Below are 72,089 nucleotides of genomic sequence, written 5' to 3'. Positions count from 1 at the left end.
CTCAATCACACATATTGGTTGTTCATAAGATAATCAATGAATAACAAAACCAATAACACCTGGCAATTTCCTTTTCGGTTCACAAACCAGTTTATGAACTTACTTCCTTAGAACACATGTAAACATTGTTCCCTAGGATGAAATCCTTACCTCATACCCATACATAATCACAATAACATTCAAATTATTATGGCGATGTCTTATCTACAAAGTTTAATGGTTAAGCAATAAACCTCGTATTCTATTCCTTAATACTATGTCTATCTAGAGTTCAAATATGCTTCGCAGTTTTGTTTTCAATATGCACGACTTGAAATATACGTTAGGGAATGAAACAGTTCAGGTCAAATATCACTAACCTCAAGTGGAAGGATGATTGTTGTCGTTGTTGCTCCTTGCTTCTTCACATCTTCAAGTCTTTGCAATACTTGTAATGTCTCATATCCTAATACTTTCAATCTAACCTATATGAAGTTGACTCTAGTACATAATCAAGCGACTCTTAACATGAGTTTTGATTCACTAAAATATGACAACCAAACTTGACATACCAACGCTTGGTGGGTTCAACCGAGCTATGCTCTAACACTATAGTACCCTTCCCATAAAATAAAATCTTAAATCTTAAAACCAAAAACCAAAAACCAAAATATCCCCCATTTTCGCCTTCAGTTTCGACACTCTTCTTAGGTTATGGTTTCAATTTTGTTTTTCTTCGTTCTTCATCATTCACACGAACTCATCGTTGATTCAAAAATATCTTCGTCGATTACCCGAATCTATAACCATGCCTCCACGAAATAAACCCAATCCCAACCCCAATCTACAATCAAAATAAAAATCAGTAGCTCAACAGAAACAAGAACAAAGGTTTGCTCGGATTGCGCTTGAGGAAGAAGAAGAGGATTCAGTCCGTCAAACTCTCAAAGAAATGGCTTCTGTAAGAAGGTATGTGATTCTGAAACGTTTTATAAGTCTTTCAATCGATTTAAAGCAGGGGTTTATGTTAAAATTGCGAACCCTAACTCAAACAGTTAAGTTACAGTCAATTCCGACATTGAAATTAGTATGAATACAATGCCGGTAATGCGTTACGGTATTGAATTTCGTATGAATACCATGCTGGTACTGTGTTTCGGCATTTAATTTAGTACGAATACTATGCCGGCTAAAAAACTAAAATCACCTGAAATTGAATGTTTATTCCCGACATTGGGTTACGGCATTGTTTTAAAATTTACGTTTATGCCGGTAGTGCTCTTTTGGTATACAAGAATAACCTAAGACTACCGACATCGTCCACATTTATTCATCCATGCCGGAATTATGTCCCGGCGTGGTCAAGTTGTCGATAGACAATGCTGAATTTCTGTCTCGGGATGGATGTTTTACGTTAAGCATTGTCGGCACATGTGTTTCAATGTCTTTATTCAACATATCTATGTCAGCATCAGATATGATTGTTAGTTGTTTATTTATTTCGTATGTCTTTTGATAGGGCTAAAGTAAGGAATCTAAGAAAGGAAAAACTAAAGATGCTGGCATTAAGAAAATAAAGAAGAACGCTCTTGCCACTCCCGGGTCTCTTCTGAAAAGACGAGGCTATCCAAATACACCACAATATTTTATTTATCCACCTATAAGTCCTCTTACCGAACGTGATCGTTTATGGACAAAGTCGAGACGATTCAACGAATCGGTATTCATACTTTGTGTGATTGTTTATGGATACGGGATCGGGACAATACGACTACCAAAGTGTGATACTTGATAATATGTCCGGACTTAACCAAACTCTATAGGATATCACTATTAAGTATATCGGAGTTAACATTTGTGTAATTTACGTTAAATTATATAAACAAATATAATTGCGGAAAATAAAAGTAAATCACACCGCAAGATTTTGTTAACGAGGAAAACTGCAAATGCAGAAAAAGCCCGGGACCTAGTCCAGAATTGAATACTCTTATAATTAAGCCGTTATACAAAATCTAAACCAACTTCGTATAGTTGAAACCAAGCAACTATCCCTAGTTCACTTAGTTTCCTCAGTATCCCTGCACTTCCGACTTTGATGAGTGCACGCACTGGAATAATTCCTTTGGATCGTATTCCAAACAGTAAAGGAACAACAAATATTTTTGGTAACAACACTTTCGATTCTTTCAAGATAAAGATATCTCAAGTCATACGCAAAGGCTCTTCCGTTTAATCTAATAAACTCTTTTGCTTGGTTAGATCAATCTATCCAATAATTACCAAAGTAATCAAGTTTAGATTCAAAATCTGTCTATATAGATTCCAACAAGAAACTATAAAGTGATGCTGATCTCAAGCAACTAATCAATCGAATAAATCTGATTCTAGTTGGATCCCAGCCGATCAAGGTTTGTGCACACAATTCACAAGATACGAAAACTAATAAGAAATCTTCTTCGTCTTCAAATATTCTTTAATCTTCAATAACCTGCACAACACCACTTGAATCTCTTGTGATCAATCACACACAGAACTATAAAGTGATGCTGATCTCAAGCAACTAATCAATCGAATAAATCCGATTCTAGTTGGATCCCTGCCGATCAAGGTTTGTGCACACAATTCACAAGATACGAAAACCAATAAGAAATCTTCTTCGTCTTCAAATCTTCTTTAATCTTCAATAACCTGCACAACACCACTTGAATCTCTTGTGATCAATCACACACAGAACGGAGTCTGTTAACAATGGATTATCACATGATGTCTTTAGATCTAACAATAGTTCTAAAGATCCCGTCGATACTCTGATCTTGTTTGAGTGAATCTTATATCAGAAGAGAAGATTCTCAAGCATAAACAAAGGTTTTCCCTATTTCCTATCCCTACATTTCCTATTTCCCATCCATGTAAATTTCCATCCCCATTTTTCCTATTTCCCATCCATATAAATTTTAATATATCCTAAATACCATCTTGACTTTTCCAAAATAAAGCCACCCAACGCCTAAAAAAAACTTGGTCTCCATCTCCACCACGCTACATCTTCTTCCTTACCTCCACGGTCCATCACCACCTTATAAACTTTCACTTATTTTTATGATGAAATCAATCGCGGAATATAACAATGACATCAAAACAGTAGTATATGCCGATAGTGATTTTGCATCATTAGGTATGTAGCTCTTGATGTAGATCGATATGGAGTTTGGGTCTTTTAATTATTTGCAATTTAATTAACTCGGTATCCTTGACTCAATAGGATATAGTTAGATATACTCCATAGATCTAATACTTGCACTGGTGCGTATCAAAAATAAATACTCCATAGATCAAAACTTCAAACTAATTCAACCACCTTATACAAATTAAAGGTCTCCATGTGACCATGTCCCTCAAGGGAGAATTTGTTGTTCAAAAAAGCTGTTGCGTTGACAAAGTAAATTAAATTAGTTTGGAGTTCGATTAATTTAGGATTTGAATATTTTCCTAAATTTTCAATAATAGAATCTTCCATAATATGATTTTATAGGTTAATCGTCGACTGACTCGGTTACATAAGGAGGAATTAGATGATAAAATATTAGAAGGAAAACAAACAGATAGATCTTAGTGATTTGACAGAAAATGAAGGTTTTTCTTTTTAATTGGCAAGGAAGAAGAAGATAAATAAAAAATGTTAATATTTAGGATCATATTTAATTTTGACTTTTTGGGTGGTACGTAGGGAAAAACAAAATTGAAAAGTAGATAGATTTTAGAAATTGTGAGAGGGATGGGGAATAGGAAAAATGGGGGTAGGAAATAGGGAAAACCTAAACAAACTAGGTGCAATCAAAGTTTCAACAACTGTTAGTCAATCAAATAAATCAAAAACTAATAATACCGCAATTACCTAGTTTCCCACCAACGGTACTCGTGGAGCTTCTTGATCCCGTAGAAGTCTTTAGACGAGCGGTCGTAAGAGATTTCACTAATTAGGATACTTTCCTCTCCGATTAGATGGCTCCACCAGAAACAACAAATAATGAAGTTTGCCTGGCTCTTATGATAGTTTACAAGAAATTCAAACTTAGGTATTTATAGACTAAGGATGTTTGGATACCAAGGAATTTCCAAAAGCGAAAGTATTTTCAAGATATGCAATGAATGCCCCATTCAGTTTTCCTAATTGCAATAAACGCTTTGTCCAATATTTCTGAAATATTTCAATAGAAAATTTCCAATTTGTAAACGTACGTTACTAATTTTATTCTCTAGAGGTATGCATTAATTGTTGGTAATTAAAGCATATAAAACCAAAAACCTTAATTAAAAGATTCTCAATTTTTTTCGGAACATGATCACCTTGAGTACATGTTAGAGTACTGCTCGGTCGAACTCGCAAGCGTTGCTATCTCAAACTTGTTTTTCAAGTTTAGTTGTCAAAACTATAAGGCTTGATTTCTAGTCTACTTATATCTATGTCTCGGATTAGGATAGAATGTGCAGCTGAGCTTTAGACTTCATGGTGTTCATCGATTGAAGACGAAGAACTACTAAGGGGAGCTTGTGGAACTTCATCAACAAAAGGTATGTGGAGACTTGAACTTATCTATCACTCATAAGTCTATTCTATTATATCTCCTATTGAGACAAAAGTCGTATAGCTATATAGACTTTACATTATACACATTTGATATTTCGAGTTGAGTTTAACTCGCTTATATCTTTCGAAATATGTGTTGGAAAGTTCTTTGCTTTAACTACGTTCATCATTATTCTTGACGAAAGTCAAAAGATGATCATGTGAAAATCACCTGGTAACATGTTACATGATTTGTGATTGTCTTCTATTTGATACGGTCATTTGTTGTAGGCTCGGAATGTTTCGTATTGATCATTCGATCAATACTAAGTGTACGAACTGTTTTGTCGGAGTTCAGGACCAGAAGTTTACATACCCCCGTTCGCAAACTTATTCAACTGTTTAAGTCAGGGTACTTAAGTTTGCATACCCGTTCGCAAAATGATTTAATTGTTGAATTCCGGGAATCAAGTTTGCATACCCGTTCACGAATGGTTTCAAGTGAGTCTGGTTCGTAGCTGAAGTTTGCGTAGCCGTTTGCGAACTGTCGGCTTGTGACCAATGTCGGGAACTTAAGTTCGCGTACCTGTTCGCAAACTTAAGTGGTTCAAGTTCTTAAATCGGTTAATTATGATTCCATACTCATGAACACATACATTTATAAATTAAGGAAGGCAATCTTTGCAAACTGTGGATAAAATGTTCATGAACTGATTCTTTTGAATCAATCCGATTTTGCTTCAATTGTGTCTTGTATACTTCTATGAGAATATAAACAATTGAACAACTCTATGAGTAAAAAATTAGATTCATTTTATTATCAATTGATCTAGAAGTGTTAAGATGAACATGGTTAAGAGAAAAGTGTTCATATGGCTAACTTCGGCTAATTTTTATTGAGCCAACTTAATACACACGTTTAGGTATGGTTACCCATATCTAAATGAAAGTATATTTCATTTGTGTATAACAAACTAAAACCATCTAACGTTGGAAACATATTAGCTTGAATCTTAAATCAGGTTTCATCTAACTGTGAATATTGATTGCTTTGTTCCAAAGTTATCAAACCCTGATTTGAAGACTATATAAGGGAGAACTCTAGCAACTGGTAAACCTAATCCCCACAACTCCTGTGTGATACTAGTTGCGACTACAGTCGATTCTCCTTTAACCTAGGTTTTTCCTAAAACCATTATAAGTTAACGACTTAAAGACTTCATTGGGATTCTGAAGCCAGACCCAACTATTTTCTCTGTAGTTGCGTGTTCTGATCTTACTTTGTTCTATCGCATTGATTACTATCTTCTCTAAGATATGCTCGAGATTTATCTCCGATAGGTAAGATATAAAAAGTAATCACAAAGCTCTTCGTCTCATTCTTTGTGATTCCACGATAACTTGTTCTACTACCATACAGTTAAGTTATTGTGAGGTGATTGATATTACTAGGTTGTTCTTCGGGAATATAAGACCGGTGTATCAATTGGTTCCTGTTAACCTTGATTTATTAAAATATGGAACAAAAACTTCGTAGGTATTTCTTTGGGAGACAAATTTATCTATTCAATATACTTTTCTGTGTAAGACAGATTTGTTTATCAAGTCTTCGACTTCGGATCATAACAAATCTTAGTTGTGGGTGAGATCAGCTAAAGGAATCAAGTGCGTAGAGTCATGCTGGGAATCAGAGGTGTAAGGAACGTGATTGTACCTTAATCACTGTGAGATTGGTTAGGTCTCAACTACATTCTAGTCCTAAGTTAACTTGTAGTAGGTTAGAGTCTGTAGCGGCTTAATACAGTGTGATGTTCAAATATGGACTAAGTCCCGAGGTTTTTTTGCATTTGCGGTTTCCTCGTTAACAAAACTTCCGGTGTCTGAGTTATTTCTTTTTCTCATTATATTTTCTGTATAATTGAAATATCACAGGTTGTGCGTAGTTCAATCAATTGGTAAATCCAACCTTTGGTTGTCGATTGAAATTGATTGACACTTGAACATTGGTCTTTGGTACCATTTAAGTTGTTTCTCATAATAATCAGGCTCGCAGATTTCTATCTGTTTGATTTGCTGATTACATTGAGAAACAGAGGTATAACTCTTTGATATATTTTCCTTGATTGAGTCTGACTGTCTAGTTGATTCTCAATTTATTTCGGCAAAGGATCACCTTGAGTACTAAGGAATATATTTGAACAATAAATGATAAGAGTTATTGTTCGAGTTCAAAGTTTGTTGACATCTTTTCACTGCAAATCCTTATTTCATATTTACATGGATTTACATTCTTGAAATCGGTTATACCACACTCCCAAACAAGTTTGGAATTGGTTTTCCTGTATTCCAAGACTACTATGTGATTAATCAAATCAAATCACATACATGGGTTCAACCGGTTCTACCAATTGATAGACACATTTTTTGTGTCTAAGTTGTCCTCAATTTTCTGTATTGTTGGTACTCGATTTCGTACTTATTATGGTGTTTTTTTTGTATTTGTAGGTATTTTTGGGAAATAAACATTTTTGGAAAATTCGGCTCGAAAAGTTGCTCGGGGCATCCCGGAGGACATTTGCTATACAGACCCCAAATTTGGCTAATGAGCACCCATGGCTATGTGTAGCCCAAATTCATCCACAACACTCATTTTCTATCGGCACCCCCACTCTGGTTATGGGGCCACCCTTCTTCATAATTTGAATTTAAGAACTGGCGGGAAAGTTTAGTTCTTCCCTGGAAGATTAGGTTTCGAGAATTCAAGGGGTTATAGTGTGATTCAACGGCTGATTTCGATTGGGATGAACGTGATATTCCCAAAACAATGTTGGTATGGGTGTTCAAATGAGTTTACTTGGGATGGATAATCATTGGGAAGAAAACAGGGGAGTATGTGTGCAGTTGAGTTAATCACGGGATTTGCATGAGTTGGAGAGAGTTCTGCGCATGCTAGGAAGATTCTAACAACCATTTGGGTCGTGACAGAGATAACAGGAGAATTTGCAGCTGTATAACGCGTGGAGGAGTAGAAAAGGTAAAGAATATTTTCCCGTGTCTGCAGAGTTATTGAGAATTATCCTGGAGTTAATACAGCGATTCTTAGGCTCTGTTGAGTATATAAAGACTGTTCGGAGGTCATAGAATGGTTACGAAGAGTTTGGGAGAGTTTTGGAGAAGACAGAGGCGATAATCAGAACCACCAGAAATATTTTTCTGCTACTGCTCATATGAAGAACACGAAGAACATACCATCCAAGACAGTCGTTTTTCAATAGTGGAAACGACACACAGGCGTGGGTCGTAGAGATACAGAATCAGCGACAGTACTGTTCTATCGGTCTTTTCAGTTTGTAAAAAATAGAACTGTTACAAACCCGGTTTTATCATTGTTTCTCCCATTGCATCTTTGTAAACACCCTTTGAGCAATAAAAATGAATTTTGAGCGTGTTTCCATGATGATGAGCTAATTCTCGCGCAACCAAGGCAATGGATGAAGCTATCTATGCATGAATGATTGGTAACAATTTTATTTTCTCTAATTTACAATTTATAATTCATTCAATCACCACTTTTGCGGAGTTCTAAATGTTCACATAATTTTCTTAATTACTTGTGATTCAGTTTGATAGATTATACTTTGTTTAATCGATTGATAGTCTATTCTTTGGGAATACAATTAATATTTTGGAATATGTTTGATTATGTGTGAATTAAGAAATAAAGGACTTAAAAGATAGTTAGAGTTTTGAAACATATTTGGTATCGTTCATTCATGTGTAATAGTGGAATCTAGTGTCTTGGTTACTTTTAATATCTTGAAATCAATTTTGCAATAAATTTTCTATTTTTAAGTTTTATAAGGCTAAAATCTTTTGCTTTCACAAGTCTCAACGAACTTATAACTACAACTCAATTGAAAATCACATCAATTTTTGGCGCCGCCGACGCAAACTTGTCTTTAGGCTAGAGTTTTTAGATTATTTTTTTTAGGTTTTTATTTGTTTTTCATTTTTATTTTATTTGTTCTTCTTTACGTTTTTGGGTTTTTGTCTTTTTCTTACAAATTTTGGAGTTTGGAGCGAAAGAAAAATTTGCTAAAGCTTTTGGTGAATACTTAAAGATTTGGAGTAAAAGCAAAGCGAAATGAGCGAAAGAAAAGAAGAATAAAAATTAATTAAAAAAAAAAGGAGAGAGAGACACTTTTTTTTTGCACTATATTTTTGGACTGTGGACTTTGGGACTTTATTTTTTTTTAAACCCTACGGAAGGGTGGTTTAAATATAAACTGTTTGCTGAGAATGACGAAGATTACGATATCTCCTCGGCCCCTCGGGTTCGTACACGACATAGGAGTCGTGGCCCGAGTCGACTACAACGGTTCATCCCCCGTCTGGTACGGGAGGTAAGTTTGTCGAAACACTCGCGAATCCCCTGTCAGCGAGTTACTGTATTCCTTCGTTTGCATATATGCCGAGGATTTGAAAACGGCTGCTTTAATTTCCTAGTAAATGGTAAGGAATGGCCATACAAGATAAGGGTTCGGATTTCATCACCGTTTCCTTCTTGCCCGCCTTAGGAAAACGAAATCAAACGCGAACCTAAGCCTAAAATTTGACTAGAACGAGACCTATAGGGTAACGATCTTAATAGGAAAGTCATTCGAAAAATATTGGTTACTCTTTTAAGCATGCTTCAAAGTTCATGATGGTTTCTGTGAGTTGAATACGCCGCCTTGTAATGCCGGTGAGGCCTTGGGTATCAAAGCTCCACTGAGCTTCCCTCGTCTCGATTCAACTTACTTAAACTCGGATTGATTCCAGAGGGGTTTTCTTAAATTTTGTAACGAATTCCCTTTCAAAGGATTAGAAGCTGGTCTAGAAACAATCTAAGTGGAGCCATCATGTTTTTTGTTTGCTATAAATCAGTAGGTTTGTTGTGGTGGAGTCATCCTTGTTCGTGTTTGCATAGATCTTCCCTTCCTTTTAGGATTTCTTTCCTTTTATTTTGTTTTTCTAGTGTATGCCCGAGGTTATTAAAGGGTGGGCTTGGAAAAGAAACACTCTAGGTCGTTTGATTAGTGATAAACCTAGTAGTTCTTCTTGTGAAGGCGGGGAGCTCGAAGACTCTTCTTTTGAGAGCCCTGTCTTTGGAAATTTCAGCTCTGAAAACTTGGCAGTTAGTGAAGAAAGTACTCCTAGTCCTTTGGTAGTGCCAGAAATGGCAACTTTGAAAGCTTTATTAAACCCAACTAGGACCTCTCGTCCGTCTTGTATCAAGTTAGCTGAAACCGAGGCAAATTATGAACTCAAACCTGGGACTTTACAGATGCTCTCAATATTTTTAGGAAAAGAGAATGAGAACCCCTATTTTCATGTTAGGGAATTCGAGGAAGTTTGTAGTACTCTGAAAATTAAAAACCTTAGTGATGATGCGTTGAAACTTAGGTTATTCCCCTTTTCCTTAAAAGATAAAGCCAAATCTTGGTTGTATAGTTTGGCTTCTGATTCAGTTGAAACCTATGACCAACTTACATCTGCCTTTATACATAAGTTTTTCCCAAGGAACAAAACATCGTCTATTAGGACACAAATCTGTACTTTTGCTCAACAAGAGAGAGAATCTTTATATAGGTATTTAGAAAGGTTCAATGACTTAATATCTCAATGTCCTCATCATGGTTTAAAGATGGTTAGGTTAGTTCAGATCCTCTACGAGGGTTTAGATTATTCAACAACAACCATGGTTGAGTCCTTATGCACAAGTGGGTTTGAGAATAAAACTGTTGATGAGGCGATGACATTTTTGAATGAAATCGCCGATAAGACCCAACAATGGGAAAATAGTAAGGAACCTCAGAAAACAATTCTTCTGAGTAGAGGAAATGTCAATGGGGTAGAAGGATCTTATGATTCAGATGCTAAAATAGCAGCCATAGCCAAAAGGTTAGAAGCCTTAGAATTAGGTCATTCTAGTGGTAATAGTGGTAGAATATAGCCTTCTTGGGAAGGCCATACTATTGAGGAGCAAGCCAATGCTCTTTATAACAACACTAGATTCGATAACCGTCAGAAGTTTGACCCATATTCAAAAACCTATAACCCTGGCTGGAGAAACCATCCCAACCTTTCTTGGTCTAAGGTCCAGAATCAAGGTCAGTCTAGTAACTCTCAGGTTCCCCCGGGTTTTGGCTATACTAAGAATCCTTCAGCTCCGGCACAGTTTCAGAACCCTTCGGATAAGAAGATTACGAGTTTAGAAGAGTCTCTTGCTTTGTTAACTCGTAACACTGTGCAGTTTCAGCAATCTGTCGCTCAAGGTTTAGAAGAAAATAAGAGAATAGGTCAGGCTAACTCTCAAGCTATTTCTGAGTTGAAAACCCAAGTTAGTCAGATAAATGAGTCTATAAGAGAAAGGGGTAAGTTTCCTAGTCAAACTCAACCCAACCCTAGAGGAATTAATGAAATAGGTGAAAGACCATCCAAACATGTAAATGGTATTAAAACCCTTAGGAGTGGTAGAGTGATAGACAATAAGGTTTCCATGCCTGATGGTGAACATGTTGTAGTTCACCCTTCTGAACCAGAAACTGTGGAGACTGATAGAGTCTCTAAAGAGACCAATGAGGGTCATATTGAGCCCGTCTTTGTTCCTAGAGCCCCATTCCCACAGCTGCTAGTTCCAACTAAGAGGGAATCCAACTTTAATGATATATTGGAGGTTTTTAAGCAGGTAACTATCAACCTTCCATTATTAGATGCGATTAAGCAGATTCCCGCTTATGTCAAGTTTCTTAAGGATATGTGTACGCGAAAGCGAAAACTTAGTGTCCAGAAGAAATCCTTCCTAGCTAGTCATGTGAGTTCTATTATTCAGAATACCACTACTCCTAAGTATAAAGACCCAGGGTCCCCTACTATTTCTTGCACAATAGGTAAATACCGTGTCGAGAAAGCTTTGCTTGACTTAGGAGCCAGTGTGAACTTACTTCCATACCATCTGTACCTTAATCTAGGACTTGGTGAGATGAAACCTACCCAGATGACACTTCAGTTAGCTGATAGGTCCATTAAAATTCCTCGTGGTATGATCGAGGATGTTCTTATAGAGGTCGACAAGTTTATATATCCTGTGGATTTTGTTATCCTAGATACCCAACATGTCCCTAACCCAGAGAACTAGATACCAGTGATTTTAGGTCGCCCGTTTTTAGCTACATCCAATACGATCATCAACTGTCGAAACGGTATTATGAATTTGTCTTTTGGTAATATGACTATTGAGCTGAACATTTTTAATAATAGTAAGCTACCCTCTGAACTAGATGACTCGGACATAGAAGAGGTGAACATGATAGGAACATTAGTCGAGGAGTCATTACCAAACACTTTGTTATAAGATCCATTAGAAAAATTCCTAGCTCACTTTGGGATTGATTTTGATGATGATAATGTGATTAATGAGGTAAATGCTCTGTTAGATTCAACCCCTTTGTTAGACACTAGTAATGGATGGAAACCTAAGTTCGAACCACTACCAGTTTCTAAGTCTACCCTAGTTCCTTCTTTAGAAGAGCCTCCTAAGTTGGACCTTAAACCATTACCAGATACCCTGAAGTATGTGTTTTTAAGCCCATCTGAAACTTTACATGTGATGATAGCATCCGACTTGAATAGCGATCAGGAATGTAGGCTAGTAACCGTCCTTCAAAACAACAAAGAAGCTTTAGGGTGGACCATAGCAGACATTAAGGGTATAAGTCCTACTGATTGTATGCACCATATCTATTTAGAGAGTGACACCAAACCTTCTAGGGAGATGCAACGTCGACTGAACCCTAATATGAAAGAAGTAGTTCGAACCGAGGTTCTTAAGCTGTTAGATGCAGGCATTATCTACCCCATTTCAGACAGTAAGTGGGTCATCCCCGTTCAGGTTGTTCCCAAGAAATCCGGTATTACTGTGGTCCAGAATGAGAATAATGAGTTAATCCCAACCCGGGTGACCACGGGTTGGCGTGTCTGTATTGACTATATAAAATTGAACAAGGTCACTAGGAAGGACCACTTTCTCCTTCCCTTCATCGACCAAATGCTAGAGAGATTAGCTGGACGTAGCCATTATTGCTTTTTAGATGGATACTGCGGTTATAATCAGGTTGTTATTGCCCCAGAAGACCAAGAGAAAACCACTTTTACCTATCCCTTTGGTACCTTTGCGTATAGACGCATGCCTTTCGGGCTATGTAATGCCCCTGCGACCTTTCAGCGTTGTATGTTGAGCATATTTTCTGACATGGTAGAATGGTTCTTAGAGGTCTTTATGGATGATTTTTCAGTGTTTGGTTCGTCTTTCGATGAGTGCTTGCATCATTTGTCATTAGTTTTGACTAGGTATAAGGAAAAGAATTTAGTGCTTAATTGGGAGAAATGTCACTTCATGGTTCGTTCAGGAATTGTTCTAAGGCATATCGTCTCTTCGAAGGGTATAGAGGTAGATAGAGCCAAAGTTGACCTTATTAAAACTTTATAGGTCCCAAAAACTGTAAGAGATATTAGGTCATTCTTAGGGCATGCAGGTTTTTATCGTCGATTCGTTAAGGATTTTAGCTTGATTTCCAGACCTCTTTGAAATTTGCTTGCAAAAGACGTTAAGTTTGTCTTTGATGATGCTTGTTTAGAGGCTTTTGATAAGCTTAAGACTTTACTCACTACCGCCCCCATAGTCCAGGCACCCAACTGGAACCTACCCTTTGAGATCATGTGTGATGCTTCAGATTATGCTATTGGTGTTGTGCTAGGTCAGCGAGAAAATAAGTTACTTCATGTGATTTACTATGCTAGCAAAACTCTGAATGATGCCCAGTTGAACTATACCACTACGGAGAAGGAACTGTTAGCCATTGTGTTTGCCTTAGACAAGTTTAGACCCTATCTCTTAGGTTCTAAGTCGTAATACATAATGATCATGCTGCTTTGAAATATCTTCTGTCTAAGAAGGATATGAAACCTAGATTTATTAGGTGGATCCTTTTGTTGCAAGAGTTTTCTCCAGACATTAGAGACAAAAAGGGTGCTGAAAATGTAGTAGCAGACCACTTTCCTAGGCTAGTTGTTGATTCCCCGGATGATCCCCTTCCTATAAGGGATAGCTTTCCTAATGAATAACTGTTCTTTGTTACCCAATTACCTTGGTATGAGAATATAGTTAATTATCTTGTCACTGGTCGAATGCCCCATCATTGGGGTAAACAAGATCGTTCTAGGTTTTTAGCGGAGGTTAAGCACTTCTTTTGGGATGATCCTTATTTATTTAAGTATTGTCCCGAGAAGATTATTGGGAGATGTATACCTGAGAGTGACCAGTCCAATATTATTTCCTTTTGTCATGATCATGCTTGTGGGAGTCACTTTAGTGCTATGAAGACTGCTGCTAAGATATTGCAGTGTAGATTATATTGGCCTTCGTTGTTTAAAGACTCCCACAGTTATTGTGCTACTTGTGAACGTTGCCGGAAATTAGGAACCATTTCCTATAGGAACATGATGCCCTTGAACCCTATTTTAGTTATTGGGGTCTTTGATGTGTGGGGTATTGACTTTATGGGTCCGTTTCCTAATTCTTTTGGTAACTTATATATCCTTGTCGCTGTAGACTATGTCTCTAAGTGGATTGAGGCGGTTTCATGTAAGACTAATGACTAAAGGGTTGTGATTGAGTTATTGAAAGATAATATACTTACACGTTTTGGTACACCGCGAGCTATAATTAGTGATGGAGGGTCGCACTTTTGTAATGGACCTTTTAGGATTTTGATGAAGAAATATGGTATTGCACATAAGGTAGCTACCCCATATCATCCACAAACTCGTGGTCAGGTAGAGGTTTCCAATAGGTAGATAAAGCGTATATTAGAGAAAACAGTTAATCCCAATCGGAAAGACTGGTCGTCTAGGATCACTGATGCCTTATGGGATTACCGTACTGCGTTTAAGACCCCTATTGGAATGTCACCTTATCGACTTGTGTATGGAAAGGCATGTCACACTTACCTGTTGAGTTAGAACATAGAGCATATTGGGATGTTAAGAAGCTAAATTTTTCACTAGACAAGGCAGGATCCCATAGGAAACTCCATCTCAATGAGTTGGAAGAGATTCGTAGAGATGCATACGATAGTGCTAAGGAGTATAAGAACAAAATGAAACTTGTGCATGATAAGAATATTTTAAGAAAGTCATTTTCTCCAGGTCAAAAAGTTCTTCTGTATGATACCCGCTTGCATCTTTTCCCTGGGAAGTTACGTTCTCGGTGGACGAGTCGTTTTATTGTTCGCACTGTCTTTCCACATGGAGCTGTTGAGATCGAGACACCGGATGGTAGTAGTTATTTGAAGGTTAACGGTCAGAGATTGAAACCCTTTTTAGAGCCCTTTCCTACAGGTGATGTTGAGGAGGTCCCTCTGGAGGACCCTGTTTATCCTTGATTGACCATCGAGGCGATTGTATGTTGTATATTAGTTTTTGATTTCTTTCTTCACCCAGGTACTATCTTTCCGACTTCTCTATTTACTGATTCCTCATGTTACTTTACTTTTTGGTATTTCTCTTTCATTAGAAACATTGAGGAAAATGTTAGATTTAAGTTTGGGGGTGGGGAAGAAACTTTTTGTTAGCTTTTAGTTGCAATAAATAAACTCCAGAGCCTAGAAATTTATGCTTATTAAGGTTGGCACTAACCAATCTAAGTGGATGGGAACATCTTGGTTATAGGAGTTGAGGAACCAATCTGATTAGATAGAAACTTCTAAAGAGTCTATTCATAAAAGCACAAAGCTCAGGTGTTAGAATTAAAAAAAAACATGGTAGTTTCGCCATATCTCGTTGAATCCTAATCCTTTTGTTTTTATTTTTTAAGTGACTTGGTGGGGCACAAGATTCAAGTTGTTACCATTGCTATGGTGAAATAGGGTGATTGAGATACCACAAAAAAAAAAAAAAAAAAAACAGACCATCAGACCAACCGGAATAAATTCAAATAAAGTCGACCACTGGTGCCCTTGTATATGCCAGTTGTGTTGAGATAGAGTTAGGTTTATCGACCACTGGTCCCCTTGTATATGCCAGTTGTGTTGATATTAGTCAGACCGGTATCTCAGTCCATTAGGATAGGTTCATCTTGGCAGAGGCCTTCAGACAGATATGGGAAACACCGTTCACTTTAAACCATCTACTTTTCTCTTTATCCATCTTCTTAATCTTTCCATGTGATTGGTTGACTCCGGTTATGATGTCCAGAAACTATCCGAGTAGAGCTCTGTCACTTATATATGAATTTCAGTATGTTGGGTGCAAACTCGTGTACAGCAATTGGAATTTCGCATCAGGGTACTTCCTCTTATAGTCAATGTTTGTATGCTAACCAAGGAGATTATTTAGTGCCTTCCAAGGTTCTGCGTAGATAGATAGGGTATGGAGTAAAAGTTTTGTGGGTACACCTCTGGCAAATCCTCCGGAGACAACACTCCGCCGCTAGGGTCACCTAGCGGTTTAACAGCTTGTTGCACGTGCTAAGTGTAGTCATTTCATTTTCTAGATTAGATTTGCTCGAGGACTAGCAAATAATAAGTTTTGGGGTATTTGATAGCCACATTTTTGTGTCTAAGTTGTCCTCAATTTTCTGTATTGTTGGTACTCGATTTCGTACTTATTATGGTGTTTTTTTGTATTTGTAGGTATTTTTGGGAAATAAACATTTTTGAAAAATTCGGCTCGAAAAGTTGCTCGGGGCACCCCGGAGGACATTTGCTATACGGACCCCAGATTTGGCTAAGGAGCACCCATGGCTATGTGTAGCCCAAATTCATCCACGACACCTGTTTTCTATCTGCACCCTACTTATGGTATTACACATAAGGTATCTACCCCATATCATCCACAGACTAGTGGTCAGGTAGAGGTTTCCAATAGGGAGATAAAGCGTATATTAGAGAAAACAGTTAATCCCAATCGTAAAGACTGGTCGTCTAGGCTCACTGATGCCTTATGGGCTTACCGTACTGCGTTTAAGACCCCCATTGGAATGTCACCTTATCGACTTGTGTATGGAAAGGCATGTCACTTGCCTGTTGAGTTAGAACATAGAGCATATTGGGCTGTTAAGCAGCTAAATTTTTCACTAGACAAGGCAGGAGCCCATAGGAAACTCCAGCTCAATGAGTTGGAAGAGATTCGTAAAGATGCATACGATAGTGCCAAGGAGTATAAGAACAAAATGAAACTTGTGCATGATAAGAATATTTTAAGAAGGTCATTTTCTCCAGGTCAAAAAGTTCTTCTGTATGATACCCACTTGCATCTTTTTCCTGGGAAGTTACGTTCTCGGTGGACGAGTCCTTTTATTGTTCGCACTGTGTTTCCTCATGGAGTTGTTGAGATCGAGACACCGGATAGTAGTAGTTCTTCGAAGGTTAACGGTCAGAGATTGAAACCCTTTTTAGATACCTTTCCTACAGGTGATGTTGAGGAGGTCCCTCTGGAGGACCCTGTTTATCCTTGATTGACCATCGAGGCGATTGTATGTTGTATATTAGTTTTTGATTTATTTCTTCGCCCAGGTACTATTTTTCCGACTTCTCTCTTTACTGATTCCTCATGTTACTTAACTTTTTGGTATTTATCTTTCATTAGAAACATTGAGGACAATGTTAGATTTAGGTTTGGGGGTCGGGAAGAAACTTTTTGTTAGCTTTTAGTTGCAATAAATAAACTCCAGAGCCTAGAAATTTATGCTTATTAAGGTTGGCACTAATCAATCTAAGTGGATGGAAACATCTTGGTTATAGGAGTTGAGGAACCAATCTGATTAGATGGAAACATCTAAAGAGTGATTGAGAATTAAAAAAGCACAGAGCTCAGGTGTTAGAATTAAAAAAAAAAACATGGTAGTTTCGCCATATCTCGTTGAATCCTAATCCTTTTGTTTTTATTTTTTAACTGACTTGGTGGGGCACACGATTCAAGTTGTTACCATTTCTATGGTGAAATAGGGTGATTGAGATACCACAAAAAAAAAAGAAAAAAAAAAGAGAGACCAGACCATCAGACCAACTGGAATAAATTCAAATAAAGTCGACCATTGGTGCTCTTGTATATGCCAGTTGTGTTGACCTAGAGTTAGGTTTATCGACCATTGGTCCCCTTGTATATGTCAGTTGTGTTGATATTAGTCAGACCGGTATCTCAGTCCATTAGGATAGGTTCATCTTGGCAGAGGCCTTCAGACAGATATGGGAAACACCGTTCACTTTAAACCATCTACTTTTGTCTTTATCCATCTTCTTAATCTTTCCATGTGATTGGTTGACTCCGGTTATGATATCCAGAAACTATCCGAGTAGAGCCCTGTCACTTATATATGAATTTTAGTATGCTGAGTGCAAACTCGTGTACATCAATTGGAATTTCGCATCAGGGTACTTCCTCCGATAGTCAATGTTTGTATGCCAACCAAGGAGATTATTTAGTGCCTTCCAAGGTTCTGCGTAGATAGATAGGGTATGGAGTAAAAGTTTTGTGGGTACACCTCTGGTAAACCCTCCGGACACAACACTCCGCCGCTAAGGCCACCTAGCGGTTTAACAGGTTGCTGCACGTGCTAAGTGTAGTCATTTCATTTTCTAGATTAGATTTTCTCGAGGACTAGCAAATAATAAGTTTGGGGGTATTTGATAGACACATTTTTGTGTCTAAGTTGTCCTCAATTTTCTGTATTGTTGGTACTCGATTTCGTACTTATTATGGTGTTTTTTTTGTATTTGTAGGTATTTTTGGGAAATAAACATTTTTGAAAAATTCGGCTCGAAAAGTTGCTCGGGGCACCCCGGAAAACATTTGCTATACAGACCCCAGATTTGGCTAAGGAACACCCATGGCTATGTGTATCCCAAATTCATCCACAACACCCATTTTCTATCGGCACCCCCACTCTGGTTAGGGGGACACCCTTCTTCATCATTTGAATTCAAGAACTGGCGGGAAAGTTTTGTTCTTGCCTGACAGATTAGGTTTCGAGAATTCAAGGGGTTATAGTGTGATTCAACAGCTGATTTCGATTTGGATGAACGTGATATTCCCAAACAATGTTGGTGTGGGTGTTCAAATGAGTTTACTTGGGCTGGATAATCGTTGGGAAGAAAACAGGGGAGTACGTGTGCAGTTGAGTTAATCACGGGATTTGCATGAGTTGGAGAGAGTTATGCGCATGCTAGGAAGATTCTAACAACCATTTGGGTAGTGACAGAGATAAATAAGGAGAATTTGCAGTTGTATAATCGCGTGCAGGAGCAGAAAAGGGAAAGAATATTTTCCCGAGTCTGGCAGAGTTATTGAGAATTATCTTGGAGTTATTACACTGATTCTTAGGCTCTGTTGAGTATATAAAGACTGTTCGGAGGTCATAGAATTGTTACGGAGGGTTTGGGAGAGTTTTGGAGAAGACAGAGGCGATAATCAGAACTACCAGAAATATTTTTTTGTTGCTGCTCATCTGAAGAACACGAAGAACAGACCATCCAAGACAATCGTTTTTCAACAGTGGAAATGACACACAGGCGTGGGTCGTAGAGCTACAGAATCAGCGACAGTACTGTTCTATCGTTCTTTTCAGTTTGTAACAAATAAAACTGTTACAAACCCGGTTTTATCATTGTTTCTCCTATTTCATCTTTGTAAACACCCTTTGAGCAATAAAAATGAATTTTGAGCATGTTTCCATGATGATGAGCTAATTCTCACGCAACCAAGGCAATGGATGAAGCTATCTATGCATGAATGATTGGTAACAATTTTATTTTCTCTAATTTACAATTTATAATTCATTCAATCACCGCTTTTGCGGAGTTCTAAATGTTCACATAATTTTTTAATTACTTGTGATTCAATTTGATAGATTATACTTTGTTTAATCGATTGATAGTCTATTCTTAGGGAATACAATTAATATTTGGGAATATGTTTGATTATGTGTGAATTAAGAAATAAAGGACTTAAAGGATAGTTAGAGTTTTGAAACATATTTGGTATCGTTCATTCATGTGTAATAGTGGAATCTAGTGTCTTGGTTACTTTTAATATCTTGAAATCAATTTTGCAATAAATTTTCTATTTTTAAGTTTTATAAGTCTAAAATATTTTGCTTTCACAAGTCTCAATGAACTTATAACTACAACTTAATTGAAAGTCACATCACCAATCACTAGGATTGGTTATACCTAACCATGAAAATACTTGTGATCGGTCATACCAGTCACTAGGATCGGTTACACCAGTTACAAGAATCAGTTCCATCTATACATGGTATTACTTGTGGTCGGTCACACCAGTTCCCAGGACCGGTTACACCAATTACAAGAATCGGTCACATACACTCATGATCGGTCACACCGATTACTAGGATCGGTCACATACACTCATGATCGGTCACACCAATTACTAGGATCGGTCACACCAATTACAAGGATAATCAATCATACCATCACTTGGTGATTACTTAGGATCAGTTACACCAATTAATCAAAATCAGTCATACCAAATCATAAGTCGGGCATTATGATTTTTTATACCAAGATACATAATCGAATTTAAGATCATTTCTACTAAATCACACATATTGGTCATCCAAAAATTTGCAATGAATAGCCGGACCAATAAGCCTATGATTTCCCTTTCGATTCACGAAACAAGTTCATGAATGTACTTCCTTTAAATAAATGTAAAAATGTTTCCTAGGATAAAATCTTCACCATAAACCATTCACATAATCATAACAATATATACAAGATTATGTCGATGTCATATTTACGAAGTTCAAAAGATAAGCGTTATACTTCATAGTCTAATTTCTTAATGCTATGATCATACTATTATGATCATGCCATATCACTATAGTATTATACAATATGTACAGTATATACAGGTTCGCATTTATGTTTATAATATAGCACGACTTGAAAGATACATTAGGAATGAAAAAGTTCAAGTCAATAATACTAACCTCAAGAGGAAGGATGATGTCGCCATTGTAGTTTGTTACTTTTCACATTCTTCATGTATTCGGAGTAATACTTATATGTCTCAACATTCATAGACTTTCTAGTCTAACCTAAACGAAGTTGACTATAGTATTTAAGTTTCTAATCAATAAGGAACGCAATCTTTGCAAACCGTGGCTATATTTTTCATGAATTGATTCTAGTGAATCAAACCGATTTTGTTTCAATTGTGTCTCTTCATAAAGACCCAAGCAATTGAAAAACTCTTCAACTAGTTCTTATGAGTCATTTGAACTAGTTATGTGAAGAAAATGAATATGGTTGATATGGAAGTACTCATATGGCCAACCATTGGTTAACTATTTATGAACCAACTAAGTGTACACGTTTGGTATGGTTACTCAAACCTAAATGAAATACATTTTATTTGTGTGTGACAAGCTAAGTTTTGATCTAACGGTTGAAAGATATTAGCTTGGTTAAATCAGGTTTTTTATCTAACGGTGAATATTGAATGCTTTGTTACCAAGGTAACTTGGATTGCAAATCATGATTTGAAAACTATATAAAGGAGACATCTAACAACTGGAAAAACTAATCCCCACACCTCTTGTGTGATACTAGTTGGTTTTGTTAGAGTCGATTCTCCTTTAACCTTAGGTTTCTTATCGAGACCCTGTAGGTTAACGAATGAAAGACTTCATTGGGATTGTGAAGCCAGACGAAACTACTTCTCTTGTAGTTGAGAGATCTGATCTTGCCATTTTCTATCGTACAAGTTCAATTGAATAGTTGACTTGAGATTATATCTCCGATATGCAAGATAAAAAGAAATCGCAAACATCTTCGTCTCATCGTTTGTGATTCCGCAATATCTAGTTTCGCTACCATACGATTTATATTATTGTGAGGTGATTGATAATTCTAGTCTGTTCTTCGGGAATATAAATCGGGATTATCAATTGGTTTCCGTTCACCTTGATTTTATCCAAAGACGGAACAAAACTTTTAGGTTTATCTGTGGGAGACAAATTTATCTATCATCATAGACTTTTCTGTGTGATACAGTTTTTTTTATTAAAGTCTTCGACTTTGGGTCGTAGAAATTCTTGGTTGTGGGAGAGATCATCTAAGGAATCAAGTGCGTAGTATCCTGCTAGGATCATAGACGTAAGGAGCGCAACTGTACCTTGAATCAGTGTGATATTTATTAGGGTTCAACTACAGTCCAGACCGAATTTAGTTTTTAGTAGGCTAGTGTCTGTATCGGCTTAATACAGTGTGGTGTTCAATCTGAACTAGGTCCCGTGGGTTTTCTTCATTTGCGGTTTCCTCGTTAACAAAATTTCTGGTGTCTGTGTTATTTCTATTCTGCGTTATATTTTGTTATATAATTGAAATATAACAGGTTGTGCGTTAAGATCAATCAATTAGAATATCCAACCTTTGGTTGTTGATTTTAATTGATTGACACTTGGATATTGGTCTTTGGTACCATCCAAGTTTATCTCTCTAGTATTTGATAAAGACTCGCAGTTTTCCATTTGCTTGAGTAAAGATCAAATCGAGAGATTGAGATAGTAACTCTGTGATATACTTTTATCTAGATTGAGTCTGACTGTCTAGTTGATTCTCTAGAAAGTATATTGGAGTTAGTCCATACAGATTGCTAATCGAAATATTGGGTGAGGTTGTTAGACCCCCACTTTTTCAATTGGTATCAGAGCAGGCAAACACGTTCAAGACCTCAAAAGTATGTGTTTGTAAGCGATCTGACTTGATGGACAGTAATGTCTCTATAAACGCTTCACCAGGAATAAATCACAATCTTAGAGAATGTTCAAAAAATCTTGTTATTCATCAAAAGAAGTTGGATGAACAAATCCAGATCAACATTGATCTTGTTGCAGAAATTGCAAAAAACATGGATTTAAAATCTGTCAAAACTCCTTCAGTTGTGATAAATAATCCCTTTGATTCCTCTCTAGTGAATCATAGTAAGTCAAGAGTTAAACAAAGTGCATGCTTTGAGAAATTTGATAGAAGGAAGAACTTCTCAAATAAGATTACTGATGTTGGCCCCTGTATGTTTTGTTAGTCTCACAATCACACTCAATATACCTGTACACGCTTTCAGAAAAGTATAAATTAATGTTGCGAGTAATCTTCTCAAGAAAACTGGACAACTGTTTACTTGTCTAATGTGCACAATAGTAACAAGAAATTCTAAACATGAATGTAGTGTTAGTATGGGAGCATTTGCCTTAAAATCAACATCACCCTTTCAATGGTTTCTTGACAGTGGTTGTAGCCGACATATGTCTGGAGATCTTTCATGGTTTGTTTCCACAAGCGACTTTGAAGGAGGACCAGTTACTTCCGGAGATGGGAGATGTTGCTACATTAGAAAGAAGGGCACGATCAAGCTTCCCGGTGTTCCAGAAATCCATAATGTATTATACTCAAAGGCATGACTGCAAATCTTCTTTCTATTAGTCAAATTTTCGACAAAGGAGATAAAGTTTTTTCAATGCAAATAGATGTGACATTGTAGACAAAGCTGGAAAAGTGATTTTTCAGGGAACCCGTGGAAAAAATAACTGTTATCTTCTTAATACTCAGTTTAGTAACTGTTGCAATTTGACTAAGGTGGAATCTACACATCTTTGGCATGAGCGTTTTGGTCACATCAATTATCGTCTCTTAACTAAGATCATTAACAAGGAACTTGTTAGAGGCGTTCCCAAAATCAATGCAAAGATTGACGGTGTATGTGGTGCCTGTCAACATGGTAAGCAAACGAAAGTTCACCATAAGTCATCTCGAGATATTCTCACTAAGGCTCCACTTGATTTAATTCATATGGATCTCTTTGGACCAATTCAACTGTTGGAGGAAAGAAGTACGCCTTAGTTATGGTAGATGACTACACCAGATTCACTTGGGTAGCATTTCTAGCTCATAAGAATGAAACCCTTGGTGGATTTAAGATTATTGTTAATAGGATCCAGAAAGAACAAGGTCGTAAACTAAAGAAAATTATAAGCGACCGTGGCACTGAATTCAAAGACACTAAAGTATTTGAATTCTGTGATAAACTGGGGATTATTCAACAATACTCACCACCCATCACTCCTCAAGCTAATGGAGTTGCTGAAAGAAAGAATAGGAATATTCAGGAAATGGCCAGGGTAATGCTCCACAACAAAAACTTACCTTTGAGGTTTTGGGGAGAAGCTGTCTTTACAACATGTTACTTGATCAACCGTGTCTACCTACGGTCTAAAACCCTAAACACTCCATATGAGTTGTGGTATGGTATAAAACCCAACTTACACTATCTTAGAGTGTTCGGAAGTAAGTGCTACATCCTGAAGGATCGAGATCAAAGAGGGAAATTTGATACTAAAAGTGATGAAGGTATCTTTCTGGGATATGCGTCTGATAGTCGTGGTTTTCGAGTATTTAATCTCATAACCCAAGTGATGATGGAATCCGCTAATGTTATCATTGATGATATTGGTGATTTTCACCATGATTTTTCTCCTGCCGAGCTGCCTCCAACCAAGAAAATTGAGAAAGTCAAAGAAATTCCGGATTCAGTTGAAGTTATACCTACTGTTGCTGATCCTGATCTTTCTTGTGACGAGGAGAAAAACACTGATCAAACCGTGCCTGTTGAACAAGAACATGTCCCACCGCGACATCTCTGGGTTCAAATAAATCATGATCCAAATAGTATCATTGGAGGGAGAGATTCTACTGCAAAGACTAGAGGACAACTTCAAAATTTATGCAATTTTGGTTGTTATTTGTCACATTTAGAACCAAGAAATATTGATGAATCTCTCAGCGATCCCATATGGGTGAATACAATGCATGAAGAGTTAAATCAATTTCAAAGACAAGATTTATGAAAGCTTGTACCTTGTCCTCCAAATGTCAACATTATTGGCACCAAATGGATATTTAAGGATAAGTCTGATGAGTTTGGCACTATTGTCAGAAACAAAGCAAGACTTGTCACTCAAGGATATTCACAAATCGAAGGAATCGAATTTGACGAAACCTTTGCTCCCGTGGCACGCTTTGAGTCCATCAGATTATTATTATCTCATGCTTGTTTTCTTAAGGTAAAGCTAATTCAAATGGACAACAAATCCGTTTTTCTAAACGGAACCTTAAAGGAAGAAGTCTATGTAGCTCAATCTAAGGGATTTGAAAAACCTGACTTCCCAGATCACGTATTTAAACTTAATAAGGCGCTATATGGGTTGAAACAAGCACCTCGTGCCTGGTTCGAAAAACTGACCTCATCTCTTCTTGGGAAAGGTTTTTCGAGAGGAGGAGATGATAAAACATTGTTTACCAAGTGTAGTGGAAAAAAATGTTGTGATTGCTCAAGTTTATGTAGATGACATCATCTATGGATCAACATCGGAGAAACTTGCACAAGAGTTTCAAGTGTCTCTTGGAAAGGAGTTTGAAATAAGCAATGTTGGTGAATTAAAAATCTTTTTGGGTTTACAAATTCAACAACACAGGGATGAAATTTACTTACCTCAAGAGAAATATGCCAGAGATCTTGTTTCAAGATTTGGCCTTGATAAGTCTACCCCTAAACTAACTCCTATGCCTACCACTAGTAAATTGCATCGAGATGATAAAGGTGTGATAGACACATTTTTGTGACCGAATTGTCCTCAATTTGCAGTATTGTTGGTAATAGATTTTCTACTTATTATGGTGTTTTATGTGTTTTTAGGTATTTTTGGAAAATTCGGCTCGAAAAGTTGGTATAGGCACCCGGAGGACACGTGTTATTCGGACTCTCAATTTTGGATAAGGGGCACCCCAGGGAGCCAGCTGCTAATTGCACCCCATCAATGGTTAAGGGGACTTCATCTTCTTCCTTGATTTGAAAAGAAAAATTGGCGGGAAATTTGGTGTCAATGGTAAAGGATTTATTATCTTTAAGATAAAAATATCTTCTTGCCTTACAAACATGAAGTTTTGAAAAAAAATGAAGTTATCTTGTATTAAACAAGAAAGATATCCATAGAAGATTTTATCTTGGATTTTATTATGCGAATTAAAGAAGATATGGGTTTAGTAAAGACATATATAGAATAAAGAGAAGGAAAAATTCCTGAAGATATTTTTAATTAAAAAGAAGAAAATTTTGGAGTTATGGAAGAATATATTTGAGTGATGTGTATTTGTGTGTATAAATAGAGAGATTGAGAGCACATTTGGGGGGAGTTTGGGAGAGAAAAGAAAATCACTGCTTTAATAATTTTCTCACATTTTCATCATTTGTAAACCACTTTTTGAGCCATGAATAAACATTTTAAGTGTGTTTTCGACGTGATGAGCTAATCCCCAACACTGGGACGGCGGAGGAAGACGAGTGTCATACATGGGTAAAACTATTTAATTCTTTTTAAGACTTTTGTATTAATTTTAATTGAAATAGGATTTGAATTAATTGGTTGTCATTTAATTTGATGAAGTATGCTTAGCTTAAATGTTTTGATATATCATGCTTAGGATTTACAACTAATCTTTTGAGAATCTACACTGGCAAAATCAGAGTCCATGTTAATTTTATTTATTGAGCTTTAATTGTTGAGAATAAATAAATCGAACCCTATGTAATGAATTCGACGAAATCCTAGTCCCAGTAACTCTCTTCATCTTGTGACAATATTTTGTATATATTTTTGTTCATGAATTGATTATAGTGAATCAAACTTGTTTCAATTGTATCTCTTCATAAAGACCCAAGCAATTGAACAACTCTTCAACTAGTTCTTATGAGTCATTTGAACTAGTTATGTGAAGAAGATGAATATGGTTAATATGGAAGTACTCATATGGCTAACGATTGGTTAACTATTTATGAACCAACTAAGTGTACACGTTTAGGTACGGTTACTCAAACCTAAATGAAATACATTTTATTTGTGTGTGACAAGCTAAGTTTGGATCTAACGGTTGAAATATATTAGCTTGGTTAAATCAAGTTTTTTATCTAATGGTGAATATTGAGTGCTTTGTTACCAAGGTAACTTGGATTGCAAACCCTGATTTGAAAACTATATAAAGGAGACATCTAGCAACTGGAAAAACTAATCCCCACACCTCCTGTGTGATACTAGTTGGTTTTTCTAGAGTCGATTCTCCTTTAATATTAGGTTTCTTATCGAGACCCTGTAGGTTAACGACTGAAAGACTTCATTGGGATTGTGAAGCCAAACGAAACTACTTCTCTTGTAGTTCAGCGATCTGATCTTGCAATTTTCTATCGTACGAGTTCAATTGAATAATTGACTTTAGATTATATCTCCCATAGGGCAAGATAAAAAGAAATCACAAACATCTTCGTCTCATCGTTTGTGATTCCGCAATATCTGGTTTCGCTACCATACGATTTATATTATTGTGAGGTGATTGATAATTCTAGGTTGTTCTTCGGGAATACAAATCCGGGTTATCAATTGGTTTCCGTTCACCTTGATTTTATCCAAAGACGGAACAAAACTTTTAGGCTTATCTGTGGGAGGCAGATTTATCTATCATCATAGACTTTTCTGTGTGATACAGATTTTTTTATTAAAGTCTTCGACTTTGGGTAGTAGCAATTCTTCGTTGTGGGTAAGATCAGCTAAGGGAATCAAGTGCGTAGTATCCTGCTGGGATCAGAGACGTAAGGAGCGCAACTGTACCTTGAATCAGTGTGATATTTATTAGGGTTCAACTAAAGTCCAGACCGAAGTTAGTTTGTAGTAGGCTAGTGTCTGTAGCGGATTAATACAGCGTGGTGTTCAATCTGGACTAGGTCCGGGGTTTTTATGCATTTGCGGTTTCCTCGTTAACAAAATTTCTGGTGTCTGTGTTATTTCTATTCCGCATTATATTTTGTTATATAATTGAAATATCACAGGTTGTGCGTTAAGATCAATCAATTAGAATATCCAACCTTTGGTTGTTGATTTAAATTGATTGACACTTGGATATTGGTCTTTGGTACCATCCAAGTTTATCTCTCTAGTATTTGATAAAGACTCGCATATTTCCATTTGCTTGAGTAAAGATCAAATCGAGAGATTGAGATATTAACTCTGTGATATACTTTTATCTAGATTGAGTCTGACTGTCTAGTTGATTCTCTAGAAAGTATATTGGAGTTAGTTCATACAGATTGCTAATGGAAATATTGGGTGAGGTTGTTAGACCCCCGTTTTTTCAATAACGTTTAAGCACAATTGTCAATTCCTTAGTGATTGCAAATCACTTGTTTACTCCATATATTTCTCCCCCCCCCCCCCCCCCCTTTTTGTCACAAAATGACAATGGTTCGAGCAATAAAGGACAAACCGAAAGGATCTTATAATCTAAATTTGTAAACAACCTATAAAGTTAAGCACGAAGGTTTCACATACCACTTTAGATAATCAATATTAAAACCGAAACTACAAAGTAATTTTGTTTTAGTATGTTATCAAGGAAACAATTTCCCGAAGCAATTAACTCTAATATTCTAATAAATCGACTAAGAAACTTAATTCCCTTGTTAGACCGATTGCGTATGCACAACCACTTGTTTTGATAAGACCAAAATAAAGATTAGAATAAATTTTATTTTTCTCATCAGGCTCTAATTATTCAGACAATAACTTAGACCTTTCCCTTTAGACAAGACAAACACTAGGTTAGTTAACTAGTTTTTATTGTCAAGGCATTCGATTAGACTTGAATAACCGAATCCTCCAATTTGATAAATCTTAACTAAGATCAGAATTGACTTAGTTTCTCCTTTCCAGAATCAATTGGACTAAACAAATGATCCCGTATTTTTTTTAAGCCACGAAGGATAGATACAAACCAAAATAAATTGACTTGCACAATTACTTTCTTAACCGGAAGCAATTGAAACAAACATACACATTATAACTCCGCAATTGCACCGAATTTCGTTAATTAAAAAAACACTTGATACAACAATAAAGAAGATACCAAACAATAAACCAAATAAATTGACACAGTTTTTCTTAACAGGAAACAATTGAATCACATAAACAATCCATACACACATAATGGAACATATCAATTGTACCGAAATTTTGTTAAGCAAAAGAAAAATATATGCAATACAAACATGCTTTTCTTATACAGGAAAATGATTACCTAACAAATTCGTTACCTCAAATTCCGCAGCCTATTCTCCCCAGAAAAATATATCATTAAGTGCAAGTTCAAATAAGAACTTTCCCCCAGTGTGTTGTCATCCTCTCGCAAGAACAAAAGAACAACACCATCATCAACCTTTAACAGAGAAAGGCTGAATCGATTCTAACTAATGCGTGTCAATAACAAAAGTTTAAAACCCGAAACACATATGTTATGCTAAACACAACTCATGAAAACACAAATTGATTCAACATATTATGACTTTTCACATATGAGTTTCAATCAGAACACCTTATGATCCTTTGATAAAGCCTACCAACATGGGCTAAAACTCAATCCCCCTAAATAAAAAAGCCATACAAATCACAAGGGATACATCATATGAGATCGAATATTAAGATTAATGAAAACCGAAATCAGACATCTCATAAACCGAAAACGCACAACGAAAATATAAACATTCATTCACAGGTTATGTAATCGGTAACTATCACACAAAAATTATAAAGAAATAATTTTATTCATAATAATAATGATAGTTTTATTCAAAATAGACCTTATACAATAAATGAAGTAAATCAAACTATTGATGTCTATTTTCTCTAAATAAGAATCTAATCTTATTTTTATTGTCTTTTACTTGTTTTTCATGCAGAGGAAATATCGTCGAGTAGAGACTGAAACTTCATCAAAACATCCTCATAATGATTAAGAATGTTCGTAAGATGCTTAACATCATTTGGAGAGTTCACATGGGATGTTTTCAACAGTTTTCTATAAGAGATTACTCGTTTCCATTCAACATCAAATTTTTAGTCAAGCAAGACTTTTCTTCCGATCAGGTCTAACACACCATCAAGTAGACTAGAAGCAAGTAGAAAGGTCGATTGTATGTTGCTAGTCGGTTCTTGTTACTGGGTTTAGGTTCAATAAGTTTTCCTTTTCTTGAACCAGGAAAAGGAAAGAGTGAGGAGCAAAGCAAACTAAGTACTGGTAGAAGAAAAGGAAAACAAAGGGTTTCTCTTTCTCACTCTTTTTTTCTCTTGCAATTTTTTTTGTTTTGAAATAAAATAAAATCTCTCCTTTCAAGTAAATAGTCTTGGTTCACATTTCGTGTAATTTACGCATTACCCAATACTATTGGGGTTTTTAGTTTTGCCCCTATAAGAATTAGGGGTTTGACATAACTCCTTAATCATTAAATAATACTTTCATTCATCCCTGAAAAACCGAGTGTTTTAGTATTTTGTACAATATTTAATGTTTGCCCTTATGTGGTAAAAATTGGATATTTTTTTAAATAAGATGACTAGGTAATGACTTCAGGAATCAACCACTGAGTAGAACCTACCATATATACGTTTCCAAAGAATGAGGATGATGGTAACCGAAAAGGAAAGGAAAGTACATGAAAACCTTCCCACCGGACCTACCTTGATCTATGTGTGTCATTTCAGTGTCAAGTAGTAATGTTGATCGTAGGCATTATATACGAACCTTCGTTTTGTTTTCAAGTAATTTTCTATTTACTTAAAAATTTAACTAGTTAATTTATAGTAAAGGTAAGACTAGTTACTCATTAGTAAAAATATGGGTACTCATTCCATAACCTGACTTTTATCTTTGTTCTCATTTCCAATTTATTGGAAGTTTGTCCACTCAGTATTGGTTCGGAAGTAACAAAAATTAAAGAGCAACACCGCACTACATAAAATTATCATCCATTTAGAGATTTGCAGATTTAGGAGTTGTTAAAAGAAAAAAAAAGGCTACAGATAAGACTCATGAACATGAGTGTTCCATAGACTGATCGGGCAAGACTGATTATCCAAAAACAAGGCTACACGCAAAACTCATGAGCATGACTGCAATAGCGTTCCATGGACTAACCGGACAAGACCGATTATATAGACATGTATATATTTAGAAATACTGGATTGTAAGCAAACGTATTAAATTTATTTCTTCTCCCATTAAAACTCGGTTTCCTTAAACCAATCAAAAAAATAATAATTCTCGGTTTCCTCTATATGCTTCCTTTCTGTCTATAAATAATAAACCATACATATCACCATACCACCACATTAAAAGTTTTTTATATTTCAAAGTTGATTTTTCCTCTCTTTAAAATTTGTTTCTCTTTCGTCTTCTTCGTACCAAACAAGCATGGGTTTTCTGTCTTTTCTATCGAAGTAAAAGAAAACAAACAACATGACTCCTTCAATTAATGAGCTTCGAAAGCTTTTGAAAACTTTAGGTGATGAATCGTCGTCGATTTCTGATTGTAAGAAGATTATTAAGAATTTTGCCTGTGATGGTGATGGTTTGATTTCGCTTGATGAGTTTAAGAAGATGATGTTCCAAGGATCAATAGTCTTGCAAAGCGGACATTAACTTTTTATGTTACTTGAAAACAAAATGAAGGTCCATAATACCTATGATCAACACTACTACTTGACACCGAAACATCACACATGAATCAAGGTAGATCTGGTGGAAAGGTTTTCCTGTATTTTCCTTTCCTTTTCGGTTACCATCATCCTCATTCTCTAGAAACGTAGATACGGTAGGTTCTACTCAGTGGTTGCTTCCCAAAAAAGGCATTAGCTAGTCATCTAATTTAACTTTTTTCCAATTTTTATCACATATAAGGGCAAAAATCAAATATTGCACAAAATATTAAAAGACAAGCTTTTTCGGGATGAATGAGAGTATTATTTAATAATTAAGGAGTTATGTCAGATCCCTGATTGTTTTAGGGGGCAAAACTAAAACCCCCATAGTAGTGGGTAATGGGTAAATTACACGAAACGTGAACCAATTTTGAAGACTATTTACCTGAAAGGAGTGATTTTTTTGTTTTATTTCAAAAAAATTGCAAGAGCCAAAAAAAAAAAAAAAGAGAGTGAAAAAGAGAAACCCTTTTGCTTTCCTCTTCTTCTGCTGATACTTCATATTTTGCTTTGTTTCTCACTCTTTCCTTTTCCTGGTTCAAAAAAAAGGAAAAATATTGAACCTAAACCCAGTAACAAGAACCGGCTAGCAACAGAGAATCGCCCTTCTACTCCAAAGTTCTTCAACCCGAGTAATCAAATCTCCGTTTCATCTGATTTTTTTGATTTTGATTTTGTGATGTTATTATGTCTCCGACATTGGTAGATTTCAGAAGTACTCCACAAATGCAATCTAAACAAAACCCTAACCCTAGTAAAGGTGAGATCCCTTCTTCTTCTGCTTCTTCTAAATCCTTTGATTTTGATTTTAATGGTATTTCTACCAATAATTTTAATTTCTTCTCTAAAGAAAACCAATCATTAAACAGAAATTTAAATGAAGGACCTTTTTTTGATCCTAGTTTTACCTCACCTGTTTCTTCTGTATCTCGTACTATCGGTTCTGAGAAACCATTAATGGATACTTCTTCTGGTCTTTCAAAACCTAGACTTGTTAAGGTCAGAAAACATATGGGTACGAGGTGGGTTAAAAAAGATTCTGGTTTTCCTACGCCGTCTTCAGATACTTTAACTGATCAATGGGTTAGTTGGAATCCCTTTGCATCAAATTCTGCTCAGAAGAGTAGTTTAGGTGAAAGTATAGGAAACGAGATGAGGAATTTGAACCTTGGAAGAGAAACAAAGGAGAAGGTAAATTTGAATTTGGGTAAGGATCCTGTTAAGCATGCAGATGGTTCATTTGTATCAGGTACTACCAATTTGAGAAACCCAGGCTCTAATTTGAAAACAACTGGTTTAAGTGAGCAAATAGATAAATCTCTTCCGGATGACATGACCAGGTTGAACCTTGGTAGTGAAACGAATGTAAGTGGAGTAAATTTGGGTGTAAGTGATGTACCCATAAAGAATGTTTTTGTATTTGGAAGCGGCAGTAAAAAGGGTGCAGGGTTAGATGAAGATACGGTGTCAAATGGTTTGAGAAAGTTGAACATCGATAGCGTTGAAGTTAGTGGAAAAAACTCATTCAGCTTAAAGAAATGTAGCGGGATATCTGATGCTTTTTGCCAAAGCTCGAAGCTGCCAGATGACATGAAGAAATTGAACATAGATGATTGCGGGAATGCTGGGGGCAAGGAGAAGACTAAAGAAGCTGATCTTGGCTTCCAAGGATTACAGGGTAAAAGTTCAGGTGTAGGATCGGGTCCTCACAGCGAGGCTTCTAAATTTCGGTCAGTTGGAAGTACTTTTGAAGTGCCTTCGATGGAGAAATCCCAAAAGAATGTGAATGGTGGTTCTTCATGCCCAGAAAATGAATCACATACATCCTCCTTTAGGGAACCTAAGCAGGATAACTCGTGCTCTTTTGCGGGCTCATTTCCCCATGTTTCATCGGGAACCCCTGGGTTATTCCAATCCGCTGGGAGTAGTTTTGAAGTACCTTTAAAGAGTGGAGCTGAAAAGAAAGCAAATTTTATATTTACAAGCTCACAAGATGGATTTAAAACTCCCCAATTCAGAGCACCAAAGCTGGATAGCTCAGGTTCTTCTATTGGGGACCTTGCCTCTTCGTTTAACAAGAAGTTGGATTTCACTGCTCAAAAATCAGCAAAAGACAAGCTAAAGAAAAGGAAAGGAAAGCTGAAGCCAAATACCCCAGTTTACCAGTGGGTTAGGAAAGACAAATTCTCAAGCGAAAGTTATTCCCAGGAAAAACCAGACTCTCCTGGATCTTGTTCACCAATGGATTTTTCCCCTTACCAGGAAACATTAGCAGACGATCAGCCTCCAAAAGAAGCTTCTATTTCATCAGGTGAATTCTTCCACTTTGACCCACAATCAGCATCAACTGATGCACACCCTTCAGTGTCTGTAAATGCCACATGCAAACTGAATATTAACACTGATGAACTGAAACAAGGAGAACTAAATGATGGTAGATCTCAAAAATCTGAGAGATGTGATGGTGCCAGTAATGTGACAGAGGGATTTGTTTCTGGAGACAAAGCTGAATATCTGAAATTCACAGGCGTAAAATTGGACACAGACATCGATGTTAATGCGACAAGAAAAATTGAAGCTAATATTGGGTCAAATATGGGGGAGAAAGCTCATGATACAAGCTCACAGTTTTGCTTTGCTTCAGGTTCAGACAATGTTAGTTACCCTAGCTTTACGTTTGGGGCGTCCCCCTCTCCTCAAGGGAGTTTATCTGGTCCAGCTCGTCACTCCAGAAAGAAAGATCGAAGGAAAGTTGGACAAGGTTCACATCCTAATGCCAAAATTCACTTGGCATCTCCTAACACACCCTTGTTTCCTTTTGCTGGTAGTTCATCACAATCAGTCCCTGGATGTGATAAGACAGAAGATTTACCTGTCCCTGAAAGCAAAGGAAACAATCGGTTAGAAACAGATAAAGAACCAAAGGTGAAGGAAGTGACCAACACTGTAGCTGCTGTGACAGACACTGTGCTGGAAGCATGTGAAAAGTGGCGAGTCAGGTGTAGTTAATACCTTTTTATTCTCCCCAACCATTTGTTTGATATAATTTTAAGAGATTTCGCTTTCCGGTTATCTTTAGAATTCATTTGTAGTTTGATACCGTTGGTCTGCATTCTTGTATGTTATTTCGAACATCAAAGTTTGACTCTCAATTTTAACACTGGTTGATATTATTTAAATCAGGGGAAACCAAGCTTATGCAAAGGGAAATCTGTCTAGAGCTGAGGGCTATTATACACGTGGGTTAAATTGTGTTTCACGAAACGAAGCTTCCAAAAGCTGCTTGAAGGCTTTGGTCTTGTGCTATAGCAACCGTGCAGCAGCAAGGATGACCCTCGGGAGAATGAGAGAGGCACTAGGAGACTGCAAAGAAGCTATGGCCTTAGATCCTAACTTTTACAAGGCTCAACTCAGAGCTGCTAAGTAAGTGCTTCACTTGGTTATTCTCATCTCGTGATTTACCAACCGAGGCTGACTAACAATTTATTTAGGGCACAGAATATAATCGTATAGATTGTTGACAATTTATTTATTGAAAGGTCACAGCATGCCGTTTCTGCATCTGCATTCTTTTTATCTTTGGAGTATGTTATTACGGTGAATGTGTGAAAGCTTCTAACGTATATGCGGGTTAGTTAGGAAGTTTAAAGTAAATTATTCTGAGTTTTGTTTGAAAATATTGAATGCATTCATCATGAATGAATGATATACGTTTTAGGATGGACATGATTAAGATGTTATCATTTTCATCCGTCCCTCATGTATATTTATCATTAGAAAAAAGGGGAAATGTTTGCAGAGACGGAAACCTTTGAGGTGTTTGCATCAATTTTAACATGTTCTGACTGACGATACGGGGATGTCTCTATTTGAGTATAATTTTACTGAAAGTTCTCTTTTATAATACTTGTAAGGATAAAGTAGCAACATCATTTCTGGATAACTGGCTCCACTAGTTATTAGGATGGTCTGTTCTATACATTTGTTATACGAAATATCTTAACAATTGTGCATGCTGCAAAATCTACTCCAACTGTTCATTGTACTTTGCAGTTGTCATCTAGCGCTGGGGGAAGTCGAAGACGCATTGAGATATTTTAGGAGTTGTGCTCAGTCAGGAGGGGTATGCTTGGACAGAAAAGTTGTTATTGAAGCTTCTGATGGACTACATAGAGCTCAGGTAAAATGGGATTTTGTTGCATCCATGTTTTCATACAATTATTCATTCATCATTCTTGAAGTCTTTGTTTGACGTTTAGTCATGTTATTTGGAAGTGTTTATGTGGAAGCTAAAAGCACGTTCTGATATAACGATTCCCCTGCATGATATAATTAGAGATGGAAATTTGAAACTTGTCAGTTCTCTACTATGCAACTATCAACATTATACTATAACCAAGTTTATAGGATTACTAAGTTAATTATCGGGATACGGAACCCTACTTTCCTTTTCTGAAGCGGTGATTTTTTGTGTTTACTTCTTAATGTTAAAAGCATTTCAAATCAGTAAAGTTGTCCCTCTTCCTTCTGTTTCCCTAATTCTTTCCTAACAAATTTCTCTTTAGGAGTTTGCATTAAAAATAAATTAATAAAAGTAAAATAAGTGAACTTGTCTAGCGCGATTCTGTTTGTGTGTGTTCTGCAGTCAGTTTAGAGTTTTAACGTTTGATCTGTTTTACTTCTTTCTGGTATTAGTGAACTCCATTAACATGTTTGTTGGCACATTGTCTGATTTTTTGAGGTTATTCTATGTATTGCAGAAAGTTGCTGGATACATCAATCATTGTGTTGAAGTTTTGCAGCAGAGGAAATTTGGTGATGCAGAAAAGGCACTCACCATGGTTACTCAGGCTGAATTGATATGTCCAAACTCCGAGAAACTGGCTGAAATCAAGGCGGAGACGCTCTTCATGGTGTGTGCTTGTTTATTTAGCTTTTGCAAATCTGTGGTGCTTATTCAGCAATATTTTACTACAACTCTGTTATGCTTATTCAATATGATTCTTCGAATAGTTGGATTCGTGTGACCCCTCAATCAGTTTACTTAATCTGCTCTAACTTTCATTGGCATTTCATCATTGATTAAATAGCTGCGAAGGTATGAAGAGGTGCTTCAGCTGTGTGAGCAGTCTCTGGGTTCTTTGTTGTCTAATGCTGATGGCCAGTCGGATAACTCGAATGCCCATGTAAGCTTAAAGAATTCTCGTGCATGGTGCTGGTCCCTGATTTCTAAATCTTATTTTTACCTTGGGAGGCTGGAGGAGGCTGTTGGATTTCTTGATAAAATTGAGCAGGCAGGACTTGTGGCAGAAAAGTAAGATTGCTTTTTCATTTCATATTGTAACTTTGTTCATTAGCTTATGACTGGATAGTCTGATTTCCCACGTCTCTTCTTTCTTTCTCGTCACTTACATACTTCTTAAATCTTCTTTAAACTATCCAGGAATGAGGTCAATAATCTGAAATCATCAGCATCATTATCGGTAACCGTACGCGAGCTATTGCGCCACAAGGTATGTTCGCTAACCTTCCATCATCTCAACTCAAGATGCTCTCGTTATTACTGATCAAAGATATGATCTCAACATCGATATCTGTTTGATCTATCTGTTAGGTGCTGGCCAATTTGGAATTATGTGTTTCTTTCGTAAGAGTATACTCTTCGTATTTATAAGTTTTGGCGTTTACACTATTTACGCATATTCCGCATTCTAGACCTTACAATGAAAAACATGTGAAGTTTCTTGGTTATCTATATGATTATATTTTTTTCCGCAGGCTGCTGGGAATGAAGCTTTCCAATCAGGAAAATATTCTGAAGCAGTCGAGCACTATACTGCTGCGGTATCATCCAATGTTGAGTCACGCCCTTTTGCTGCGATATGCTTTTGCAACCGTGCTGCTGCATACCAAGCTATAGGCCAGATAACGGATGCCATTGCTGATTGCAGCTTAGCTATAGCTCTTGATGGAAATTATCCGAAGGTAAGTGTATATGCATTTGGTCAGTTGTCCTTAAATGGAAATATATTCATATTGGGGAATAGTCTTGTGGTTATGTGTGTGCAGTCGTTGTGCTTCGTTTGCGTGCTAATTCTTTGAAACTATGTAAACTAATATAATATATGCCAACTTTGATCATCTAACAGGCAGTTTGTTTTCTTTGTAGAATTGATGGATCAGTTACTTAGTTTTGATCTTAGAGCACCTAGATTCCAGGGTAGTTAATAGATAATATTTTTTTATTTTTTATCTTTTATTTTGTATCTTCTTTCTTTTTGGTAAATTAAGAATCCTAATTCGACTAGATAGATTCACAGGAATCCTCTCAAGATTTCTCGATTTACCTACTTCTCAATCTTTATGTTTGAACTATCTGTATATTTTGCAGGCAATCTCGAGAAGAGCTACATTACATGAGATGATCAGGGACTACGGAAAAGCAGCTACTGATCTTCATAGACTTATACCTCTTCTTGAAAAGCAAGCCGAGGATAAGGCTAATCAAGCTGGAAAACTAGGTAGACAGACCAGTGTTCCGAATGATTTAAGACAAGCACGTTCACGACTTTCCACCATGGAGGAAGAAGCCAGAAAGGAAATACCTTTGAATATGTATCTTATCTTGTAAGTTTCTTCACATAATGAACCTTGTTTCATGATTTGACCCGTCACATTAACAAACAATGCTTGCAAATAAAACATAGAAAAATATCGCACTAGAGTCCAGTTCTGTTTGTGCAAGAAGAACAATCACTTTAATTATATGTTCATGTACCTAGGGTTGTCTTTCGTATTCTACATATCATATGTATTTGTGCCATAGGATATCCCTTCCTCGCTAAGTACTTGCGAGGGACATAATATAGTGATTGAGTGGATTTCTCTAACTCAATTAAGAATCACTTGATATAGGCAATACCTTATTTCTTTATGTGAACATGATTTACCATTAAAATAGATCTTTTACCTGCCATAAACATGGTGCTGATAGATGCTCTCGCCATGGTTAATCCTACTAGATGCTGCCAAACACAAAGGTACATCAGGAGGAGATTTTTAAAATCATGTTCTGTGATACTAGATTTGCATGTGTGTTATAAAAATACCAGTCTTGCTTCTTGTTCAGTATCCTTCTTCTATCTTACTCCTGGAAGGGGTTGCAACAAGGAGAGCTTGATAAAATTAATGTTGTCAGAGGGACTAGCATCTGATGGGGTTACTGTTGTCTAAATATATTATTTATTCAGTTACCATATAAATAAAAACATGTGCACTTATTTTTCTCCTTGTAATATGAAATCCATAACATTTTTGTAAGCTATTGTAGTAACAGTACTACTAACGTCCATACATATTTAGCCATAGCACAAGAACGCTTTCAGTTTTTCTTTCTCTTGCTGAACTAAAAGAGATGATAAGTTGGTAGGGGCCATTTGATAGAAGCAAGCCAAAAGTGGATGACTTACTATGCAAGGTTTTACTTAAACTGAGAATATGATATAGAACTATATTTTTAGTAATGTAAGAGTTACTAAATAGTTTCATCCTGACCACATGAGTGAAAGACGGGAAGAGTCAAGGTTGCGTGAGAGGTTTCCTTGGATAGTGGTCATCCATAGAACTGATATGATTGTTTGAATGTAAATTTGATGGCATTGAAAATTGTTTGAATGTAAATTTGATGGCATTTAAAATCTATATGTTAACTATAGTGCTTTAAGTATTTTTTAGTAAGTGTTCAGGATCTGGACTTCTTGTATCTCTTCTAGTGTTTTTTCCACTACTTACAGTTTTTCCCTTCTGCTAATCGCTGAATGCCTTCGATGCCATTTTTTCTAAAATCTTTTGTCATTTCAATCTGACTGCAGAGGAATTGAACCATCAGGCGATGCTTCAGATATAAAGAAGGCTTACAGAAAAGCAGCACTTAGATATCATCCAGACAAGGTATGATGAATCTTTCCCTTCCTGTTAAAGCATCTACAGGTTTGTCAATATTTTGTTCTAACAATTATGGTATTCATATAGGCTGGCCAGTTCTTAGCACGAACTGATAACGGAGATGATGGGTTGTGGAAGGAAACTGCTGAAGAGGTTTACAAGGAAGCTGACAAACTCTTCAAATTAATTGGAGAGGCTTATGCAATACTTTCTGACCCAGCTAAGGTCTGCAGCTTCGATTGAATCTTGATTCTTTTTATTTTTGTTACCATATTTCCTTAAGGCATAACATCTTATACTTGCATAACACCGTAGTTGCTGGTACAGCAGTATGAGGATACTTCAATTGATTATATCTTCTTGAATAACACAATTCAGGACCATTCTTGTTATCCAACTACCTGAAACTCGGACCATATCACCTGGCCACACCGTCAAGACTCATCCGTCAGATGCTCAGATGGAATATCACGAGATTTAAATCATAGATGTTGCTTAAAAACAAACCTACTGTATTATAAAATGTTTTACGTGTGTTACAAATTTGGATTTGCCTGTCCAAGTGTTCATCCTTTCATGAGTCTAGCGTGCTTGGTAAAGTTGTCAGGTGGCAAGTCCCAATTAGGGTAAAGTAAGAGGTTGTACAGCTTGCAGAATTCGATTTATTTTGCTTACCAACTTAATCGTGTAAGCAAATAAGAAAACCAAATCCTTGTATACAAGCACTAAACACAATATCCTTAGAATACATAACACCTCCACGCTGGGCTTCTACTGTTTGGCTCATCCTACCTCATAGGGCAGCAAACAGTTTTAAGTGAATAACCCTCATTAGCTTTTTAATTTCACGTCTTTTTAAGCCGTTTATGATTTAAATGTTTTTCGTTTGCAGCGCTCGCGATATGATCTTGAAGAGGAAATCAGGAACTCCCGGAAGAAAACTAATGGAAGCTACAGTAGTCCAAGACAATCATATACTAACAGCAGTCCGCATGAGAGACGTGGCAGCAGCAGCAGAAGGGAATGGCAGGAATTTTGGGATTCGTACCAAAAGTCGAAATGGTCAGAAGCAACTAGGTCAAGGAGTAGATATTATTGACAACTGCAACCCCAAGTGCACATACTGCGAGTTATAGTCATCAATCTCATCCTGTAATGTGATAGAGTTTGGTAGTTCAGCTACTGTCATCGTGGCAGAAACAGATTTAAGTTTGTGAATTTCAGCTGAGAAGACATTGGAATGATTGAAGAACGTTCAGATGTTTAAAAGAAATTAACATCTTTTGGAAGGACACAGAAATGGTTTCAGGGTAATTCACTGGGCAAGGACCAGAGATGTTGGATGTTCAGTGCTGCTATCTGAACAACAAAAGTCTCCTAGTATAGAAATATCATCAATGTGTACAGACTATAGAAATAGATTGAAAGATTTGGCCAATGAGAAAGGTGCAAGTGGTTGCAAATTCTCTCGCAAGTGCTTTTCAGAAAGGATTTACTTGTTTGGCTTTTAGTAGAAAACAGTAGGATCATAAAGATCTGTCTACTGCAGAAAGTTAGTTGATGCCGTGATGTTGTTTTGTTAAGTTGGTTGATTTATTCTCTTACACTAACCATTGGAATGCTGGTATTGTATTCCTTTGTTGTTTAACAAGTGAAAGTATTTAATGTATGTTTCAACTTCAAAGTACAATGACCAAATCAGCGAGCTTTAATGTATGTTAGCTTTAAAAGCATTTGGTTCTGTAGTGAATGGTGTACCCTAATCTATCAATGTGATCTACATGATACAAAAAGTTCTAGGAAACATGAAGAGTCCAAGAAGACTACCTTTTTCTACAGAACTAAACATTGGAAATTTATAAAGTGAAGGAATATCAAACGCATTTGAAGTCCAAACTTCAGAAGTATGCTCAATTGGACTTACATTCCGTTTAGTTTTAGTCAATAGTGAATCAGTATGAAAATAAAATTGAGAAAGTACCGACGGAAAATGTTGTGGTACTTGCGCCATATCTACCACCCTTTGATTTTCTTGAGGAGCAAGGACCATATATGGTAAAAAGGAGCTTGCACTTCGCAGCTGCATACAAACGAAATGTAAAAATTATAAGCATCCAAAAGCTACAGCCAAACACTGTTGCAACACTGTTATTGTCTAGTTGCAATGAGAAAAGAGAAGTACCATGTAGTAACCAGCCATGTATTCTGGAGTAGCGCCGATTGGAACTTGAGAATCATATACGACCAGTCCAACCTGTTAATGATTACACAAGGTGACCCCAAGTTCTTGATGAAAACAAAATGAAGAATCAGCAAAGATTCCCTTTATTATCATTGAGGCACTGACCACTTGCTTAAAGGATTCAGGTTTACTCTCTGTTTAACAAAACACCAAGTAAATACATCAACTCACTAAAGACACCCAGGCTGAAACTTAAACCTGCAAGAAGTCACATATAACAGAAACAAAGTCATGATGCTTCTGCAGTATGATGAACTCATCAAGCAATAGATGACATTTAAGATGAATGATGTTAGAAAGTGATGCAGATAAGTTCTTATCAATCCTAACCAGCAGTTACATGGTTCTTCCATGAGTTGATTAGTACCAAAAAAATAAAATATCAGTTAAGAATCAGATATACTCATAATGTACCAAATACTAACCACAAATGATGTATTTACATAAAATCTCTAATACAAACACTAAAATTGAACATTCAAATACGGAACCCAGGTTAAGAATCAGATATACTCATAATGCACCATTTCCTGTGTACTTACAGAAGTTTCTTCATCTTAGTGTTATGTTTATATCCCTTGGACTTGGGATACTTGGTCTTCATTCCAAGTTTGGCGCGTGATTTTCCAACATTAGATGACCCTCGTCTATGAATTTTCTGCCACCAATGCAGTTTCTTGCGAACAACATTTCCCTTACCTGTTACTGTTCTTTCTAACCGTCTTTTACCAGCTGTTGACGGCTTAGATTTATTCGAGCCCAGGAAGTGACCAACTACACCTCCAAAGAACTTTCTGACATGTCCATGTTGTTTGGGCTCGTTCTTGACCTGTCTTCTGTTGTTCTTTCTCACCATCTGGTCATCGCTTTGGCAGTGGAGTTTACCGTTACTTACAGGATTTGCAACGGAACGATGATGAGTGTGGACAGTTTCATCCTCCTTGGATGATTTAACACCAGTATTATGACGGCTGGGGTGATGGTGGTGGTCACCAAGCTTGTTCCTTATTCGTCTAAACCATCCCACCTTGTCAGTGGAATGATTCGATGGATGAACGTTGGAACCACGATTCCTCCTATGTGAGTAGACCTCATCTGGTGATCTACTATGTGAAGTGGACCTACTGGAACTACATGAATAATCTGGCGAACGGCGACGGTGATCCAGTGTTCTGCCTCGTGGATGTGGTTCCCTCCCGTTGCCACTAGAATACTCGTTGTAGCTTGTATTTGGAGCAGCGGAACCAGATGACGAAGCAGAATATGTCGAATATGTTGACTCCCACGACGATGTTCTTTGATATCTACTAGGAGAATTCGAACCAGTTGAGGAAGTTGCAGACCTCGCAGGTGAAGTAGACCTTGATCGGCTTCTACTTTCAGAGCAACTCGAGGAATCTGAATATGATTCTACTATATCTGGCTCGAATCGCATCAATGTTGGAGCCAGTATGACATCGTATGAAGAATTACTGTATCTCTGTCGAGATGGACTAACTTTCTTCTTCTTTGGGGAAGATATTCTCTGCCGAGTCTCATTTTTCTTCGTAATTCTTGGACTCAATCTTTGCTCCTGTGCATATGGAATATCCTCCCACTTTGATTGTCTTTCAAGTGCATACACTGTTTCCTGACCAGATTGATATCTTGGAACAGTGGCTGCACTCTTCTGTTGATTGCCGGAATGGTCATCCTTGACAGAGTCAGAAACCAATCGAACTGACGAAGGTTGTTGAGGATGCTTTCCAAAATACGCAAACCTTCGTGCTGCATCTACTGCAATAACCATCTTCCTTCCAGCTTTCTTCATTTTGCCACAATTCGGACACATTTTAGGAGGAGATTTAAAATATTTCTCCTCAAACGTCTGTTTTGATCACCGGAAGAAAAGAAAAAATTAGTAAAATTCAAACCCTTTAAACCAATTAGATAAGAAATTAAGATATTTGATCATGAGTTGGGGTGAAATATTGAATGTATACCTTTAGTTGGGACTGAACAGCATGCTCGGCGATATTGTTTATCACCCTTTTAAACCCAAGTTTATCCTCATCTAACTGGAAAACAAACAGAAAGAAAAAAAAAAGGGTTTCAGAGGAATAAAATCAAATTGCTTGCAATCAGAATAGTTCAGGAAGAATTAGAACAAGAAAACTTAGAATCGAAATAGGGTTCTGATGGAGTGATTTCAGAAAAAGAAAATAGGTTGAAACCAGAAGAGTAGGATTAAGATTCTTTACTTACTGTTGGAGAATTTCTTGAGTTTTGGTCTTCATAGAAGAGTCGCAATATATTTTCAATGGAGCGCATGGTTTCTGCAATCTTATTTTCGGAATCCATTTTTGTTCTTTCTTGATTTTAAAATATCGCTGACTCGCTGAGAGAGCGAACGAAAAACAAATTATGCGGAGAGTAGTTACTGTTAACAGAGCGGGACTACTACAAAATGAAAAATGTAGGTTATGAGCGAGTATCATAGGGTATTTATAATGCATGGATAAGTATGTGTCAATTCTTTGAAGAGCAACCTTTGAATCATCACAGTGTTTTGAAGCATCACAATGTTTCAATGTTGATTGAAACATTGTTTGAAAAGACACTAGTCTCTACAAGGACAACTATTTACAAGATTAAGGATTTGTTCAAAAGTCTCCTCTCGTATTCAGCCACCTACACTAACCATTAGAGTCATGAAAGTGCAACTAACTCTTTCAAAATGACAGTGGATGCAACCCTGTTAATTCCTTTGTGACTGCAGCAACAACAACAATGTGGGCAAAATATGCCCAAATGGTGGCCTTATTGATTCTATTCTGTTTAAAACAACTCCAAATAATATGCATGAATGCTTGTGCACTGTAGTCTATGTACTGTTGGGTGCAGTAATCAAAAATAAAGAAAAATCAAATAAGCAAAAGTTATTGATACTTAGTTCCTTTAAATTGAAAGTGATCGATTTGACGAAACGGACGAGTTTTTCATATCTCCATAACAGCAACAAGGCAAAAGTTTAGAAAAACAGAATGAGTCACGTGTCCAACACGCTGCCCCTAAGACATTAGCTCCCGGCTACACTCAAGAGTGATGCTATACCCTCACAGGAAGGATATCTCCAGGATAAAACACTCTACTACACCTACTACTAGCATATGTAGTGGATGCTCAACTTGAGCTTGGCAACTCCGAAAAAACCTTAAGGAAAATCGCGAACGCATAAGAAAACTAGAACTTTACCCGTGCCGTAACTGCACGGCCTCCATATTAAGTAAAAAAATTATGTCAATTTTAATCTTTGTCATTTTTTTTGTTGATTCTATATAAAATGACAATTATTCTCCATGTTTTTTAATTGTTATGTTTTCTTTCTAAGAATTGCTACGTTGACCTAAATATTTTTCTCGAAAAAATCATCGGCGAAACATGTAGGGAGACCAACTAAAACCTTTATTATCCCTATCGTTATTGGGTTTTTCATGGGTTATTTTTCGGAAAAAATTGTGGTCATCCTGTACACTTGTTTCTTTTGTATTAATAACCATCTTATTTTCACGTAAAAAAAATCAACTGCAACTTCCATAATAAATGTTACTTATATCTTAACGACATAGAATAAACATTGCCACTAACACACTGAGAACCTACACTACCATCACCAGTCCACTCATCACCACTACCTTTTCCACCACCAACAATATCGTCACTGGCTCCATGCACCACCACTCACAAAAACCACCCGATCATCTGTCATGATTATTAACAAATTTATTATTTATTTAGTGAAAATATATTTCATTTATAATGAGAGACTAGTAAAATATCTATTATATGAAGTTAATGATACAATAATGATATAAACAACCACAACCATTGATATATCTTTTCCCTAACCAAATCTCAACCGCTCTTTATCTTTCCTAACTTGTCCAAATCCATAATTTAGATTAATACGCAAAAAGATAATTTTACAGTTTTTTTTTTGGAATGGATGCAAAATAAAACATTAATTATAGTTTACATGTAAATAATTTTTTAGATGTCAAAAAGGGTTGGGGCCCAGCTTGTTGCTCGGCTACCGATCAACTAAGTGTAAACGTTTGCTCTTTTGTTTTTTAATAAAGCCTTGTGAGGTATCTTTTTATGCAAAATAATTTTTTCAATTATAACCGCGCTTTATATTGGTTTGGTATCTAACTTTCAGAATGATCTTGGATTCCTTATAGTCCTCAACCGTTCATTTTCTTTCTTGTCCCGACCCGACAAATATCTGGCCCATAGTATTTATTTTAATTTTAAAAAGTAAAAAAATAAAAGAAAAATAAATTTAAAAACTGACATCAAAAATAATAAATAACCAAGGGTAACTGTAACTTATCTACCTTATGACACATTTCTCATCCCACTACCATTACTTCTTCCACCACCACCACCATTAACGTCATCCCTCCACCATTCTCATGTCCAACACCCACCACCATTATCCCCATCGCTGATCCACCACCCTTGCCCGCCATCAGAACCAATATTAATGTCCGCTGATTCAATATAATATAAATTTATCATGTACTATATTAATGAAAGTATTATTTTAAATTTTAAAAAAGAAAAAAATAAAAGAAAAACAAATTTAAAAACTAATATCAAATAAAAAAATAAACCAAGGTAACTTATCTACCATATGACACATTTCTCATCCCATTACCACTACTTCTTCCAGCACCACCACCATTAGCGTCATCACTCCACCATTCTCACATCCAACACCCACTGCCATTATCCCCATCGCTGATCCACCACCCCCGCCCACCATCACAACCAATATTAATGTCCATTGATTCAATATGATATAAATTTAGTACGTACTGTATTAACGAAAGTATTATTTTAATTTATTTTTTTTTTAAAAGTAATGTCAAATAAAAAAACAAACCAAGGGTAACTAAGTAATTTATCTACTTTAGGACACCTTTCTCATCGCACTACTTCTTCCACCACCACCACCACCACCACCACCATTAACGTCATCACTCCATCATTCTCACCAACACCCACCACCACTATCCCCACCGTTGATCCACCACCCCCACCCACCATCACAATCTCCATTAATGTCTACTGATTTAATACAAGATAAATTTATTACATATTGTATTAAAGAAACCAATATTTATTTGATTAATTAAACAAACATTTATTATGAAATACTAATAGACCATTTATTATTGAAATTTAATTAAACCGATCATTTTACAACTGTACATTTAGCTTTCCCTACCACTACTTCTTCCAGCTAGTGGCGGACGCACACTGGGGTCAAGTGTGGTCAGCAGACCCCACTCAATTTTTTTTCCATGTACTGATTAATTAGATATTTTAGTGTTTGATCCCTCTCAAGTTTAAATATTAGGGTTTGACTCCTCACAAGTTATCACTCCACCATTCTCACATTCAACACCCACCGTCATTATCCCTACTGGTGATCCACCACCCCTGCCCACCATCACAGCCAATATTAATGTCCACTGATTTAATATAATATAAATTTATTATGTAATGTATTAACGAAAGTATTATTAAAAAAAAAATAAAATAATACCAAATAAAAAAATAAACCAAGGATAACTAAGTAATTTATCTACCTTAGGACATCTTTCTCATCCCACTACCACTACTTCTTCCATCACCACCACCACCATTAACGTCATCACTCCACCATTTTCACCAACACCCACCCACCACCGTTATCCCCACCGTTAATCCACTACCCCCACCACCATTATCCCCACCGTTAATCCACCATCCCCACCCACCATTAATGTCTACTGATTTAATATAAGATAAATTTATTTTGTACGATATTAATGAAGGCATATTTATTTGATTAATTAAACAAACATTTATTATAAAATACTAATAAAACATTTATTATTGAAATTTAATTAAACTAATCATTTCACAGCCGTAGATTTAGCTTTCCCTAGGAGAAATCTGGACCACCCTTTAACTTGCCTAAGTTGTCCAAACTATGCTTTATAAGGGAGACTAGGCCTTAACATGGCACGGGCGTTATAATTTCATGGTAATGCATTTTCCGAAATGACACTACGATATAATCTCTTCCACGGTAATGCAATTTTCCGAAATGGCACTACGATATAAGCTCTTCCACGGTAATGCAATTTTCCGAAAGTTCTTCCATTGTAGGATTTGACTTTGACTCACCCTTATGTTAGAGAGCACCACATTTTCTATTTCTTTGTGGGGAGGAATCGGATGCTTTCCTTAAATTTATTAAGAAAGTGATACCCAGTGTACTTCAAACAAAGTCTGCAATAATTATAGGAACAATGATGCTAGGCTCAGTAAAAATTTCTTACCATCACCATTAGGATACATATACATGCGCACTTTGTTGCAGCATGTAGGTACAAATAAAATAAGACATATAACCAAAGGAACTTAACAACTGTTATAAGAGTCACTTTACTGCTGATTTAAGAAATGAAAAATAAATTTTTCATGGACAAATGATCAACTCTATAAAGCTAGGAGTTGTGCGGTTGAATTCATTGACAAACTTATGTAAACACAACCAAATAATTAGCATTCACCGATGCGTCCATTCCCATGATGGAATTCTTTTTTCATGTTTGTTGCAATGTTCAGCAAACACCTGCAAAACCACCAAAAGTAAATTAAATATTTGTGTTACTCAAAAACTAAATGACAGAGGGCCATAAAGACGTTACCTCATCCAAGAGTTTCAGAAAAGCACCATTATATGTAAATGGATTACCTGAGTTTTATGATATTTGGAATAGTTTCAAACACGTTGGATCAGTGCCATCTTCTGCTTGGACCTCAACTTATTTCATTCAACGTGCATTGCCAAGTTGGGTTAACAGCTCAAGTGTTTTCACTATTCTTTGTTAATTTTTTCACCATGGTCCTTCTACAACGGTGTAAAGGTTTCTCAATCATTCCAAAGAGACCTTCGGCCTTTGCTAGTGAAACACCCACTATACTTGCAAATCCTCGGTAACATATTGTCATCCTTGATGACTCATTGTTGAATCGAATTCTCTTCTTCATTGCCACTGCTTGAATACGAACCTACCAAGTGTAAAAAAACTAAGATGATGACTAACAAAATATCATATATTTGATGTCATTTTGTCCTTTTCTGAATTATTCATAAAATTTGAATACAACTATTCTTTATAGTAATGTTGTAGCCCTAACGTAGTATGTCATTGATCTATTATGTATCGTAGTGAAAGAAAGAGACTCGGAGAAAAAAGATCTTAAAACGGTGGTGATATTTTAACAGGTCATAACCTAAGAGAACAAATAAGTATATCGTGTAAAACTGAAACATGCAGATCTGTGGATGTACATGCAACAGACAAATGGTGTAATCAACAAATCAAAGTAATATACAGTTGTTACGGTTTCAAAAGAACTGTAGCTGATTAATAGATTATGTCATCCTAAAAACCCTATAATTTTTTTTTTTTAAATCACTATGGGAAATGTGATTCTATAGTAAGCCAGTAAGGTAAAAATTATCTCATGTACTCAAAGGTCTTAAATTAAATTGAGTGATACATTAACAAATCTAGCTAAAATTAAGAACAGAGATAGTCCGGAGGAAATACCTACTGGAAAATGTAAGCCTAAGTGTAAATCTAGTGAAAAGGACATTGAAAGCCGCCAATCAATTATATGGAGAGGATGACTATATCTGGCAGAGGATAAAACCCAAATTTTTATTTAGCAAATGAGAAAATAACAAAAATAAGCCAACTGAGTTTGGCGTGTGAAAGAGAATATAAGACTTACATAGTACAATTACATGACTGAGGGGCGCGATGTAACCTCCAAAGAAGGAATAAAAGGACAAAGACCATGGCTGGCTGACCCTAAGATGAGCTGCAAATCATGAAGTAAGAATAAGGATGATGTTTCGAATCACAAATGACTACTCGCAGTTGGTTTAACAATACAATCAAGTGCGATGAATAATGTCATTTCTCCGAAATACAAATAAACATTGTAAGAAGTCTTCCAGACCTTTCACAAAATAGGAAATGCAAATGTAACCTCATACAAACAAAATACTAAAGTAACTAAACCATCAAGGTTAATTGTTAGCATGGACGTGGGACGAAAACAATGGATTTTCCGGCAAAACTGGTTTAACAAATTCTAATTAGACGGGGAAGGGATAAACATCGACTTACTATATATCATGGTTTTCCTTCTTTGCACTGAATGAACGACATCGAGTTCAAGTGCTTACATAAAAATAACCATACTAACTCCATTAACAACCCTGTAAGGGTGTAACACCAAATCGGGAAATGAAGAACACGCTGTAAATTACAAAATGAAGCAAATAAATTCCGTGAAAATCATGTATCGAAAATATGTAAATTGGGCGATCAAAACTTACAAAGGGGACATGATAAGACTGATCGGTGCAAAGTGATGTCCAATGGAGCTAAGGAACTTTGTTACTTTTTGAACCATTATGAAATGGTGTGGATTGCAACCAAATCAGTAAGAACTCAGAAACATTAACAATATATTAAAAGAAAAGAGTTTGAAGAACAAACTACCGAAATTTGATATTAAAAGACATGTACTATTGAATTCAAGCCATAATGCTGATACGATATTGGAATCATAAACTGCTAATTAAACTCTAGATAACTGTACGTCTCTTCAAAAATGTCATCGATGGTAAATCTAATGTTATGTAAATATGCAATTTAAAATCACCCTATCAACACGAATTTTCCCTTAGTTAACAATAAACCCCTCAAATTCTTAATGACAACAAACAATAAAGAACTCCAAGAAACCAAAGTTTTTTGAAGATCCAAACCTGTATGTCTTTTATGATGTTACCCAGTGAAGTTTGAGAGATCGATGAAATTCCTTGACCAAATGACGATTGTTGTTAAAGATAAGACCAAAGTTGGTAAGAAGGAAATTGGATGGAAGCAAAAGAGGATTTGATGATTCAGATCATGGTTCTTCTTATTTGGAAGAAAAAGAAGAAAAAAAATAGTAAATCCAATACACAAATTTGAATTCTTTAACTAATTATTATTTTTAAGAAATCCATGTTCAAAGCTGGAAGTACAAAATAAATAATATTATTATTACCTTCAACAACATTTTAAGCAAACCTAATCCCTTACGCCACCATTCCCCACGACTGTTTCACTAAGAGAGGGAGAAAATCAAGTAAAAATAATAATTATTGATACAAACAACGAACTAAAATTTGATTCTTCAGGGACTCACTAAATCATACCTGCAATCCGATTTTTATTCCCAAAAATTGTTGATTCATCTTCCCTGGGAACGAAATCAAATTAAAAATCATGGAGAACATCACCAAGATTAACATGATGAACAAAATAACCCCCAAAACGAAAAATCAAAGGTAAGAAAACCATGTGATTGATCATCGACTTTTTAGCAGCGGCAATAGATTTTGGAAATGAGAGAGTCAGAGAGAAAGATAGGGTGTCCGATGGGGTTTTTTCAGCAGTGACGATTTTGGATTTGAGATAGGCAAAGAGAACGATAGGGCGCATGATGGGGTATTATTGTATTCTCATTCCTAAATCTAGAAGCTACGCTACACGTGCGACTAGTAGGGTCTGGTCTGGACAACCACAGCCATGGATTTATCTTTGCCCAGGACATATCCTGACCACTCTTAAAATAAGGAAAGTTATCCAAACTGTGCCTTATATTCTTGACAATCTAAAATATTTTCCCTTGGGAGTCCTCAAAAATATAGAAAAACCTCTTTCCCATTGATTTTACAAAAGTAGTGAATTTCTTTATATAATGGAATAATACAACTTTAAACGATGAACTCCCCGATGTGGGACTAAAAAGCTTATATAGTCTCTTAAAACAACTAAAAAGTGGAAACTCCACGGTGTGGGACTAATAAGTTTTTCATTCACAAAAGAAAATCATAAATTATAATTTTTATTAAAACTTTAAAAATCATATTTTATTAATCGTTTTCCAACAATCCCCCACATGAATGAAAACTCAATAAAACATGAAAGCACAAATAGATCTTGGTAAATCAAAAACCCAATCTCATGACCCGAACTGACTGAACAAACAGATAGATTGTGCATGTTGAAGTCATACTAGCCATTCCAACGTCATCTCCCTCATACAACAGTGTGTTGACCCCAGGGTCATACTATGGATTGCAAAAATCATATAGTATAGTGAGCTTTCATCTTTAGTTCCTCACAAGTGAGACTAAAGGTTCCTTTCACCAAAGTGAAAAATCATGAACTAGTGAACCCTTAGTGACCCTTAGGTCCTAAGTTTCAGTAATACCAAAACCATCAAAACGAAAATCACATAAAAAGCGCAAGGAATACCATTTTAGGCAGAGGTGTCCATGAGGTCTTGAACCTTTTCTTAGTGAGATATTACCGAAATTACTTGCTAGAGACAGTGAACTATGTCTTGAACTACTAGCGTTTGATGTAATTCGCGATTACGACCACGAATGATATCTCCAAGGTTGCTTCCAAGCTCGTCTCGTTTTGTCCAATTTGGCCCTGGACATATCCTGTTTCTCAGAATGCTCTAGAGAATCAAAGCTCATATTCTCATAGGAAGCGTCCCCACTTCCTCATTCAGATAGGTGAGTTTCCATAAAGAGTGTTACTGCTACACTCCACTTCAATCTAAGATTGAAACTATATAACTCATTAAGACTTCTTAAAAGTCATCCTTCACATGCAGTCACACTATCACGTCTACACCATAGGGAAGGGACAGAGAATGAAATTCTCTGATAGTGTTTACCTTTACCCATCATAAATTAGTTGTCTCATTCGAAACCTTGATCTTGGGATCTCCAGTCAGCAAGGTTGAGTATCCTTCATGGCAAGTTTAATTTATGAGCTGAACCCCCATCCCCCTTGATGCATTTTTAACTATCTCTTTATGCAAATTTTTCGTCAAAGGTTGTGCGATATTCTCCTTGGACTTTATCCAATCAATGGAAATAACGCCAATTGGGATTAATTATTTTTATCTTTAGCTATTATAGCTTGGCTAACACAATATATAGATATAGCTGGCACAGGCCTATGCCAGAGAGGAATGTCTTCTAAAAAGCATCTTAGGCACTCGCCCCCCTCTCGTGCTTTATCTAACACAATACTCTCAGATTCCATAATGAATTGAGCAGTATGTTTGGAAATCTTCCAAAAATAGACCCTCATGCTAGAGTGAAAACATATCCACTCGTAGACTTAGACTCCTCTGAGTCAACTGTCCAGTTTGTATCACAAAGTCCCTCAAGGACAACAAGATACCTTTCATAAATCAAACAAAAGGTAATAGAGTATTTTAGGTACCATAATACTTTACTAAGTGCATCTAAATGCTCTTGCTCTGGACTACAAGTATATCTACTTAACTTACTCATAATATAGGAAATATCTGGACTCTTACAGTTCATTAAATTCATTAGACATCGTATAACTCTTGAGTATTCAAGTTAAGATACTCCATTACCCTTATTTTTCTCGAGTCTACAAGAAGAATTGTATGGAGTACACGTCGGCTTACAATCAGACTGATTGTATCACATAAGCACAAATTCAACATAATGAGAATGACTAAGACTATAGATGTTTGATTATCTTCTAATCCTCATCCCTAAGATTACATCAAAATGGCCTAAGTTTTTCAAGTCAACGTTCTCATTCAGTGCATGTTTTTAGTGGAATTAATCAAATCTATGTTTGTATCAAGTATAAGCATATCATCAACATACAAGCATACAATCTCACAAGCATCCTTAACAAGTTACTTGTAAATATACTTGTCAGATTCATTAACTTAAATCCACTACACATTATCACATGATCAAATTTTCCATGTCACTATTTACGTGCTTATTTTGAAAACCATACAAAGATTTGTTCAACTTACAAACTTTGTCTTCATAACCTTTCACTACAAATTCCTCAGGTTGGTCTATGTAAATTTCTTTATCTAATTCACGGTTTCAGAAAAGCTGTCTTAACATCCATCTGATGTATCTCCAATTTTTTTATGGCAGCAATATCAATTAGCATCTTGACAGAAGTAATTCTCGTCACAAGTGAATACGAATCAAGAAAATCTACACCTTCTTTTAGTTTATAGCCTTTAGCTACCAACTTAGCCTAATATTTTTCCACAGTTCCATCTACCCAACGTTTCCGCTTAGAAACTCATTTACATCCTATGGTCAAGTCTGGTTCTGACGGACTGAGTCCATTTCACTAAATGAAGATTCTTACCATAATGGAGTTTCAGTAGATGTCAAGGATTCTTTACAAGTCTGGGCTCAGACTAATGTTATAGTTTTGAAAGTGGTAGTAAAAGTTCATTGCTCGGACTTGTAAAGATTTAAAAATAAAAATATATACAAAAAATATTAACACTGGTGCGAGAAACTGGGGCTTAGGATTCAGCCAAATTCATTTCTTAAATGGTTCAGAAATTAATTCTAGGCAATTATAATTCAAAACAAAATGAATATTAACTCTATTCTTTGCCAAAGTAGATTTTTATAAAATATTACTTGTATTTCTTAAGCATGGCATATCAAAAATCCCTAGGACTAAGCATAAACCATCAAATGAAATCACAAATAATTAATTAAAATCTTAATTCAATTAATATTGGTGCAAAAAGTAAATATAAAATTAAATAAAATTACCACATAGATGAATTAAGGCTTCCTCCATCGCCCCAGTGTTGGGATTTAGCTTCTCATATTAATCATAATCTCAAAATATTTTATTAAGCTCAATTGGTGTTTACAATGAAGAGAAAATGGAGAAAAGGGTGAAAATCGGTAAACTGCAACGCTTATAAGCGTTACAGAACCCGTTACAAAGAACGATAAAAGAGTGCTGCTGTTGTCTGCGTAGCTGACTACGACCCACAGGGACCGATCGTTGTCACTGTTGGGGAACGACGGTCTTTGGCCGTCTGTTCTTCGTGTTCTTCCTCTTCATCAATGGCAGCAGCAGAGAAAAATGGTGATTCTCCCTCTGCAACCTTCTCTCCTCTCCTCCCAACTCTCGACAGCCACTTCTGATGACCCTAGAGGCCTTTATATACCCAACAACATCGATATCTTCATCATAACTTCATAAAATCTTCTCTTCACGGCGCTGATATCACGAGAAGAAAAATATTGTTTTCTTTCCTAAAAGTCACGGGAAAATATTTGGAAATATTCTGCATGCGTCTGGTTTACTCCATATTCTTTCCTAACTTGATATGTTCGAATCCTAGGAGCGTATATCTTCCATATTCACGCGTATCAACAGCCATGATATCCCTGATATCACGCTCTGCCTCTGTTTATCCAAGATACGATATTCTAGCCCAACTGGATCGTATCCATTAACCATACAATCCCTGTTTAGCCCAAACAGGTCAATCAAAATAAAATTCAGTGATTGAATCTCCTTGAATCGCCTTCAAATGCAACCCTAAAATCTGTCACCATTATTCCCGCCAAAACCAAAATTTAAATCGTGAAGATGGTTTCCCCCTTAGCAAACAGTGGTGTCCCCTTAGAAATTTGGGTGTAAACATCATTTTGGGGTGTAAATAACCATGGGTGCCCTTATCCAAACAAGGGGTGCCTTTAGCAATTCTTCCGGGATATTTTCCGCACTTTTATCGGGGTTCCTTCGGGACATTTCCAGGGTACTTCCGGTACGCTATCAACGGAGCTCCTAACGCCGCACTTTTAGCCAATTTCTCCACAAAACTTTATTTTTCCAAAAACACCTAAACACACATAAAAACACCATAATAAGAACAAATGGGTACTAATAAAATATATAAAAGAGATCAAAATAGACACATAAATGCGTCTGTCAACTAATCTAGGTATGTTATAAAGTCGGATTCATAAGAAGTCTCAAGTCTAATTGTTTTACATCTCTTAGGCTCAACCTCAGTTTCATCTTCCTTTAAGATAAGTTTTGACTATTTGAAAATAAATCTAAGGGATCAACATCACATCTCTAATGAGGTACATGATTAAGAATAAACATGTTCAAAAAACTCAGCATCCCTAGATTCCGTAGTGATATTCACACCAAAGTCAGAAAAAATCAGAACACACAACCAAAAATGTATATGTAAAAGTATACTCAGCATACCCTATATGAAGACACAATCAACATTTTTGGTTTCTATCTAATTCTTTTAGGAAGAGGAATGACAATCTTAGTTAAACACCCCACAAGTTGGAGGTTAATCCTTTGATCAACAAGGCATATATCATCTCCTTAGTGGTTATGTTCTTACAACTAACTATACCATTAGACCATGGTGAATAAGGATGAGCGATCTCATGAATAATGCCGTTTAACAAGTAAAGTTCTCCTATATGAATTTCATACTTGCCATCACGTTCATACCTAACCCTTTTAGTGGAACATATACTAGGCTTTCAAATTCAAGTTTATACTCTTAAGGCTTCTAAAGCATCATCCTTACCCCTAAGTAAGTATACAATATAGTACCTCGTACAATCATATATGAAAGTTATAAACCACCTTTTACCACCTTAGTTTGGGTTGATTTCATGTCAACTAGGTCTAACTGAATTAATTCTAAGGGCTTAGAATTACTCTGAACAATTTTTCTAAAAGGTTTTTATAGCATATTTTGATTCTACGAAGATTGAACGTTTGTGTTTTCAATATCCAAACTAAATTTGGGTATGCAGACTACGTTGGCCACTTTAAGCATTGACTTATAAGTTTACGGTTCCAAGTCTACCACGCAAAACATTCAATCATACAAAGAAAGCACAAGAATCAACTATGTTCACTTCATCAGTTTCTCCGTTAAGCTTATATAGACCCAAAGTCCTATAACTCTTGCTTAAAAAATCACTGCCTAGTTACAACAAGTTTTCCAGATTCAATTAAAATCTTAAATCTTTTACCATCTACAACAGAACAAGATACAAGATTCTTTCATATGCTCGGAACATGAAAACTTCATTCAATGTGAGAATATTACAAATATGAGCTTCTGCTCGACCTTTTCCTTTTATGCAACCTCTGTCGCAGATCAGTTACTCATAAAGAGTTTCTCGACATCCCCTATCCTCTGATAGGAGGTGAACAGGTCTCTGTTTCAACAAACATTCATGGTGGCTCCAGAGTCCACCTACTGGTCTCTCACATCAGTTATTAAAATAACTTCTGACATCATGCCACTGAACTCGTTCTAGTTTGTTTCAAATAAATTAGCATTAACTTTCTACTTATTAAGGTTTTTATGTTGTCAACAATTTACTGCCGTGTGGCCAGGAATTTTACAAACATAATAATCACCCTTAATTAAAGTAATGCCGGATTCAGTTTTACGAAACATACCTTTCTTATGAAGACTATGCTTAGAGTTGTTTGATGTTCTCGCCTTTGTCAGCTTTGGAAGACTTGTGTTCATCCACATGCGCCTGTTAGCCATGTCCCTTTCTAGTTTCATGTCACAATCTTCGTTAATACTCTGACTAGGCCAATCACCTAATACACCATATCTCACAAACCTTAGTTCTGAATCGGAAAATAAAATATGAGTTTTGAAGATAACATCTATATCTACAAACTCCGTTTGAATCAACATTTCAAAAAACTCATGTTACCCCTTTAAAACTAATTTAGTCAACAACAAATTTCTGCTCGTCAGAATTTTTCAGGAACGCTTCTCTGTTTTGTAAAATATCAAAAAAAAATACTTTTATAACTTCAAAAATTTTGAAATGTTTTGTGGGTAACTATCAAGATGTCTACTACATTATGTCAAAAGGGTTTACCGAAATTCCTTCTAGGTTAAGAGAAAAATTCGAAACTCTACAGCTGACCAAAATTCGTTTTTTGTTTTTCACTCCACAATTAACATTCATGATTATTACAAATTCTAATGTCTTAAGATTGTTGGGTGCAATAATCAAAAATAAAGAAAAATCAAATAAGCAAAAGTTATTGATACTTAGTTCCTTTAAATTGGAAGTGATCGATTTGACGAAACAGACGAGCTTCTCATATCTCCACAACAGCAACAAGGCAAAACTTTGGAAAACAGAGTGAGTCACGTGTTCAATACGCTGCCCTTAAGACATTAGCGCCCGGCTACACTCAAGAGTGATGCTATAGCCCTCACAGGACGGATATCTCCAGGATAAAACACCCTACTACACCTACTACTAGCATATGTAGTAGATGCTTAACTTGAGCTTGGCAACTCCGAAAAAACCTTAAGGAAAATCGCGAACGCATAAGAAAATAATATAAAATATTTTCCCTTCGGGGTCCTCTAAAATATAGAGAAACCCCTTTCCCATTGATTTTACAAAAGTAATGAATTTCTTTAGGGTGTTCCTTTATATACCCCCTAAAACACTAACGGTACCCCTAACTGTTAGTTAAATTAGTTATAAATTGGTTAATATGAAAATGTTAAAATTGTTTGAGATTTTTTATATCCATACCCCCTCTCTGAACTTATTTTGTGACCGTACAAAATCAGAATATATATATATTGAAGGAATTGGAGAAAATTTTCCCAATTTCATATATTACGAAGAACGTTTACAACGATTGAGTACATCATAATTGAAATACATGAAGAAATACAAAATCTATGTATTCTAAAATACATCAGGAGTATCAAATACATGTAATTCATAGAGGAACTCGATAATATTTGGGGATGGTGTGAAAATTCTGATTCCACCATTTGAATTGTTGTTCTTCATCAAGAACAAATTTTTCTTCTTCAATAAGAATAAATATTCCTAAAAGAGAGGAGTAATCTGCACTGCATATCGAAAAAACGATCACATCTAGTAGTCATGGATTTCCATAAGAATACAAATCTACATCAATCCGATGTAATTCGCCTTCAAAGAAGATATACTTGAAACGATCGTAACGATCTAACAAAGCGCCTGAATGGCCATATGAAATTGTGTTACATACACATAGTAATAATAATAATAATAAACCTAATTGACTTAAACAAGCCATTAGATGGAAAACAAAAGAACACACATACATATTTACACAGAGAAACCTAATAATCACCAAATCAGGAATTATTTTTATTCTAGATAAAGATTATTACATACTATTATCCAAATCTACCCATTAATCGGATTAAATCCGGGTTGATTTGGTATGTTTCTTGAAGAACAACTTGGATCTGAGAAAATTTAGTTTTTTCTTTTGGAGAGAGATGAGAGAAGGAAGCAGTTCCAGGAAGCCAATCAGAAAATATAAATGACTTCTTATATATGCGTATAGAAAAAATCTCTACAAAACATGCTTCATAGTGTGTTTCTCTCTGATTTGATGATTTGTGGCAGAACTAAATGTACTTGATAATGTACGTCTGCACTTTTAAACAGTCGGGATATGTGATCAATCTTGGAAGGAATTTTGCAATCTTGAAAGGACTTTTCATTATCCGAATCACGTACTTGTTGTTTGATGGTAGATTGAGAGGACTGGATGTGGGTGGCGTTGTTGGTTAATGGAAGATGATGCGGGAGGCGCTAGGCGATCTTTAGAAACTGCGTATTTATGATTTCGGATCGCTCCTTCTTAGGATATTTTCCGAATAGTTGAAGAGCAGGCTAATAGTTTCGTTTGTCAAAGCCGTTATATGCAATTTCGATTTCCAACAAAAACCACGCTCTAATTCAACTCTTAATCTCTCACCATTCATTCATGAGCAAGGCAACAAGTTCACCTTCAATGCAGAAAAGCCCATCATCCTCTTTAGTGAAACAACAAGGATCCAACTTTCTCAAATCTCACGGTTTCTCTCAATGTAAACGATAATACAGCAAGAATCCAACTCATAAGGCGATCATGAAAGATATTTTGTTTCTCGAAAAGAATATCCGTGAATAGAAAGTTTAATGTATTTCTATCCCGGAAAGAATATATAAATTTGGGGGTAAAAGAAGGCAAATGTTTTTGATGAGTAGGAGTAGGAAGATTGGCTGAGAGGGTAGGTGAATAAAAGGGTACCATTAGTGTTTTTAGGGGTATATAAAGGAACACCCTTTCTTTATATAATGGAATAATATAACTTTAAAAGATGAACTCCCGATGTAGGACTAAAAAGCTTATATAGTCTCTTAAAACAATTAAAAAGTGGAAATTCCACGGTGTGTGATTAATAAATTTTTCATTTACAAAAGAAAATAATAAACTATACTCCCTCTGTTTCCGAAAGACCGTTCTCTATTCCTTTTACGTCAGTTTCAAAATTGTGTCCAGTTTCTGTTTATAGTCATACGTTTCCAATGAACTCTCTGATATACCATTGACTTCTTTATATTCATAAATCCATTTTTAACGTGACTCAATCTAAAATATTAAATAAATTACTATAATCAAGGAAACAAATATATCCTTCATTCCTTTTGAAAAAATATATATTTAACTCTAAAAATTAAATTCCTTATAAATTTATACTTCATAAATACGATATCTTTTAAGTTTTCCTTTTATATTTCGTATTTATAATTCTCATAATAATTTTGGATAGTTTTTATTGCTAGCACTTTTATTCAAATAAAATAGGTAAGTAACTAAGGTTAGTCAAGTAAAATAGTATGGTATCTTTAATATTTTGACAAAGTCAAAGCGGACTGTCTTTGTGAAACGGAGGGAGTATTTTTTATTAAAACTTTAAAAATCATATTTTATTAATCGTTTTCCAACATGTACATGACGAGATAAGTTGCAACAATACCTTGGCCACAAAAAACCCATCCATGTTATGAACATGAGGGTAAATACGCCTAATGTTGCCCAATGAGGGGTCGAACCGGTGCTCTCTAAAGCGAGTAAAACTGGAAGTCGAAGAAGGTTAGGTGGAGAAATTATTCATCAGTGATTCACGCGAACAGCGAAATATTGAAGCTTACCCAGGGCGTCTGAAATCTAGCCCACATGGCACGAGTTATACATCCCTCTTCTTGATGGCATAATCTATAATAGCTTTATTATCCGAGCGGAAAGTTTAGACTCTTATGTGAAAAAGAATTAACACATTGGTTATGACTTTAACTTGAGAATTACACAAACCTATGGAATCATTATAAAGCAAGTTGAGTAAACTATGTATTTGCCAGATTTGGAATTAGCATCCACCATATCAATGGCTGCAACAGAAACATGAATTAACAACAGGTTCATACGTCATAAGCAACAACGACGGAGACAAGAAAACCAAGCATAAGCTGAAAAAGCGGGGGTCTAACAACACCACCCAATATTTCTCTTAGCAATCTGTATGGACTAACTCTGAAATACTTTCTAGAGAATTAACTAGACAGTCAGACTCAATCTAGGTAAAAGTATCTCAAGGAGTTAATATCTCTCTCTTGTTTTGATTTACTCAAGCTAATAGAAATCAACGAGTCTTTAATCAAACACAAGGAATAACTTGGATGGTACCAAAGACCAATATCCAAGGATCAATCAATGACAATCAACAACCAAAGATTGGATTACTCTAATTGATGATCTAACACACAACCTGTATTATTTCAATTATAAAGATAAAACAATATAATGCGGAAATAGAAATAACACAGACACCAGAAATTTTGTTAACAAGGAAACCGCAAATGCAGAAAAATCCCAGGACCTAGTCCAGATTGAACACACACTGTATTAAGCCGCTACATACACTAGCCTACTCCAAGCTAACTTCGGACTGGACTGTAGTTGAACTCCAATCAGTCTCCCACTGATCCAAGGTACAATTGTACTCCCTACGCCTCTGATCCCAGCAGGATACTGCGCACTTGATTCCCTTAGCTGATCTCACCCACAACTAAGAGTTGCTACGACTCAAAATCGCAGGCTTTGATAATAAACAAATTTGTCTCGCACAGACAAGTCTATCAAAGGATCAATCTGTCTCCCACAGATAAACCCTAAAGGTTTTGTTCCGTATTTTGATAATAATCAAGGTGAACAGGAACCAATTGATAATCCGGTCTTATATTCCCGAAGAACAGCCTAGAGTTATCAATCACCTCACAACAATCTTAATCTTATGGTAGAGAAACAAGATGTTGCGGAATCACAAACAACGAGACGAATATGTTTGTGATTACTTTTTATATCTTTCCTATCGGAAATATCAATCTCAAGCCAATCAATCTGATTGTACTCGTGAGATAGAAAATGCAAGATCAGATCACACAACTACGATAAAAATAGTATCGGTTTGGCTTCACAATCCCAATGAAGTCTTTAAGTCGTTAACCTGGTTTTAGAAGAAGAAAACCATAGGTTAAAGGAGAAACGACTCTAGCACGCAAAATAATATCACACGTAAGGTATGGGGATTAGTTTTGCACAATACTATATGTCTCCTTTATATAGTCTTTCAAATCAGGGTTTGCAATTAAGCTACCTTGGTAACAAAGAAATCAATATCCACCGTTAGATGAAAACCTGATTTAGATTCAAGCTAATATTTCTCAACGGTTAGATCGAAAACTTAGCTTGTTACACACACTTGAGAATGCACGCTTCTAGGTTTGTTAACCGTACCCAAACGTATGCACTTGCTGGTTCAACAATAGTTAACCAAAAGGTTATCCATATGAGCATTTCATATCAACCATGTTTTTCTTCACCATAACTAGTTCAAATGACTTCAAATGAACTAGTTAGAGAGTTGTTCAATTGCAAGGAAATCTTATGTATTACACAAGGCACAATTGAAGCAAAGATGATTTGATTCACTTGAATCGATTCATGAACTTTTGTAGCCACGGTTTGCAAACTACATTACTTAGTCTTTTTAAGTTTAAGTTCAGAAATCATCTTCAGATATATAACCTTCTCAAGTTCGCAAACTAGGTTCGCGGACTTAATTTACCGGGTAGAGTTTACAAACTCCAGCAGAAATTCTCGGGTATGAGAACTTCGCCGGTTCGCGGACTTAGCTTCACGCAAGTAGTTTGTCAACTCCAGCAGAAATTCTCGGGTTTGAGAACTTCGGCAGTTCGCGGACTTGGCTTACGCCATTCCTCCGGTTCTTTTGATCAACAAAGTTCGCAAAATTTGGTTCAAGGAATAGGAATTATACATAAATGGGTTTCCACAACAATGCTTATGTCCACCATTGGTTATGTAATCTAAACTCTCATTTCAATCATTGAAACATTGTTAGAGGACATTATATAGTTGTTACACCATTTCTCATCAAAGCCATTTTCAAGATGATTGAAACATATCATGACTTTCGTCACATGGTAAAGATAAACTTGATCGAAGTGAAAAGCTTACCAACACATTTTTCGAGATATAGATAGGCGAGGTATACTCGGCTCGAAATACCAAATGTTTATAATCCAATTCTATATATATAGCATACGACTTCTTGTCTCAAAGAGTAGGAGATGGAGTAGATATACTTTTGAGTGATAGATAAGTTCAAGTCTTCACATACCTTTTTGTCGAGAAGTTCCACAGGTTCCTTGAGTAGTTCTTCTACTTGTATGATGAATCGCCATGAAGTCCTTGATCTCAACTACACTTTCTATCCTAGTCCGAGAGTTAGCTAATAGATTAAAAATTAAGCCTTATAGTTTTGATCACTAACATTGACAATCATGCTTGAGATAGAAATGCATGCGAGTTCAACCGATCAATGCTCTAACAATCTCCCCTTTTGTAAATTTTAGTGACTAAATTATCAATACATATGGAATACAAAAAAGATAAAGAAACTTTAGTAGGTCCTATTCCACATTTTTAATCTTCAACATTCCTCGAAATCTTCGTCACTTCCAAGTACTCCAATGATCCCAAAGGTTGTAAGTTTAGGATCACCGCTGTTGAAGATCCGTAGCTATAACAATGAGAAAACATATTTCTCGATCATTGTTATACAGTGTCATAGTATTATTACACAGTGTCAAAGTTCAATTGTATCACAACTTCAACAATAATACTATCGTGATATGTATCACTACCCCTTAGTCAATACTCCATCTCACATGGAAACCACTCCTCCTTACACAATGATCCGAAAACCATATATATTTGTAGTGTGAATTACATATTAATTCTCCCCCTTTTTGTCAATAAAATTGGCAAAGGTACAAGAACGGGATCATAATGAAATTTCTGAGAGAGACATTTCATGACAAAGGGAAAAAAATACATACCAACTAATTTAGATGCAATCATAAATCCGAAGCTAAATGCATTCATCAAGGAGTTTAAAGATACAAGATAACCCCTCTAAAATTCCATAGCTGCACACCTCTCAAGATATGATCATCAAGCACAAGTTCAAAAGAACTCTCCCCCATTTGATGTCATTCCCGAAAGAACAACAAGAGCGACCTAATTTCAAAAGAAAAGAAGGATTTTATTGGACACCAAAAACCATAAGAATGATTTCCTATATCCAAAAACTCAATAAAATTAATCACAAGTAAACCCATACCTAATGTAATCGGAATACACAATCAAATTAAACACAAAAAGTGATCAATTCAATTGATTATGCTCAACATAAGAGAACTTATGGAGACACGAAGATACTCAACTAGATTAATTACAAGAGAACCCATAATTAATCTAATCGGAATACACAATCAAACTAATCACAAAATTAATCAATTTAATTGTCATTTGTTTTGCTCGACATAAGAAAACTTACGGAGCAATAACTAAACAACCGAACAAGATGATTAATTTAGTTCAAGATGCTCGACATAACATATCTCACGGAACAACAACTAAGCTAAAAAAATCAACTTGGTTGTATAGTGCTCAGCATAAGATACATTACGGAGCCTCATAGTAATACATAAAATATGGATCAGGGATGATCAATACTGCGGAATACACAAGGATTCATTCTATTTTCCCATTACTATTTGCATAGCGATATTAATAGACATAATCCTTGAAAACAAAAGATTTTAACCTATCTTCCATCAAGATAATTGACAATATAGGCTTAACTTTTGTATTTGTCAAAAGTCCATTCATTCTTTTACCAGTACGTGAATACCGACCACGAACGACTTTACTTTTGTCAAAGTATGAGACAAATATAGTTCACGGACGTAAACACCAATCCCATAACAAATTGCAATATAACAAATCATAAAGATTAATACTGCAAACACATCATCCTACAAATATTTTTAGAATTTAAACCAAATAAACCTAAATAATAAGAGGAAGATGAAAAATAATAGTTGTGTGTAGTCACAATCATTGCTACTCAAAGCACTAGTTATTCTTCCAACTAAACCAAAAAGAAGACATACTAGGCAACACACAAACTTCTATGATGCATTTCACTTACTTTGAAAATTCTTCTCATATTCCCTATATTCATCAAGTTCATCTTCGATTAGATCAATCCTGGATTCAAGATTATCCACCTTTTCTTCAAGTCTTTTGGAGGAAGCTTCGAGTTCACTTTTCAGGGCACGTACTTGATCCAAGACAAGATTCATGGTTAAAGAGAGCTTATCAAATTGTGATACTGAAGGATTCTCATCAGACAATGAGATACGCTTGTCATAACACATCTCGTTATCGGAAGAATCAAAACGAATCTTCTTAGAGGAAAACAAAACAGTCCATACATCACTTTCTTTGCTTGAAAGACTAGAGGAGGACATGATAGAGAAGATAAATGAAATGATCATCCAGAATAGGAGAAACTTCATTTTAAAAGAATGAAGATGAAGAATTTCCTAAAACGACCTTTTACCAAACCCTAACAGAATTAGGTTATCACCAGAAAAAGTCTTTTAAAGAGTCAGAAACCGTACATGAACAATAACGGTACAAACGGAGAATAAACAAAAGCTAAAAACTCCTAGAGAATTAACAGACACATTCCAACACAATCCTCTCGAAAATCATGATTCTTTCCTAAGAGGGATAGACGAAAGAATCATGAATAACAAGATTACAAATCATAATCATTCCAATCCAATATAGGACTGGGATATATCTCGTGAGGGGAGAAATTATTTTTTAATCCAAGTTTTTGCTCATTTTTTAGAAAATAAGAGTTATGCACATCATTCTTTTCCCTTTTAATCACAATTTTGAAGAACTTGATTGTTTATTTGCGCAAATCCTGCACCGTTCTAGAAATAACTTTTTGAGGGAAAAAGGATTTCACAAGAGATTTGTTCTTCTTCTTCTACACACATCGTTTAGTAGAGCAGGATTGCTTTTGATCATTCGTGCTAAGATGATCCTGATTTTTACACAAGGAAACCGAGAGTTTTGCATCTTATGTTTTTTTGTATCACCCTTGTTGTCAAGATGACTGGAGAGTGATACATAATCCGGTGACATTTTCTGACACGACTTACGAGACACAGTTGGAGTTATTCGACATGTCGTATAAGAATCACGATTGTGATTTTCAGCAAAGAGATTAAGAGAACAATCACATATTTCATCCTCAGGACAATAATCAAGAGTATTCATCCATGCTTTAGTTATCTTATTCACCTCAGTATCTGGACCTTTGGAAGTATAAACACTTTTACAGCACACGAGACCAGTTTCGCTAGTACAGTTTTTCTGAAATCTCTTATCTTCCTTTTTGATTGATCGAACTTCTTTTTGATACTTTCTTTTACTTTGTATAAGAATTTTCTTAAGCTGTTGTATAAACCCAACGTAGACACAAAGCAATTCTCAATTTTCTTATCAATCAATTTAGGACAATGAGATTTTCCATCAGGAGTAGTAACATGACCACTAGACCAGTAATGTTTATCTCTTGATTTAAGTTCGCCATCGAAAAATTTAAGCTTCCCTATAAGCGTGTTTCACGAATAAGTATCAAGGTTATTTCCCTCAACGATGACACGTTTTTTAGATTCGTATTTAGATGGCAGCGATCTGAGAATCTTCATCACAATTTCCCTTTCAGGAATAGTCCTACCCAATGCACAAGATGCATTAACAATTTCAGACATTTTGTGATAAAATTCGTCAAATGACTCTTCTTCTGCCATATGAAGGTTTTCCCAATCGGAGTTAAGGTTTTGAAGCCTAGCTTCATTTTCGCTGGTGTTACCTTCAAATACAGTTTCTAAAGTATCCCAAGCATCTTTAGACGTGGATCATGAAGCCACATGGTGTCGAAGATTCGGGGTAATGGCATGCATGATGGTATTCAAACCGTCGGAGTTTTGCTTTGCAGCAAGCGACTCAGAAGCACTATATGTACCGACGTTTTTAGGCATGGTAACATTTTTAACTATAAAAAACGGGAACCTCATAGCCATTGAAAACATATACCCATGATTGGAAATCACGCGATTGAAGAAAAGTACGCATAGCAATTTTCCACCATAGGTAGTTTGAGCCATCGAAGACTGGTGGTATGTTTACTGAGATAGCACAACTGTCCATGGAGTCAGATCGCCACAAACACAGACTTGTAAGGTCTTGAACGTGTTTGCCTGCTCTGATACCAATTGAAAAAGCGGGGGTCTAACAACACCACCCAATATTTCGCTACTTTATAGAGAATCAATTAGACAGTGAGACTCAATCTAGGTAAAAGTATCTCAAGGAGTTAATATCTCTCTCTTGTTTTGATTTACTCAAGCTAATAGAAATCAGCGAGTCTTTAATCAAACACAAGGAATAACTTGGATGGTACCAAAGACCAATATCCAAGGATCAATCAATGACAATCAACAACCAAAGGTTGGATTACTCCAATTGATGATCTAACGCACAACCTGTATTATTTCAGTTATAAAGATAAAACAATATAATGCGGAAATAGAAATAACATAGACACCAGAAATTTTGTTAACGAGGAAACCGTAAATGCAGAAAAACCCTGGGACCTAGTCCAGATTGAACACACACTTTATTAAGCCGCTACAGACACTAGCCTACTCCAAGCTAATTCGGACTGGACTGTAGTTGAACCCCAATCAGTCTCCCACTGATCCAAGGTACAGTTGTACTCCCTACGCCTGTGATCCTAGCAGGATACTACTCACTTGATTCCCTTAGCTGATCTCACCCATAACTAAGAGTTGCTACGACCCAAAATCGCAGGCTTTGATTATAGACAAATCTGTCTCACACAAACAAGTCTATCAAAGGATCAATCTGTCTCCCACAGATAATCCCTAAAAGTTTTATTCCATCTTTTGATAATAATCAAGGTGAACAGGAACCAATTTATAATCCGGTCTTATAGCCTAGAGTTATCAATCACCTCACAACAATCTTAATCGTATGGTAGCAAAACAAGATGTTGCGGAATCATAAACAATGAGACGAAGATGTTTGTGATTACTTTTTATATCTTGCCTATTGGAGATATTAATCTCAAGCCAATCAATCTGATTGTACTCGTACGATAGAAGATGCAAGATCAGATGACACAACTACGATAAAAGTAGTATCGGTCTGGCTTCACAATCCCAATGAAGTCTTTAAGTCGTTAACCTGGTTTTAGATGAAGAAAACCAAAGGTTAAAGGAGAACGACTCTAGCACGCAAACTAGTATCACACGTAAGGTGTTGGGATTAGTTTTGCACAATACTAGATGTGTCCTTTATATAGTCTTTCAAATCATGGTTTGCAATTAAGTTACTTTGGTAACAAAGCAATCAATATCCACCGTTAGATGAAAACCTGATTTAGATTCAAGCTAATATTTCTCAACCGTTAGATCGAAAACTTAGCTTGTTACACACACTTGACAATGCACGCTTATAGGTTAATACACCGTACCCAAACATACGCACTTGTTGGTTCAACAATAGTTAACCAAAAGGTTATCCATATGAGCATTTCATATCAACCATGTTCTTCTTCACCATAACTAGTTCAAATGACTTCAAATGAACTAATTAGAGAGTTGTTCAATTGCAAGGAAATCTTATGTACTACACAAGGCACAATTGGAGCAAAGATGATTTGATTCACTTGAATCGGTTCATGAACTTTTATAGCCACGGTTTGCAAACTGCATTCCTTATTATTTTTAAGTTTAAGTTCAGAAATCATCTTCAGATATATAACCTTCTCAAGTTCGCAGACTAGGTTCGCGGACTTAAGTTACCGGGTAGAGTTTACAAACTCCAGCAGAAATTCTCGGGTATGAGAACTTCGCCAGTTCGCGGACTTAGCTTCACGCAAGTAGTTTGTCAACTCCAGCAGAAATTCTCGGGTTTGAGAACTTCGGCAGTTCGCGGATTGAGTTCGCGGACTTGGCTTACGCCGTTCTTCCGGTTCTCTTGATCAACAAAATTCGCAAACTTTGGTTCAAGGAAGATGACTTATACATAAATGTGTTTCCACAACAATGCTTATGTCCACCATTGGTTATGTAATCTAAACTCTCATTTCAATCATTGAAACATTATTAGAGGACGTTATATAGTTGTTACACCATTTCTCGTCAAAGCAATTTTCAAGATGATTGAAACATATCATGACTTTCGTCACATGGTAAAGATAAACTTGATCGAAGTGAAAAGCTTACCAACACATATTTCGAGATATATATAGGCGAGGTATACTCGACTCTAAATACCAAATGTATACAATCCAAGTCTATATATATAGGATACGACTTCTTGTCTCAAAGAGTAGGAGATAGAGTAGATAGACTTTTGAGTGATATATAAGTTCAAGTCATCACATACCTTTTTGTCGAGAAGTTCCACCGGTTTCTTGAGTAGTTTTTCTACTTGTATGATGAATCTCCATGAAGTCCTTGATCTCAACTACACTTTCTATCCTAGTCCGAGACTTAGCTATAAAAGATTAGAAATCAAGACTTATAGTTTTGATCACTAACATTGACAAACATGCTTGAGATAGCAACGCAAGCGAGTTCGACCGAGCAATGCTCTAACATAAGCCACTATAGAGGATGCAGAGAAAATGAGTGGAGGAGAAAAGAGCAAAGCACATTACAAAGCAACAAGGAAGAGTACACACCTTTATATAGCAGGATGCGAGTTGTTACAGACACGGGCTGGCAATTCCAGCTAATACAGTTAACGGAAAGTCAAGAAAGTATCATTACTGTTTACGTATCAGTTAACTGATAACAGAACTACTAACAACACAATTAGGAAAGAATAGAAGCAGACACTGAGAAAAATACACTTGTACTACCCCCCCCCCCCCACACACACACACAATCTGAAGTGACTTAACTTTCAGCTTGTAACGTAAAAACTCAAATCTAGCAGCTGAAAGACCCTTTGTAAAAACGTCTGCAACAAGAGTGTCAGTAGAGACATAGTGAAGACAAAGAACTTTGGATTGAATGAGTTCATGAATGAAGTGAAAGTCAATATCCACATGCTTCATCCTTCCATGAAGAGTTGGATTTGAAGCAACAAAGATTGAGCTTTTATTGTCACAACCAAGAGTAGGGGAAGAAGAAATAAAAAATCCAAGATCTTTGACAATCTGACACACCCATAATACCTCAGCTGCAGTGTGTGCTAAAGAACAATATTCAGCTTCTGTGGAGCTTCTAGCAACTGTAATTTGCTTATTAGAAGACCATGAGATAGTATTAAGACCAAAAAACACACGGAAACCACTAGTTGAACGTCGATCATATGGATTGCCTTCCCAATCGGAATCAGAGAAAGAAGTAACATCCTGCAAACCTTGCTGAAGAATAATGCCATAGTCTAGAGTGCTCTTTAAGTACCTCATAATTCTCTTAGATGCAACTAAATGAACATCAGTGGGAGTGCTCATGTGTTGACAAACTTCATTTACTACATAATTGATGTCAGGACTAGTCCATATAACATACTGAAGAGCACCCACCAATGACCTATAATCTGAAGCATCTGGTAAAGGAGTACCATCATATTTACTCATTTTAAAATTTGCAATAGCAGGTGTACTGCAAGGTTTGGCATCCAACATATTTGTATTCTTGAGTAAGTCTAAGACATACTTAGTTTGAGAGAGATGCATAGCATTGGCGTTTCTCTTAATTTCTAGTCCCAAGAATTAATGAATGTCACCTAAATCCTTAACAGGGAAAGTAAGAGACAGTTAGAGATAACCTGATTGGAAGCTGCAAAGGAAGATCCAGTAATGAGAATATCATCCACATAAATAAGAATAATGATGACAAGTAAATCACTCTTGTAAGTAAATAATGAAGTATCATCTAGAGATATGTCAAAGCCAAGAGCAAGAAGTGATTCCATAAGCTTCTCATACCAAGCTCTAGGAGCCTGTTTGAGACCATATATGGACTTATGTAATTTGCAGACATAGTGAGGTTTTTCTGGATCTTCAAAGCCAGGTGGCTGAGTCATGAAGACAGTTCCTTTGAGATCACCATGAAGAAAAGCATTGCTAATGTAAAGCTGCTTAATTGGCCAATTATGATGAACTGCAAGAGATAAGACTATCTTGATTGTAGCTGGTTTAGCAACATGACTAAAAGTATCTTGATAGTCTAAACCTTCTTGTTGGTGATATCCCTTTGCCACTAATCTGGATTTAAATTTATCAATTGTGCCATCTGGATGATACTTGATTTTTAAGACCCACTTACAACCTACAAGATTCTGAGAAGGATGAGGTGGTTCTAGAGACCATGTGCCAGCTTCTTGAAGAGTACATTCAGTAACTAAGGAATAGAGCCATTTGGGATTCTTTTTAGCTTGAGCAACTGCCTTGGGAATAGATTATGCAACATAAGTCAAGAGTGCAGCAAATACAGGATATTTAATGCTAAAGAGTGTCTTTGGTGGTTTTGGCTTGAAAATCCCCTTTTTACCCCTTGTGGTCATTGAATGAGCATTTGTAGTAATAGAAGGTGAAGCATCGTTCAAGGATGTTGTTGTTGTAGAAATAGAAAAATCATATGAAGTAGTTAGAGAAGTAGGTGAAGGAGGTAAATCTGTTGTGGCCGGTAAAGTAGGTAAAACAGTTGTTGAACAAGTAGAAGTAGATAGTCCAATTGATAAAGAATCAGACAATGCAGTAGTAGTTGCTGAATCTGAACAATACTGAGAAGGCTGTAGTTGAGATAACTAAGATGATGTATTAGAAATCTCTTGAAGATTGAACTGTAATGCAGGAAATTGATCTTCATGAAATATGACATGTCTTGAAATGAAAATTCTTCTTGAACATGGCTCAAGGCCTTAGTCTAAATACCAACGTTAACCCGCGTTGACTCGGTTATACGTTGATTTCAGTTTAATGATTATTAAAAAATTTAAATAAAATCTAATCCAAATTCTAATTTACTGATATACCCTTTCACTTCACCAAACACCACGACTTTGTGTCAATTAAACTTCATATATTCTAACTTTTGTACTTCATCTTCTTCCGCCTCTGGAAACACCACGATTCTGCATCAATTGAAAAAATAGTTCCTGCAGATCCAATCGATTTCTCTTCTTCTCTATACAACCCCATGAACAAATTCAACCACTCTGCATAACCCCACAAACCGATTCAGACAAAAACCCTATTGAAGAATCAGCTCTCCCAAATATAAT

General features: G+C 36.1%; 2 protein-coding genes across 4 annotated transcripts; one reads left to right on the top strand and one right to left on the bottom strand.

The window, feature by feature from the left end:
- The first annotated feature begins 31,670 nt into the window (after positions 1 to 31,670).
- On the top strand, positions 31,671 to 40,933 carry LOC113323812. Its single transcript, XM_026572159.1, has 11 exons — positions 31,671 to 34,243; positions 34,428 to 34,667; positions 35,298 to 35,424; positions 36,005 to 36,157; positions 36,335 to 36,558; positions 36,688 to 36,757; positions 37,023 to 37,229; positions 37,636 to 37,871; positions 39,116 to 39,194; positions 39,276 to 39,413; positions 40,081 to 40,933. The coding sequence occupies exons 1-11, from the start codon at positions 31,932 to 31,934 to the stop codon at positions 40,285 to 40,287; spliced, it is 3,993 nt and encodes a 1,330-aa protein (XP_026427944.1). The 5' UTR covers positions 31,671 to 31,931; the 3' UTR covers positions 40,288 to 40,933.
- Positions 33,998 to 43,861, bottom strand: LOC113323813 (protein KOKOPELLI-like). 3 transcript variants are annotated; one of them, XM_026572160.1, is made up of 9 exons: positions 43,675 to 43,861; positions 43,413 to 43,487; positions 41,973 to 43,297; positions 41,536 to 41,628; positions 41,371 to 41,442; positions 41,174 to 41,268; positions 38,354 to 38,419; positions 38,215 to 38,269; positions 33,999 to 34,122 (listed from the first exon to the last, which is right to left on the bottom strand). In XM_026572160.1, exons 1-4 carry the CDS (start codon positions 43,768 to 43,770, stop codon positions 41,601 to 41,603), a joined length of 1,524 nt encoding a protein of 507 aa, XP_026427945.1. In that variant the 5' UTR covers positions 43,771 to 43,861; the 3' UTR covers positions 33,999 to 34,122; positions 38,215 to 38,269; positions 38,354 to 38,419; positions 41,174 to 41,268; positions 41,371 to 41,442; positions 41,536 to 41,600. The 3 variants fall into 3 exon arrangements, with proteins under 3 accessions (XP_026427946.1, XP_026427945.1, XP_026427947.1); XM_026572161.1 differs by lacking the exons at positions 38,215 to 38,269; positions 38,354 to 38,419 and having other exon boundaries at positions 33,998 to 34,122; positions 41,170 to 41,268; XM_026572162.1 differs by lacking the exons at positions 33,999 to 34,122; positions 38,215 to 38,269; positions 38,354 to 38,419 and adding an exon at positions 39,428 to 39,610 and having other exon boundaries at positions 41,170 to 41,268.
- Between the last annotated feature and the right edge of the window lie 28,228 nt (positions 43,862 to 72,089).

Source organism: Papaver somniferum, chromosome 11 (assembly GCF_003573695.1).
Source record: "Papaver somniferum cultivar HN1 chromosome 11, ASM357369v1, whole genome shotgun sequence".
NCBI classification, from domain to species: Eukaryota; Viridiplantae; Streptophyta; class Magnoliopsida; order Ranunculales; family Papaveraceae; genus Papaver; species Papaver somniferum.
The sequence above is the reverse complement of the archived record's forward strand: the minus strand, read 5'-3'. Positions and strand labels throughout refer to the sequence as shown.

Excerpts from the sequence above, each read along its gene's own strand:
- LOC113323812 (XM_026572159.1), top strand. The coding sequence starts at position 31,932 with ATGTCTCCGACATTGGTAGATTTCAGAAGTACTCCACAAATGCAATCT. Across the intron at positions 35,425-36,004 it reads ATGGACTACATAGAGCTCAG|AAAGTTGCTGGATACATCAA; the intron begins GTAAAATGGGAT and ends TATGTATTGCAG. Across the intron at positions 39,195-39,275 it reads TTAGATATCATCCAGACAAG|GCTGGCCAGTTCTTAGCACG; the intron begins GTATGATGAATC and ends GTATTCATATAG.
- LOC113323813 (XM_026572161.1), bottom strand. The coding sequence starts at position 43,770 with ATGGATTCCGAAAATAAGATTGCAGAAACCATGCGCTCCATTGAAAAT. Across the intron at positions 43,298-43,412 it reads CTGTTCAGTCCCAACTAAAG|ACGTTTGAGGAGAAATATTT; the intron begins GTATACATTCAA and ends TGATCAAAACAG. Across the intron at positions 41,629-41,972 it reads ACTAAGATGAAGAAACTTCT|GTTTAAGTTTCAGCCTGGGT; the intron begins GTAAGTACACAG and ends GACTTCTTGCAG.